General features: G+C 49.8%; 1 protein-coding gene across 3 annotated transcripts; it reads left to right on the top strand.

The window, feature by feature from the left end:
• The first annotated feature begins 6,514 nt into the window (after window positions 1-6,514).
• CALY (calcyon neuron specific vesicular protein) lies at window positions 6,515-49,122 on the top strand. Of its 3 annotated transcripts, XM_084634808.1 has the most exons (6): window positions 6,515-6,744; window positions 16,504-16,574; window positions 25,034-25,186; window positions 36,325-36,444; window positions 41,399-41,512; window positions 47,859-49,122. In XM_084634808.1, the coding sequence occupies exons 3-6, from the start codon at window positions 25,049-25,051 to the stop codon at window positions 48,060-48,062; spliced, it is 576 nt and encodes a 191-aa protein (XP_084490934.1). In that variant the 5' UTR covers window positions 6,515-6,744; window positions 16,504-16,574; window positions 25,034-25,048; the 3' UTR covers window positions 48,063-49,122. The 3 variants fall into 3 exon arrangements, with proteins under 3 accessions (XP_084490934.1, XP_084490932.1, XP_084490933.1); XM_084634806.1 differs by lacking the exon at window positions 16,504-16,574 and having other exon boundaries at window positions 6,519-6,744; XM_084634807.1 differs by lacking the exon at window positions 16,504-16,574 and having other exon boundaries at window positions 6,520-6,744; window positions 25,037-25,186.
• Window positions 49,123-71,063: the final 21,941 nt, after the last annotated feature.

The following is a 71,063-nucleotide window of genomic DNA, read 5'->3' on the forward strand; positions in this document are numbered from 1 at the left end:
CATGCAAGTTATGTGGACCTGCTGATATAAAAATGTCTAACTTCAGTAGATTCTGCTAACATCTTCCATCAATACTACTGTAATGGAAAGAGTGTTATCACCATATGATGAAGCTATATCATGTTTTTTCCCCAAATTCAGAGCAGAAATATTTACTAAACACTTCTGCCTTTTTTGCATTATAATTGATAATTCTATCATTTCCATCTAGTAAAGGACTAATACCATTATCAGGATTCATTTTGTTCCTAATATATTTTTAAAACTCCTTATTGTCCTTAACTTTGCTGGCCATAGATTTCTCCTTGTGTCCCTTTGCTTTCCTTATCAACTTTCAACAGTTCCTAACTTCTGATTTATATTTGTTATTATCAACTTCTCCTTTCCTCCCTTTGTTATATTTTACAGCCACCTTCACTTCCACTCTATCCCAGGTCATTTTTTTTAAAACCAGCATGTCCTTCTTCCTCAGTTGTAAGACTGTGGCTTTTTGAGCATGGGAAGGTGTTCTTAAATGATTCCCAATGATCATTTACATTTTTCTGGTTAAATTCTTCCTCCTAGCTGATTTGGTTCAATTATTTTCAGCTTTGTGAAATTGGCCCCATTAAAGCACCAAGTACATATATTACTGGTCTGGACTTTATTCTGCTTGCACATCATAAAAGTGATCAAGGCATGCTCACTTGTATCTAAGCTCCCTTTAATTTTTGTTCTGTTATCAGTTCCTTTATCTGTTAGGATAAAGTATAAGAAACAATTTCCCTGTGTTGGCTGCAACACTTTTTGAATTAGGAAATTATCCTCTATAACAGAGGTGGGCAAACTACGGCGCGCAGGCCATACCGGCCTGCAGGCCATATCCAGCCCGCGGGACCCTCCTGCCTGGGCCCTGAGTTCCTGGCCTGGGAGGCTCACCCCCAGACCCTCCCCCACTGTCCCTCTTCCCCTGCTGCCTCAGCGCACTGCGCTGCCGGCACAATGCTCCGGGCAGCCAGGCAGCGCAGTTGCAGAGCCGCGGCCTGACCTGGTGCTCTGGGCAGCCCGGCTGTAGCGCCGCCAGCCACCGGTGCTCCAGGCAGCACGGTAAGGGGGCAGGGAGCAGGGGGGTTGGATAGAGGGCAGGGGAATTGGGGGTGGTGGTCAGGGGGTGGGGTATGGATGGGGGGAGGGGCAGTCAGAGGGCGGGGAACAGGGGGGTTGGATGGGGCAGGGGTCCCGGGGGGCAAGTCAGGAATGAGAGGAGGGGTTGGATGGGGTGGCGGGGGGCAGTCAGGGGTGGGGCTTCCTGGGGCGGTCAGGGAGCAGGGTGCGGTGGATGGAGTAGGAGTTCCGGGGGGGGGGGGTGCGTCAGAGGATGGGGGGCGGGGTTGGATGGGGCAGAAGTCCTGGGGGAGCCATCAGAGGGTGAGAAGCGGGGGCAGGGGGTGTCAGATAGGAGGCGGGGTCCGGGCCACAACTGGCTGTTTGGGGAGACACAGCCTCCCCTAACTGGCCCGCCATACAATTTTGGAAACCCGATGTGACCCTCACACCAAAAAGTTTGCCCACCCCTGGTCTATAATGTTTAGAAATTCCAAGGATGTTTTAATACTGGGAGCACAAGACTCCAGCCTACTCCAGCCTACAAATTGAAGCCCCCTGTGATCACCCAGCTTTGTTTCCTACACATTATAAATAGACACACAAGGAGGCGGTCATCCTGTTTCCTAGTGTGATTTGGTGGCCTGTAGCAGATACCAACTAGCACCCCATCTTGAGGTTTACCTGCTAGGACATAAAAGAAAATTATCTTGAATGCATATGGATCAGAGTTATTAGTGACTCAGAAACAGGTAATGCCATTTTTGGCATGGAGTGCCACCCCCCTCACTTTTTGCCCACTAAATAGGTTATAACCATTGATTTTAACGTTCCAATGGTGCAAATTTCTCACCAGCTTTTAATAATAGCAACTAGAGTGAACTGAAGTGCATGAATGAGCAATTCCAGTTCCTCTGATTTGTTCCTCAAGCTCCAAGCCTTGGTGTATAGGCAAGTCAATATTCTGACTCAGTTTGTTCTGACTGTCTTTGTTTATAGTGTGACAGTTCTCGGGGTGCCCAGGACTATGAGTCACTTTGTTACCCCCTTGCCTCTAGCGAGACTTGCTTGTGTTTAACTGGGTGTCAGTTCCCTGACCCCATCAGCATGTGTGCCACCCAAACGCTCTCCTCTGGGCAATGCCAGCCCTTACTATGCTTTGTGGGTTAACGATCGGTGCACCCCTTTAAACATTCTCCAGTAACGTCCAGCCTCTACTCCACTGAATACTCAGAGAAATACCAGGCCAGCTCTTCCCCAGGGACTAGTGTGCACCCCAGCTTGTATGAGTCACTCAGGATCAGCTCCTTGTATAACATCGCAGTGCTGAGCTAGATTTATAGTGAAGACAGCCCTAAGTTTATTATGAAACATTTGAGATTCAAGAGATACTAAGGATAGAGGAAAACCCACATATCCTCTGCAGCGTTTCAACCATGGTTGTGATCCTGTTTTCATGAGTGTAATTGCCCCACCAGATTACTTCTGAGGTGCAGGATGGAGGGCTGATCATTCCCCGCATATCCCCCAATGGTCTTTGTCTGTTCCTGACTCAGGATAATCCCTCCATAGCTTATTCTCCAGAGCGCTGCCTCCCTGGTGATTTCACATCACCGCCGTTGATGCTGTATGTAAAGGGGCCTCCATGGTGCCAACTTACAATGCTTAGTTTACATGGCTGACCGAAAGACAGGTGAATAAACACATTTTGTCTGGCAGAAACCTGTTTGTCAGCTCTGCCTTGATCCAGACTTCAGGAACGTTTGTTCTGTATCTGTAGATAACTCCTTACATAGGATCTGTACATACCTGTCACAACATTAATGGCCAGCATGACCCCAGCTTTCATTTGAGACCTCAGCCACATTCTGTGGTGAACCAGCATGTACAGACAGCGATCAGGACATTCCGGTAACCCCCTTGCCAGCAGGCATTGGGGGGCTTCTCAGGATCACATACAGGGACAGGTCTGAGACAGACACAGCCCCAATGTTGTGTGTGTGAAAGCAGGTGCAGGCATATGTGCCTGTGTATACATGCAGGTATTTGCATATATGTGTGCGCTCGTGAGTGTGTCTGTGTAGGTGTATATCTACTCCACCAGGGCCCTAACAGTGGTGGATGGTTCCACCACTGGGTCAGCAGGGATCTCACCAAACACACCGACTTGTTTTCCGGCAGCACAACCAGACTAAAGCCTGGTTTCCCTGGGCTACTTCCATGCTTCCATGCTTCCATGCTTCCCTGGGAGCAGGACTCCATAGTCCAAGGGTCCGCCATCTCCTTAGGGTACACAGCTGCCGGCAATCCTGGCAACTCCTCTCCGTGGACAGTCTCCTCCAGGGGCAGGGTGTTGCACAGTGCAATTTTGGCTCCAGAGTTCTGCACCAGGCTGGAGACATCTACCTTCTTCCCAGGCTCCAACCCAACTGAGCTACAGGGCCTGTCTTTTATACTTCTTGCCATGCCACTCTGCTTTGGGCATAGGGGGCGGGGCTGGTTTGACTCCCCCCACCAGGGGGAGTGGCATGGTCCCTCCCTGTCAGGCTCAGATGGAGGCTACTCTGCCTCACTACAAGAGGCCTTGGTTTAAAAAGAATAGCATTTATTTTAAAGTTGAAAGTTTATTGATTAAACATAAGAAATTAAAAGAGGTTTTTATACTGAATTAGAATAAAAAATACTTAATAGGTTTTAATGAAATTTGTTTTGCATAATCACTTTGTTTTGTTTTTGGAGGCAAAATATTAAAGGTATTTTATGTTATTAACAGCTTTTTGTGATGAACAGGAAAGAGTTCATTTTCCTGCCAGTCCTGATGGGCAAAGGGTATTTATGTCTCCTGTTTCTAACACCCAGACTGACACAAGGTGGAGGAGATACAGGATAGAGAAGGTGGGGGCAGCAGGGCTTTCGGGGACGCTGTTGGAGTGCTGGGCTGTTACAAATGGACACTCTGGCTGGCAGGTCAACTACGACACCTACTGTTTGGACCCTGGTTCGTGTCCCAACCAGGGACGTTCTTGGGGTGGTTTTCAGGGTTTTTTTAAGACAGGGCAGGACTGGTCCTCTCAGCTGGCTGTGCTGATGCAGTGCAGTTGTTTTCAGGAGATGCTGAAAAGGCAAGAGAGTGAGAGGGAGGCTGGGAGGAAGGAAGGTGGGGGGCAGAATGTAACCCAAGGGAAGGGAGGCAGAACAGGCTCTCTGTCTCTGCCGTGCTGTCACGTAGGTGGGTGAGGTGACAGTGCTTTCACCAGTGGGTGAGGACTGGATGCTATGATCCTATGATGACTTTTACAGCTCATAGGTGAAAAACCAAGTTCCTTGAAGAAGAGCAAGGCCTGTTGGCATTCTTCTCTGGAAGAAAGTCCTCTAGCCTATTGCTCCTTCTGTTTGGAGTCAGGGAAGATGAAGTGGGAGAAGATGAGCTGGGATGCACTGGGAAGATGAGAAAAGATGTACACCAACATTTTTTATTTGCAGATATCACTGCAGTGGCTCATGGGAGTTGTAGTTACCACATTCTCCTCTATGGGCTAGGCTCCCCAGCCGGACTACATCTCCCATATGGCACAGTGATCTCTGCTCATGGTTTGTCACTGGGGTGCATCATGGGAGTGCAGTGGCCATGGTGCATAGTGCCATTTTCTTGTACTTTTCACTGCTCAGGTGTGCACTGTGGCTCACGCTCAGCATTTCTGACCTTGTGCTGTGTGGTATTATGACACACTGGCCATTGTACAGAATCCCAGCACACAAAACAATCTCATAGCATGCTATGCCTGGAGGTGCCTGGCTGTGTCTTGCACCAGCCATCCAGAATGACTCCCTAAGAGAGAGTCATTTTGGGGATCATGATTGAGCTGGTTCCATTCTGTTTCAGAGATGGGCAACACTTGGGTCAGATCAAATCAGACAGAGCTAAGGAATCTGAATTAAAAACGTTTATAACTGGACAATCACAGTGCATGTTTTGGGGGGTGTTAGTGTGTGGGGGTGACAGGTCAGAGGTGGGGAGATGAAGGTGGAGAGAAAGAAAATGGAAAGAAAATGCTCTAGTGCATGATGGGAAAAGGAGAGATTCATAGATGCTAAGGCCAGAAGGATCCATTCTGATCACTCAGGATACATATACACTGCAATTACACACCCGTGGCTGGCCCATGATAGCTGGCTCGGGCTTGCGGGGCTCGGGCTAAGGGGCTGTGTAACTGCGATGCAGATGTTCTGGCTCGGGGTGGAGCCCAGGCTCTAGGACTCTGTGAGGTGGGAAGGTGCCAGAGCTCAGGCTGTAGCCCAAGCCCAAACATCTACACCACAATTAAACAGCCCAAGCCCCGTGAGCCCTGCTCTCTGTCTTGCTTCCAGATCTGCGAACAGTGAGCAGGGTTACTGCTTTGGCTCAAGAGGTAGCAGTGTGTGCTGCGGTGATGAAGAGCTGGGTGCGAACTTCTTGGATGGCATAGGGAGGGGCAGAGAGAGGGGGACGGGGCCATCACACATGATGGAATTTCTTGGCGCTTTCAGTTAGTTTTATTTTACAAAACTAGGAAATTCCCCTACAAAGAGCTATGTTAAAAACATTGTTAAGGTTGCCAAGTCCGGCCCCAACCACTGCTTCCAGGGAGGTCTGGCAGCGCTGCAGCCCCCAGCTCAGCCCCTGATTGAGAGCCCCAGGGGGCTTCATTTGCCCCAATTCTGTCATAGGTTCAATTTTCTTCTAAGCCCCAGGAATAAGGGGGTGATGGGAAGAGACAGCAGTATGCCCTGACCCCAGTCACACAGCAGGGTCAATCGCTCCATCCCAGGACCAGCGAGGCCCGTCTCCATTGGCCCCAGGTGCACAGTCAGCTTGCTGGGGAGCTGCGCTGCAGCAGGACCCCAGTCCAGCAAGGCAGGGGATGGTGCACTCAGCTACCAGCAGCCCGTGAGCGGGGCTGCTCCCGCGCTGAGGGCCTTTGCGAGGTCAGGGGAAGAGATGGGGACCATGAAGCAGCATGATCACAAAGAGCCAGAGGGCACAGTGAAGGCCCCAGGTTGGCAGTGAGGACTCATATTACCACCCTCTGGAGGCATGATGCCACCCAGAGCCTCCCTGGACACAGGCTAAGCGGGCGCATGACACTGCCATTCAGCAGGTGGAGGACAAGCCCTGCCCTGCAGTGCCATGGCCCAGCTCCTGCCCAGCCCTGTCCAGGAGAGGGCAGGCTGCACTCGCTGGTGCCACGGGTGCACAGGGACGAGGAGGGCACTTTGTACCTGCCCCTCCTGCCCGGTCATCACTCAGCTGCCAGAGCCCTGCAGGGAAGGGCAGGAAGGCAGCATTCAGCCCTGGGGACAGCCCCGGGGGTCACTGTGAAGACCAAGCCCCCTGTCCCTGCCCCTGGATGATGCAGGAGACCAGTCACAGCTGGGAGCGACAGCTGTTTGGGGCTCTCAAGGGCCTCATGTTTCAGGTCCTCAACTGGCAGGGAGCCAGCAGAGGCTGTGAGCAGCTCTGCTCTTAAAGCGCCAGGCTGCTCCTTGAAGCTTTCGAATTCTTCCCACAGCCCTGGAATACATCACCTAGGTAACCAGTCTTAACCAGCCAGCCTGCCTTCACCCCAGCAGAGCATTTACAGGCAGAATCCTTGCAGGGAGAACAGCAGCGTTTTCCACCACGTAAGTGATTTCTGAATCCTTCCTAGCAGGCCGGCGGGGGTGGTGGGAATGGTCCCTGTGGAGCCGGGGCGCTGTGTCGGTTGCATGTTAATTGCATAGATGGGGATTGGCAAAGTACCCCAGGTGGCTTTCTCTGTCCTTTGCCTTTGCATCTAGCCGGAGGAGACAGGAGTGGTGTGTGGCTAGGTTTCAGGGCTGGGAGGGAGGCAATGTAGATCCAGGCGGCAGCCCGGACAGCATGGGCTCAGGGCTAGGAAATGATGTTGATACATCCATGGGTTCGGTAGGTGAAGTTTGGAGGAGCTGCGGCACCATTGCCTCACAAGGATTGAAGGGAATTCCCTGTCTCCAACAGAAAGCTGCTTTTGCAACAACACACAGGGACACAAGATGGTTTGGAAATAGCCCACAGCAGAATATTTGCTTTTTCTTTCTATTGTACTGGCTGGTGTTTTCAGAGTGCCACTCCATGGGATTATAAACCTGGCTCTGTCAAACTTCTCTGTGCATGGGTGTCCAGCACACTGTGCTCTCAGCCTCCGCCCTTGCAGAGCTCAGAGACACAAAGAGGTGGGGATGTTGGAAATTGATCAGATGAACCTGGATTTTCCTTCTCAGTGGCAGTCCACACTGAGATGCCAGCTGGCTGGTATTTCTGCTATCCGTGGCAGACTGCATCTCTAAGCAGCAGCCACTTTGCTACAGGCAACGAAAATGGTGCTATTTTCCCCCCTTAGCCAAAGGTTCAACCCCTCCCCCATTTAATGGCTCTGGGATCCGGGACTGCGGCATGGGCTGGTGTGTGTGGCTCACTCAGGCTCTGTACGCCTAGCTGATGAAATGCAGAATGCCGACGGACATCTGCACATGGGCTTTGTGTGTTTGCGCAGGAAAAGGCATTCACTTCACTCGACTTCTACCTCTTCCCCTCTGCAATAAGCAGCGACTGGTGCTCTGTGTCCCCACCAGAATGGCTAAGGCTGGAGAGCATTTTCATCGCTTCATGTCGTTATCGGCAAACCGTGATTCCTATTTTTAGGCACTCTGCTTCCTTGCCCCTCCTTTCGCTAGCGTGCTGAGTCTCAGAAATAACCTGAGCCTCGTTTGCATCATGGGTGTGGGGCTGGACCTTACTCACACAGCTGATGTAGCAGGTTTGGCCGAAGCAGCAGATCTAGCTTGTTTCCACCCAGTCGCTGACAAAGGAGTCAATATGAGAGGTGTCGAGCCCCAGCTGTCAGCCCAAAGCAAGGTTGCCAGGAGCTCTGTCTCTGTTCTGTCTCTTCTCAGCCATTGTGTTAGGTTTGGACAAGTGCTTTGGTAGCATCAAATGGGGAAAAAAACAAGCAAGCATAGTGCAGCCAGCATTACTGCAGGTGCATGGAACTCTAGCATGATAACTGCCGCTCTCGGGGTCCCCCAGCAGCCGTGTTCTGTGCCCATCTTCACTGGCTTAGTATTGGAAGTGGGCCAGTAAATGTTTCCCAAGTGTTGTAGAGAGCATTGCCTGTATGTCTTCCAGAGGACAGATGTCACATACAGGTGGATACGAACCTTTAACGCACTCATGAGATTTTGGAAAATCCTTTGGCCTGGCCAGAGGCTCCATGAGCCAGGGCGTGTCGGATAACGGTGTGTGTCTGCTCATCTCTCAGCGGCCCGTGCTGGCTGGCCAATCAGATACCTGGACACGCCAGGCCCCCTGTCACCGGGGAGCCACCACAGCCAGCATTATTCACAAGCATGTGCTACGCACAGCGATTGATGTCTGTCGTGACACAAAGGCTGCACCTAGGCCAGGTGTTTCCTGCTGGGACAGTGAGGGAGCAGACTTGCCTGATGCCAAAGCAACTGATCACTCTGGGCTCTTTTCCAAGGGAAGTTACTATTGGACTAATTTCATACCAGGTATAACTCCTTTGAAACCCATCTGTGGCTTTCCCCAGGGAGAAGGGTTTGTGGACTAGGCTTTGTGTAGAATAGCCAAGGATATCGGCCAGGGCAGCCTTGAATTGGCTGGAAAACATGACAGTGCCCTAGAGAATGCCAGTTTCCCAGGGCATGCCCTCCTCTGCTCTCCCTTCTGGGGTGGGGGGGCGGGTCCCAGCTCGTTGCAATCAGCTCCCTGCACTGCTGCATTACTAATGTTGCTAGCAAGCCCTAACTGGCAAAAACCAGCAGTGGTGTGGCATTTTATCTGTAACTGTACCCCTGCCTGGCCACTGTCACCTTCGCTCACCACTCGTATCCCCTCGTCTGCACGAGGGCTATGTTGCACCGATCCACGGACTTGGCTGCTGCTGAGCTCTTGCCCCCAGAGAAGCCAGCTGTGCTGGCTGAGTGGCCTGGGCGAGAGCTGTGAAGGGAAGCATGACAGTCTATATGAGACCACACAGCTCACATGCTACAGCCAGGGCTCCCAATCCTGCCTCTGTCGCTCGCTCTGGCTTTGGTCAGATCACTGACCCCCCAGTTCCTCATATATAAACGAATATGCAGGGCCGGATTTCCAATTAGGCACAGTAGGCCCGTGCCTCAGGGCGTTGGCATTCTAGGGGCATCTAAAAGTTAAAAGTGGGTTAAAAGTTAAAAAGCGAATACATACAGCCCCCTTGCAGGCAGGCAGCTCCTGGCCTGGGCCAACTTTCTAATCGCACAAAACCAAATACCCCTGCCCCTTCCCCGAGGCCCTTTCCCTGTCCTGCCTCTTCTCTGAGGCCCTGCTCTCGCTCACTCCATCCCTCCTCCCTCCATCACTCACTCTCCCCAATCCTCACTCACTTGCACCAGGTTGGGGCAGGGGGTTGGGGTGTGGGGGTGGGGTGAGGGCTCCAGCTGGAGGTGTGGGCTCTGGGGTGGGGGGGTTTGGAGTGCAGGAGGGGGCTCAGGACTGCGGCAGAGTGTTGGGGTGTTGGGGAGGGGACTCCGGGAGGGAGTTTGGGTGCAGGAGGGGACTCCGGGCTGGGGCAGGGGATTGGGGTGTGGGACAGGGTGCGGGGTCCCAGCGGCACTTACTGCAGCTCCCAGGAAGTGGCAGCCAGGTCTCTGAAGTCCCAAGGCAGAGGCATGGCCAGATGGTTCTGCATGGTGCATGCTACCCTCGCACCTGGAGTCGTTGTCCCCGCAGCTCCCATTGGTCACGGTTCTTGGCCAATGGGAGCGATGGAGCCAGAACTAGGAGCAGGGGCAGCATGCGCAGCCTCCCTGGCCACCCATGCACCTAGGGGCCACGGGGTTCTGGCAGCCGCTGTTGGGAGCAGCACAGAGCCAGGGCAGGGCTGTGCTGCCGACTGGACTTTTAACGGCCCAGTCAGCTGTGCCAACCAGAGCTGCCAGGATCCCTTTTCGACTCGGCGTTCCGGTTGAAAACCAGACACCTGGAAACCCTAAGGCTGCTAAAGGTGCTGTGAGCCGCGGCCGGGCAGGCCGGCTTCTGAAGGTGCTGGGAGCATTCCAGCACCTTCCCAATCTCAGCCACCCCACTGCCTTCACCTCGTACCGGGGAGGCAGAGGGAGGAGTGTGGCCAGAACGCCATTCACTTGCATGGGCAGAGTTGGAACACGGCTGTGGGAGGGACAGAAGACACCCGGGGACCACTTGCTATGTGGAGAGGTACAGTCCCCGCCTTGCACCTCACCTGGGGCAGGTGGGCCGTGCCCCGACTCGGGCTGGGAGCGCCATCTGTGGCGGAGGGTCTTCTGCCTTCCCGGGGAGGCTGTGTTTACCTTTCTTTTCCTTTCATTTTTTACGGAAGACACAAAAGTCAGCTGTAGGCGGGGGTGGGGGTGCTGAAGATGCTGTGCCTAGGGGTGTGTAAGGTGTAAATCCAGCCCTGCCAATATGGTACATACCTGGCCAATAAGTTGGGCCAGCTGACTCTGGCGAAGGGGCTGTTTAACTGCAGTGTGGATGTTCCAGCTAGGGCTGCAGCCTGAACTCCAGGACCCTCCCACCTGGCAGGGCCCTAGAGCCTGGACTCTAGTCTGAGCCCAAACGTCTACACTGCAATTGAACAGCCCCTTAGCCTGAGTCAGCTGGCACAGGCCAGCCGTGGGTTGTTAATTGCGGTGTAGATGTACCTTGGAGGCCAAATTCCCAAAGTCATTTGGGCACCCGAAGATGCAGACAGACTCCGAAACACCTATAAAAATTGGGCCCTGGGAGCCTGTCCAGTGGTTCTGCCAGAAGTGATGGGAAACCCACCTGGCCCCTCAGACCAACTCAACTCTCTGCAGACACGGGGGCTGATCCTCAGAAGATGGAAATCATCATTGCGCCATTGAAATTAATGGGGCTGTGGACATTTCAGCGTCTGAGGATTTGGCCCATGGTTTATAGCTGATCGCTGGGACTAGCTATAATAATAAATAAGGCAGGTCCCATTTCTGTCCTGACTGATGCTCTGGGGAGCCCCGCTGAAGTCAGAAGTGGGTGGGTGGGATTTTGCTTTCAGTTTCACAGGGGTAAACCCAGAATAGCTCTACTGAGTTCTCTTCCTGAAAGAAATACTCTAGCTCAACCACAAGATATGGGCTGGATGCAGGAATCACTGGGTGAAATTCTCTGGCCTGTGCTATGCAGGAGCCCATATTACATGACCATAAGGCTTGCTGCTGGCCTTAAATCTGTGACTTCAATGGAGTTATTCCGTGGAGTTATTATGTACTAGAGAGCAAAATCTAGTGGGGTGTGTGTGGAGAGAAAGCAGACAGCAGTGTATGTGAGTGGATGCACCCAAACTTGCTCTGAAATGGAAGGGGTGATTTCCCATTGTACATGGCTGCTTCTCTTTGGGGGTACTAACTGGGGGGATGAGCCATGTTCTTTGGAAATGTCAGCCAACATTGTCAGAGCGTGGTTGCTTGGTGGGGTGTCATTGTTAAGTTGCCCTGGGGATCGCACCACCTTGTATGGTTGTTTGTTGTTGACGGATTGGTTAGAGCCGTTTTTCTTTTATGAATACATAATAACAAAATGCTGATTGCTAAGGAAATCGTTCTCTTCTCTCCAGCTGGGGTGGGCCGGCCACACAGGGAAGCATCATTAACAGATTGCCCTGCTCTGCACGAACAGATTAATACAGCGAGATTTAGAGGTGATCGATGGGCGCCTAATGAAATACTTTGAGTATGAGCGTGGGCACCATAGAGTTAGCCCCAGTGAATAGGGAGTTGCTGCTGGAATCCTTGTAATGAGCTGTGATTTCAGCACCGGTGCCCCATGTCTGGAAACCCCAGGGAGGAAACTGCCTGGTTGTTACTTCCGTGGTGGCATTGAACGTTTTCAATCAATAATTGTGATCGTCTTTAAACATAGCTCTCTGGTCTTAGTTACAAATGAATCCTGATTCCCCCCAGGAGCTGGTTGCTTGTAGGGGCAGTGTGCTGGGAGAGAAGCTGAGCCCTGATTAGGGGGCGGCGTTTCTCTGACTAGGGGTCCTATAAAGGTAGCCAACCAGTCAGGCAGCCGCACAGGAGCCAGCAAACAGAGCTGTAAACTGGGGAGTTTGAAAGGGGAGTTTTGGGGGAAGACTAAGAGCCAGGCAAAGGAACAGACAGGCTAGTGAAGTGAGTGTGTGGTGTTCTGGTAGTGTTTTCGTGCTCATTGGGGGTTTGTTTTGCGGTGGGTGGGTGTTTTGGTTTGGTTTGTGTTTCCCAGACTAACAGGACTTAGGTGAGAAGGCTATGACAGACACCGAGGCAGCAGTGGTAGTGATCCAAGTAGTGGAAGACACTATGAAGATGACTGGATGTAGAAGCTGTGGCATGTACATGATCCTGGAGGGGGTACCTGTAAAGAATTTCGTCTGCATGAAGTGCCACCTGATAGAGCTGAAGGAAGAGAAGATCCTAGGATTGGAGATGCAGGTGGAGACTCAGTTTGAGTTTAGAAAGGGGTTCGAGCAGATGATGGAGCAAAGACATGAGGAGGCTGAAGGGAAAAGCTCAGACTTGCAGATGGAAGCAGGACCGAAGAACTCTGAGGGGATACTGCTGGGTGAGGAAAGTGGACAGTGGAAGCATGTGACTAGGAGAACCAGGCAGAGGAAAAGACTGGGCAGTGAAGGAGAAATGGAGCTCAGGAACAGGTTTGCAGAGTTGGAAAATGAAGAAGGGGCACAGCAGGTGGTCACTGAAGGTGAGAGGGCAAGGAAAAAGAGAAGAGCAGATAGTCCTATTGGAAGAGGGCAAGAGTCAGTGGAGATAATAACACCAAATATGAGCCCCAGGAGGATACGAGATGGGTTGCAGAGGATTGCAAGGGACAATAGGAATCGAGAGGCCTTGTGGCCTGATGGGATAGGGGATAGACTGGAGAATCGCACCATTGCCAGGAAAAGGCAGGTCTACGTGTTTGGGACTCATTACTGACAAGAATAGACAGGCCTGTAACAAGAGCTAATCCAGAGAACAGAAGGGTGTGCTGTCTGCCAGGTCCTAAGATACAGGATGTGGACCTGAGGCTGAAGAGGATCCTAATGGGAGCCAGAAAGAATCCACTGATTATCCTTCATGTGGGAACAAATGATATGGCTAGATTCTCGCTGGAACATATCAAGGGAGACTATGCCAGGCTGGGGAAGACGCTAAAGGAAATCGAGGCTCGGGTGATCTTCAATGGGATTCTGCCTGTTCCTAGAGAAGGGCAACAAACATGTGACAAGATTATGATGCTCAACAGATGGCTCAGGCAGTGGTGCTATAAGGAGGGCTTTGGTATGTATGGCCATTAGGAAGCATTCATGGACAGAGGACTGTTCTCTCAGGATGGACTTCACCTGAGTAAGTAGGGAAATAGACTTCTAGGATGGAGGATGGCACAACTGATCAAGAAAGCTTTAAACTAGGAATTCGGGGGAGATGTCCAGGTAATCTCCACGCCAGTTATTCTCTTTGAGAGGGAAGAAAATGAAGTAAGAAAGGATACAGCTGTGGGTAGGAGAATGGACATAAGGTGGAAGGGCAGTGTACATACCAATCTAATAGGTAATATTGGCGGTAGAATGTCTGTGCCCAATTGGGTACAGAATGTGAGCGAAGCCAAACAGCAAAAATTAAGATGTTTGTACACTAATGTGAGAAGCCTAGGTAATAAAATGGAGGAACTAGAGCTACTGGTGCAGGAAGTGAAACTAGATATTATAGGGATAACAGAAACATGGTGGAATGGTAGTCATGACCGGAGTACAGGTATTGAAGGGTATGTGCTGTTTAGGAAAGACAGGAATAAAGGCAAAGGTGGTGGAGTAGCATTGTATATCAATGATGAGGTAGACTGTAAAGAAATAAGAAGTGATGGAAAGGATAAGACAGAGTCTGTCTGGGCAAAAATCACACTGAGGAAGAAAACTATTAGAGTCTCCCCTGGAATAGTGCTTAAGGTGTGTTATAGACCGCCAGGATCCGCGCTTTGCTGAATCAGGGCCCTGGTCCTGCCCAGACACAAGGGCGACTGGTGCCAAGTAAATAAAAACACCAATGAAGGCTATGTGGAGTGACAGTACAGATGGCATCAGGACTTGTCCCTAACAGCAGGAAATTCTTCAGGGAAGGAAAAATCTCCTTCATTCCTTGCTGCCTTCACAGCCACACCCCACTATCAATGCTGCTCACACCTGGCAACACGGTCAGTTCGCTCCCACACTCCAGTCACACCCAACCACACTGTCAGTGCTCTCTGACACTCTATTCATGCCCTGACAACACCCTGACAATGCTGTCAGTCCACTCCAGTCACACCCAACAACACTGTCAGTGATCTCTGACACTCCAGTCACACCCCGACAATGCTGACAGTTCTCTCCCAAACTCCAGTCACACCCAGCAACACAGGCAGGGCATTCTGACAGCCCCGTTGCACCTAGACAACACTGTCCGTGCTCTGTAACACTCCCTTCACACCCAGCCCACACTGTCCGTGCTCTCTGACAGTCCAGTCGCACCCCGACAAGGCTGTCATTGCACTTGGACAGTCCCGTCACACTCTGAGAACACTGGAGTGTCCTCAGACACTCCAACCACATGCAAACCACACTATCAGTGCACTCGGACACTCCAGTCACACCCAGACTGTCAGTGCTCTCTGAAATGAAACTTTGAAACATTTTGTTTCAAAATTATCACACCAAAATGTTTCAACTTTTCCAAAATATATTTTCCTCCTTTGTCATTGGGCCAAAAGTATTCACCAAATTGGACCCAAATTCACAAATAGTTTCATCTGACCAAAAAAAATGCATTTTTCAGGAATACTGTTGACAGAAATAAATAAATATTACCCAGCTCTGGTTGGCTATTAGGCCTAACAGGTGGATAAAATAATGAGATACTAGCCAAGGACCTGGGGTTTAGAACCCAAGACTGTAGAGCCTTGGGTAACTGATGTACCCAAAGTACCACGAAGAGCCTATAAAGAAGTATAGCCAGGGAGCACAGTGGAGAATAGGCACCGCAAGAGGTACCACCCACAAGACCCAGATTGACAGTACCCTGTGCCACACCGATTGGCCAAGTGTCCCTACTTAACCCCTGGGGTCGGCCTAGGAAGTTGTTGGGGGCAATTTCACAGACTTTGCCTTGTCTCTGAATCCAGCCTGACCCCAACTTCTGCCTCCCAATTCTAGCCTGGTATTGCCTCTGGTCTTTGACCCTGGCCTAACTCTGACTCTAACTCTGATTTATGGGACCCAGCTTTGTGATCCCTCCAACTCCTGCACAGTGATGCCTGTCCCTAGTGGGCAGGACCTCAGCCCAGCTGTGACTACTAGGCCAGACTGCCCATGCCCTGGTCCCTTACAGGTAGGCTATTCTGCCTATTGCTCCCTTTTGGGATCCTTAAAAAGAGTCTTTGGAGTGAAGATGGGTGGACTGGAGGAAGCCACTGTTATCATCATGCCACCACCACTGTATCCTGGGATCCACCATGATGCCACGGGCCATTTGTCATCCTTATCCTGAGAGAGGACCCAATCAGATGAGGCCAGAGAGAGGGACCCAGATGACATCTCCACCTCTACTAGCACTGGCTGAATCCTGAACACCACATGGGCTGTGAGACTTGGTCTATTGCTGTCACCCCTCCATGTGTCATGTTTCCTTCCCCACCTGATTTCTTCTTTCCTGTCTTTCTTCCTTTGCTGTTTGTTTAATTGATCGGGCAAAGTGATGCCTAACGCTCAAGTCGATGGCACTTCTGTCTGTCCACACTTCATTGTTTAATGTTGTACCAGTAAATAAGGCTTTTAGTAACATCTTATCCCTTTTTGGGCCAGAGACAGTCCTTCTTCAGAACAACACTCCTCCTGTTCACGTCCCCACACACAAACCTCTCACCTGAGTTTGGTCGCTCATTGAACCTGGGCATGGGGGTTTGAGTGAAAACAGAAGTCAAGCTCTGGCTGATAACACCCCCTACTTGGCATTAGCCAGTTAAAGCTTCATCTATGCGGGGAAACTGGTCAGCATAACTATACTTGTGTCAACAAGCCTAAATCACTGGAGTGTTGATAGTCCTCCACTGCCTTCCCACAATTCCCGGTGTGTGCCCAGGAGGACGGACTAGCTCTCCCATAACTCAATGGGAAAGAATCATAGAGTGGTTCCTCTTACTGCAGCACAGACAACCATGGGATATTCCCCGCAGTATTTTCCACTGCATGCATCCGATGAAGTGAGCTGTAGCTCACAAAAGCTTATGCTCAAATAAATTTGTTAGTCTCTAAGGTTCCACAAGTATTCCTTTTCTTTTTGCGGATACAGACTAACACGGCTGCTACTCTGAAACCTGACACATGGGGGAGTGCATCATCAGTTAGGACCCAGTAAATCAGGTAGGGCTTTGCAAAGTGACTGCTCATACCCTCTAGACTCACCTGGCTGCTGATCACCTGAATTAACTTCACAGTGAAGACATAGGGAGAGAGAAAAGAATCTCCATCTATTAATTTATCCAAGAGAAAGTTCAGAGGTAACTTGATCATGTCTGCAAGTACCTACCCATGGACAGGATTTCTGAGTATAAATGGCTCTTTCCTCTAGCAGACAAAGGCAGAATAAGAGCCAGTGGTTGTCATCCCATTTCCTGATTCCAGCAGCCAGGGCTTTAAGGAACACACCACAAATCATGAAACCTGCGATAAAGTCACCAGAGATGCAATGCGGTAGCAAAGAATGCTGTATACAGCTGTGATTTCCTGGGATATTTAGTAGAAAGGAACGTAAGCCACAAGATTCAGATCCAGATCATTTTCTTAAACTTTTCTATAAAATATCTGCAAAATGCAGCCCAAAGTTTCCTTGTCTCTAGAGAGCTGGCTGTTTTAGGAAAACAAACCAACTAAAGTTGGGCCAAAATTGAGGAAGAAGGTCATACTGGTTTTAAAAAAATGACTTGGTTTAGAGGGGAATTGAAGGCAGCTATATTTAAAAAAAAACTCATAACAAATAGAAGAAAGGAAAAGCTGATAGTAATGAATATAAATCAGAAGTTAGGAATTGTAGAAAAGTGATAAGGGAAGTCAATGGAACCAAGGAGAAATCTATGGCCAGCAGAGTTAAGGACAATAAGGAGATTTTAAAACATATTAGGAACAAAATGAATCCTGACAATGGTATCAATCCATTACTGGATGGATGTAGTACAGTAGAACCTCAGAGTTATGAACACATCAGGAATGGAGGTTGTTTGTAACTTGGAACAAAACATTATGGTTGTTCTTTCAAAAGTTTATAACTGAACACTGACTTAATACAGCTTTGAAACTTTACTATGCGGAAGAAAAATACCGCTTTCCCTTTATTTATTTATTTATTGTAGTTTACATTTAACATAATACTGTACTGTATTTGCTTTTTTTTTTATCTGCTGCCGCCTAATTGTGTACTTCCAGTTCCAAATGAGGTGTGTGATTGGCTGGTCTGTTCGTAACTCTGGTGTTTGTAACTCTGAGGTTCTATTGTAGAATTATCAATAAAAATGCAGAAAAGGCAGAGGTATTCAATAAATATTTGTTTGGTACTTAGAGAAAAACAGATGATATACTTTCATCATATGGTGATAACACTCTTCCCATATCACTAGTATCTCTGGAGCATGTTAAACAGAAACTACCAAAGTTGGACATTTTTAAGTTAGCATATCCACATATCTTGCATCCACGAGTTTTAAAAGAGCTGGCTGAGGAGCACACTGGACCATTAATGTTGAGTTGCAATAAGTCCTGGAGCACGGGGGAAGTTCCAGAAGACTAGAACAAAGCTAATATTGTACCAATTTTTAAAAAGGGTAAATGAGATGAGTTGGGTAATTATTGGCCTGTCAGTCTGACATTGAACCTGGGCAAGGTAGTGGAGCAGCTGATATGGCGCTCAATAAAGAATTAAAGTATAGTAACGTAATTAATGCAAATCATCATGGGTTTATAGAAAATAGATCCTGTCAAACTAATTTAATACCTTTTTTAATAAAATTGAAAGTTTGGTTGATAAAGATAATAATGTTGATGTAACATACTTAGACTTCTCTAAGGCATTTGGCTTGGTACCACACGACATTTTGTTTAAAGATCTAGAACAATGTAAAATTAACATGGGGCACATGAAGTGGATTAAAAACTGGCTAACTGATAGGTCTCAAAATGTAATTGTACAAGGGGAATAATTCTTGAGTGGGTGTGTTTCCATTGATGTCCCACAGTGATGGATTCTTGGTCCTATGCTATTTAACATTTTTATCAATGACCTGGAAGAAAACATAAAATCATCACGATAAGTTTTCAGATGACAAAAAAATTACTGAGGGGGGCTGCGGGTAAGTAATGAAGAGGACAAGTCACTGATGCAGAGTGATCTGCATTGCTTGTAAATTGGGTGCAAGTAAACAATATGCCTTTTAATATGGCTAAGTGTAAATGTTTATATCTAGGAACAAAGAATGTATGCTGTACTTACAGGATGGGGGACTCTATCCTGGGAAGCAGGGACTCTGAAAAAGACTTGCGGGGTCAAGGTGGATAATCAGCTGAACATGAGCTCCCAGTGCAACACTGTAGCCAAAAGCATGAATGTGATCCTGGGATGAATAAACAGGGAATCGAATAGGAGCAGAGACGTTATGTTACCTCTGGATTTGGCACGGAGTGTGACCACTGCTGGAATCCTGTGTCCAGTTCTGGTGCCCATGGTTCAAGTAGCATGCTGATCATTAGAAAGAGTCAGAGAAGAGCCACGAGAATGATTAAAGAATTAAAAAACATCACTTATCATGATAGACTCAAGGATCTCAGTGTATTTAGCTTAATAAAGAAAAGGTTAAGGGATGACTTGATCATAGTCTATAAATACCTACATGGGAAAAAATATTTAATAAAGGGCTTTTCAACCTAACAGAGAAAGGTCTAACACAATGCAATGGCTGCGAGTTGATGATAGACAAATTCAGATTGGGAATAAGGTGTACATTTTAACAGTGAGAGTAATTAACCTTTGGATCAGTTGACGAAGGGTTGTGGTGGATTCACTATCATTGACAATTTTTAAATTGAGATTGGATGTCTTTGTAACAGATCTGGTTTCAGAATTATTTTGGGGCCTGTGTTCTGCAGGAGGTCAGACTAGATGATCACCATAATCCCTTCTGGCCTTGGAATCGATGCGTTCTGAGTGCACTTGGCTCATGGCTCTGAGGAGAGCAGGCCTGGGTATCAGACACTGACCAGATGATTTTTATGTCTGTTGAAGGAATCAGCCCTGTAAATCCCAGTGTCTCATTCACTGGGTGGCGTTCACCATAAAAACATAAGAACGGCCATATTGGGCCAGACCAAAGGTCCATCTAGCCCAGTATCCTGTCTTCCGACAGTGGCCAACGCCAGGTGCTTCAGAGGGAATGAACAGAACTGGTACTCATCAAATGATCCATCCCCTGTTACCCATTCCCAGCTTCTGGCAAAGAGGCAAGAGACACCATCCCTGCCCATCCTGGCTAATAGCCATTGATGGACCTATTCTCCATGAACTTATCTAGTTCTTTCTTGACCCCTGTTATAGTCTTGGCCTTCACAACTTCCTCTGGCAAGGAGTTCCACAAGGAGTGCATTGTATGAAGAAATGCTTCCTTTTGTTTGTTTTAAACTTGCTGCCTATTAATTTCATTTGGTGACCCATAGTTCGTGTGTTATGAAAAGGAGTAAATAACATTTTCTTATTTACTTTCTTCACACCAGTCAATATTTTAGAGACCTCAATCATATCCCCCCTTAGTTGTCTCTTTTCCAAGCTGAACAGTCCCTGTCTTATTAATCTCTCCTCATATGAAAGCCGTTCCATACCCCATATCATTTTGTTGCCTTTTTCTGAACTTTTCCAATTCCAATATATCTTATTTGAGATGGGGCAACCACATCTACACACAGTATTCAAGATGCGGACATACCATGGATTTATTTAGAGGCAATATAATAGGGATATTTTCTGTCTTATTATCTTTCTTAATGATGCCCAACATTCTGTTCACTTTTTTGACTGCCGCTGCACATTGAGTGGATGTTTTCAGAGAACTATCCACACTGACTCCAAGATCTCTTTCTTGAGTGATCACAGCTAATTTAGACCCCATCATTTGGTATGTATATTTGGGATTATGTTTTCTAATGCGCATTACTTTGCATTTATCAACATTGAATTTCATCTGCTATTTTGTTGCCCAGTCACCCAGTTTTGTGCGATCCTTTTGTAGCTCTTCACAGTCTGCCTGGGACTTAACTATCTCGAGTAGTTTTGTAGCATCTGCAAATTTTGCCACCTCACTGTTTACCCCTTTTTCCAGATCATTTATGAATATGTTGAATATGTGACAAAGTTCCTGCTCTACCTTGGTGGGTCTTGCGCTTATTGGCAGATTTGCTCGCCTTGGAGCTTCATGGCAGCCCTCAGCTTGGCCATTTTTCTAAACTCACAGTGCAGGTTGACTCCTCCTGTGTCTGACCAGGAGTTGGGAGGATTTGGGGGGAACCCGGGCCCGTCCTCTACTCCGGGTTCCAGCCCAGGGCCCTGTGGAATGCAGCTGTCTAGAGTGCCTCCGGGAACAGCTGTGTAACAGCTACAACTCCCTGGGCTACTTCCCCATGGCCTCCTCCCAACACCTTCTTTATCCTCACCATAGGACCTTCCTCCTGGTGTCTGATAACACTTGTACACCTCAGTCCTCCAACAGTCCGCATACTCACTCTCAGCTCCTAGTGCCTCTTGCTCCCAGCTCCTCACACGCACACCACAAACTGAAGGGAGCTCCTTTTTAAAACCCAGGTGCCCTGATTAGCCTGCCTTAATTGATTCTAGCAGCTTCTTGATTGGCTGCAGGTGTTCTAATCAGCCTGTCTTAATTATCTGCAGAAGGTTCCTGATTGTTCTGGAACCTTCCCTGTTACCTTACCCAGGGAAAAGGGACCTACTTAGTCTGGGGCTAATATATCTGTCTTCTATACTTACCTGGCAGGGGAGACACCATGATCATGAAGGTGGTTTTCCCAGGATGAGGCTCACTGCGGGTGTGCTGACCCCTGCGATTTCCCCAAATGTGGGAAACTCGACTGCATAATTTGTGGTAGTGGGGGACTGCGTTCACGCTCTCCCCTGGAAAAAAAAATTACTCTCCTACAGCCATCTGACCTGACCCTGTCACAAATAGGATTAGGCCCAGTACAGACCCTGGGGGATGCCACTATTTACCTCTCTGCATTCTGAAAACTGGCCATTTATTGCTATCCTTTGTTTCCTGTCTTTTAACCAGTTACCAATCCAACTACACCGGCCCTCTCTGTGCCATACGTTAGTGCAGAGGTACAGGGCAGAAGGAATCACTCTCTCATCATGCATCAGTCTGTGTAGATGGCGCAGAGGCTGTTTATAATTGTGGAGTACAGGGGAGGACTGAGGTTTATTACAAAGAAGGTCTTGTAAACAGGAAGAGCATGTGGCCCGGGGGGCAGGTTTAATAGCGATGCCTGATGCACTCGGGAAGTGGATATAGCTGGTTAATGAGGGGTCCCTGCTCCTGGCACCCCTGTCTGTGGCTGGGACCCCAGCTGGTACATGCACAGTGCTGGGTCGCAGGGAGCACACATCCAGCACTTTCTGACTCTAGAGAGGTTGTGTGGCTTGTCGGGTCACTGCTGAGCTTCATGGGTCAGAGAAGTTCTGGGTGCTGGATGTGACCCTGGATGCTAAATAGCCTTCCCAGCCATGCCCTTGTCCCATCTTCCTGTCTTGCCGTACACCAGAGCCAGCAGCTGGGATTCGTTATCTAACATCCCATAAGGCCCTATAAGGAATCAGAAGGAAGGAACATAAACAGATGAATGACTTCACCTGGCACAAGCTGCTCTCTTTCTCCTAGAGTGGAATCTGATTCTGGACTGACCCTGTGACACTCCCCCAATGACAAAGGAGAAGGAAATGGACAGAAAGACAGGGAGAGCCGCTGGGACCCTGTGTCAGTAGAATGGGAGGGTTGGGAGGCCTGAGCACTGCTCAGGCAGGAGGAATGTATGGAAATTGCCTGTGAACAAATAACTGACAATAGCAATTATGGCGGGGCTCTGAACTGGGGGCTGTTCTGTGCCCCAGCCGCTCCCCATCCTGATCTCTTAAGCCATTCCCAGGAGAGGGAATGTTCTGTGGGAGTGAGGGCTGAGAGTACATATTAGTGATTTAATGATGAACACTTTCCCAGGGACATTGCAATTATTCCCTAAACAAGAATCAGAAACCCTGGGCATTCAGAGCTAATCTTAAATGGGAAAGAATCCCAGAAGGTCAGGAAATGTGTGGCGAAGGTGTTCAAACAGCTGTAACTGGCCCTCCTTTTTTTTTGTTCTTTTCTTATTTAAGGACTGACCCTATGACTGATGGTTTGTGCTATTGGAGGTGGGAATGGATGGCTTTCGTTTAGGGCTTTAAAAACTCATGGACAATGGCAGGGCACAGCCTGAGGCCAGGTGTAGCCTGAGAACTTTTGCCAGTATAGTAATGATGGTCTAGCTAGTTGGTATAGTTACATGGCAATACCCTCACTCATGTAGACAAGACCTGAGTTTGGAAAAGACATGGGGGTAGAGGTTTGGATAATCAGCTGAGTACGAACACCCAGTCCGATGCTGTGACCAAAAGGGCTAATGCGATCTTTGGATGCATGAACAGGGGAATCTCGAGTAGGTGTAGCAAGGTTATTTTACCTTCATATTTGACACTGGTGCAACCGATGCTGGAACACCGTGTCCAGTTCTGGTTCCCACAATTCAAGAAGGATGTTGAAAAGTAGGAGAGGGTTCAGAGAAGAGCCACGAGAATGATTCAAAGATTAAAAAACCTGACTTATAGTGATGGACTCCAGGAGCTCAATCTATTTAGTTTAACAAAAAGGTTAGGGGTGATTCAATTATAGTCTGTAAGTACCTACATGGGGAACAAATATTAATAATATCTCAATCTAACAGAGAAAGGTATAACATGATCCAATGGCTGGAAGTTGGAGTTAGACAAATTCAGACTGGAAATAAGGCATACATTGTTAACAGTGAGGATAATTAACCATTGGAACAATGTACCAAGAGTCGTGGTGGATTCTCCATCACTAGCAATTTTTAAATCACGATGTTTTTCTAAAGAACTGTTCTAGGAATTATTGTGGGGCAGTTCTCTGACCTGTGTTATGCCGGAGGTCAGACTAGATGGTCACAGTGGTCCCTTCTAGCCTTGGAATCTAGGAATTACTGTTCCATGCCCCAGTCTCTTCGATCCTCATCTCTTTGACATCTGTTGTCACCATGTCTCTGAGGTGTTTGCATCCTAGGGCTGAAAAAGTCAGGTGTTTTGAAAGAGCTCTTTGGGGCTGATCTTGTCTCTTTGAGTTGCTCACATTTCTGAACGACATCACAAAACCATGCTGAAAATAAAGCGGACACTTGCAAAGCAGAATGCTTAAAGTCAGGCTCCGAAGCCCACCCATATCTAGGCACCTGGAGCCAGATTTTCAAAGAGTTCAGCATCTGACAGCTCCTATTTAAAGCACCTCAATGGAGCAGACAGATTTTTGAAAGTGACCAACCCTCAGCAGAGTTTTTGAATAATAACTGGAGAGGTTGAGCAGCCTGCAAGCCTGGCCTCTGTATCTAAGTGCTGAAGAGCTTGTGCTCACTGGACTTTTGCACATCCCATGGATTGATTGCCAATTATCTCAAAATACTTACCATGTATGGGCTGGTTCTGCTCTAGGGGCCTGACGCTGCCCTCAGAGCACCTGCTAAGCTCCTGCCGAAATCCATGGACTTCCCGTCCTGCCAACTTTGGGAATGTTGTCACAACTACTTGCAACAAGTAGTTGGTGCTTTTCGTAAAGCCCCAGCTCTGGAGTCAGAGGAATCCCAGCTTTCACTTTTAAAAAAGTTTTAGCCCTTCTGATTGCCTAGGAAAGCATGACCCAAGTGTGTCCTAGGGGCAACAAAACAAACCCAGCATTGACTATTAAACAAACCTCCTGGTTTTAACCCAGTACCCTGACTTTGGGACCCGACTGATGGGTTTTGAACCCTTGGAGACGCTGGCACATGCATGCATGAGCCCTTGCTCCAGTCAGGTTGGTTCTGAGCTGTAGTTTGTTTCTGGCTAGTTCAGGAGAGCTGCGCTCTGCCTGTGTGGTGTGTGTTTTTATGGCTTTGAGAGAGATTTTGGGAGGCTTGGGCAGCTGACCGGTAGCACATTCATAATGTCATGGCAGGAATCACCGGAGGTGCTGTTACATACAGCCTGCAATTTCCTGTTCTCAGCCTGCCGGCAGTGTTCAGTCTTGGAAGGAATGCAGTGTAGTCATTCCATCAGTGTTACGGTTTCTTTGTAGGGGAGCTGTGCAAGCAGCAAGAGGCAGAGGGATTGCTCTGCCCGAGTCACTCCGACTAGACCCCTTCCATGAGCCACAGTTGCTCCCCAGGCACTGGGCGTCAGTGTTGGGCACTTAGCTAAGGGGCTGGGAAGGGGAGGCTGGCAGTGGGTGGAGTCCTCTTACTGCTGTTCGGATATGCAAACAGCTGGCAACAGGCATGGTACAAAGTCACCGATCCACCCAGCTCCGAACCTGGTGGCACTGGGTCCAGATCTGAACGTGTGGACCCAGCCCCTCTCTGGGAACACAGAGCGATGCTTCAGTGATCACAGCCTGACAAAACGGGTAACCAGCAACTGTCTCTGGAAACTGAGCAACTGTCTGACCTGTTGCCTCTCCCTCCTTCCGTCTCAGCAGCGTTATCTGACCATGGTGAAACTGGGCAGCAATCTCTGCGAGAAGCCGGACAAGGAGCAGGGCGCCGGCAGCAGTGATGACAGCTTTGACAACATCCCTTTGATAACACCACTGGACGTCAATCAGCTACAGCAGCCCTTCCCTGACAAGGTAATACCAGTGGCGCCCCTCGGTGGCCAACACCAAGTGCAAGTCCCCTCTGCCCCTGGTGGCCCCCTCACACTGTCTGATGGGGCAGCAGTGGTGCTTTGCGGCCTCATTTGCCCCTCAGGAGGTATTAACCACTTCCTGATTTTCCCAGGGCCCTGTGCTGTGTGTGAAACCAGCAGCCAAGCCCAGCATGCCCCCTGTGCCCGCAATCCCACTGCTGGGGCTGGGTTTGCTCAAGGAGAATTGGACTGTGCCAGTCAGGATGTGCGCAGCCATGCCCCCACGCGTGCAGGGGAACTCAACGATAGTCAGCGCAGCAGAATCCACCCCGGGCCAATGACAAAGGGGCCATGGTTTCCTTCGTGAGTGAAAATTAACTCATGCAATTTTTTTCCGAAACGGAAAAAAAAATGAAGTGAATAAAATTGAGTTTCTTATGGATTCGGTTATGTGGGGGCGTGATTAGCCAGGGGCGCCTCACCTTTTTCCATAGGAGAGCCAAGCTCTCAGACGGTGTAAATTGGGCTCTTTGTGCCAGCTGGGGACCTGGCCCAGAATTGCTCTCTGGCCATGATGTCTGTGCCTCTTTATTTGCTGGTTCCAGAACATGGACAGATGCTGTGCTTAGCTCGTAGCTAAGCTTTGAGACTAAAGCTAACATTCAGAACTGGCAGCACCCTGATAGCAGCTGCATCTCCCCATCACTGCAGGCCCCTCGCTCTCCCAAGGTAGGTTCCTCCCCCTGGGGCTCACTGAGCAAACATGTCATCTACATGCTGGCTAACCAGTGTGCAAGCCAATGTGTGCAAATAGGTCTCTGGTTCTGTGCAACACTTTTGTTTCCCAGGAGTGAGGGATGAACACTTTTGTAGAAACGAACCAATCCAGGGAAATCCAAACTTCTTTGTGAACAGTTGGCAAACACAACAATGGGCTAGAGCCACCAGACAAGCCATCGGTTGTGGCAGAGGTGAGCAGCCCATCTTTGCCTGGGAAATACGAGGAACAGCAAGTCTTGAAGGCCCTGGGCCTGAGTTTCATTTGCACTAAGGTCGCTATATGTTGCTGTGCCACTGTAAAGGGGCCTTACAGTGTGCATATGTACCCTGCCAGAGCAAATGATGGAAAGGCTCCTTGGTGTGAATGAGATTCAGCCCCTGTGTGTTTGCTGGGGCCTCTGTGGAGGGCTGGAGGACAAGGCTGGAGTGAGGCAGGAAGGCAGGAAGCAGGACTGGGTGGGAAGGCGGGGCTCAACAGTCAGGCAAATAGGCAGGGTCCTATTTCCCATAGTAGCAGCTAGTCAAAATTCTAATACTTGCTCAGAAAAGTTCCTGTATCTCTTTCTGGTTTATATAGAGCTTCCCAGCCAATCGGTGGGCTTGTGAGCTTTGTGAGTCAGGAGCTTTGTGGGCGGGGCCCTTTGTGAGGTAGAGCTTTACTGGCACCCTTCTCCAGTCATTCAGGGGAATGGCTGGGTAGTGGCCATAGTCTGAGGAGTACTGCCCGGGTTCGAGGCCTGCCATCTCACACCTCATTCCTTCTCCTAGAGCACCCTTGGGCGGTCATGGGCCAGGTTTTCCAGGGTGGTTTTTGTGGAAGGCATTGACCAGGTCCAGGAGTATGGACAGTGTCCACCAGTTCCCAGGAGCGCTCTTCAAGACCATAGCCTTTCCAATTCACAAAATAACCGAGTCAACCCCATCTGATTCTGGCCTCAAGGATCTTCTGGACAATATACTGCCCTTCCCACACGTACTGGTGGGAGGGGCAGTTTGGAGTGGTGAGGGAATTGGTCCTGAATGTGGGGTTTTAGGAGTGAAATATGGAAACCTGTTTTATTCAGAGAGAACCGGGAAAGTCGAGTTCAAGTTGACTGCATTGATTTGCTGGTGAACTTGGTAGGGGCCAAGGAACTGGTAGTTCAGCTTATGAGATGGCCTGTCTGCGTGTAGCTTTTTCATTGAGAGCCATACCTTCTGGTCTAGTGGAAGGGCGGGACCCTCCTGTCGTCATCGGTCTGCATGTTGTTTCTAGCTCTTCTAGGTGTCCTCCAGGCAAACTTTTGGGTCACTTTGGGTTTGATATATCTGTTGTATCCAGTCCAGGGCTACTGGGTTGTGGAAAGTTGCAGGTAGCTCTGGGTATAACCAAGGGTGGAACACATAGTTTGAAAAAAAAAAGGGTGGGGGGGCTTTGACCCATAGATACATGTTCTGAGTTATTGTATGCAAACTCTGGATGAGGTAGGAGCAAGGACCAGTCATTCTGGTGGAAGTTTACGTAGCATTAAATCTACAGCTGCAGGATGTGGCTGGTTCTCTCTGCTTGACCGTTTGTCCAAGGGTGGTAGGTGGAGGCAAGGCAGGACCAGATGTCCAAAATCCAGAGAACTTCTTGCCAGAAGCAGGAGATAAATTGCACACCACACTCAGAGATGATGCGCTGTGGGAGACCATGGAAGCAGGCAACTTGGTCCACCCAGAGCCAGGCAGTTTCCTGAGAGGAGAGTAGGCCAGTGCAGGGGATGAAGCATGCCATCTTTGTGAGGTGGTTCACAATTGTCAGGAAGGTCATGAACCCACTAAAATTGGGTAGTTCTACTACAAAATCTAAGGCAGTGACTGTCCAGGGGTCAGGTGGAGTGTGGAGGGGTTGTAGGCATCCAAGGGGATTATTGTGCAGTGTTTTGGAGCAGACATTTACATTGTACAGGCCTACACTGTAACCCACATGTGAGGCCACCAGAAGACTTGAGAGAGAGATGCTGAGTTTTAAAGCAGCCAAAATGTCTGCCAGGAGGGAGTCATGACTCACCTGCAAGACTGTAGTCCTCAGAGGCTGGGGTGAACATATATACACCTTTTTTGTAGGTTATGCAATCTTCTTGGTGGGAAGCTGCACCCAGAAAGGTATGAGGCTTGAGGATGCATGAGGTTTTTGGGTTCAAGTCCTTTAGGTCAGTGTAATATTTGCCCTTCGAGGACAAAGTGTTGGCCTTGCTATTTTTCCTGGATGATAGGAGGTTTTGAAATCAAAGGGCAAAAAAAAAACAAAAAAGGCCCGCTGAAGTTGTCACTTGGTTGAGGGCCTTGGCACTGCACAGATATTCAAGCTTGTATGTTTAGTGTACACCTGGACAGGATACCAGGCCCCTTCTAGATAGTGACGCCACTCTTCAAAGGCAGGCTTAATTGCTAGGAATTTTATCCAAAAGCTCATTATTTTGCTCTGTGAGTAGGAGTTTCCTAGAATAGAAGGCGGGCACGGATGTAGCAGTTATTGAGAACAGCACTTTGGGATAGCGCTGCTCTGATTGTCACATTGGAAGCACCCACTGTGGTGAAGAAGGTGTGTGAGGTGTCGGGGTGGACCAATATCGGAGCAGAGGTAATTGTGAGTTTGAATTGCTTGAAGGCCTGCTGGGCCTTGGGAGACCAAAGGAACCTGGTGTTTTTGTGGAACAGGGCAGTGAGAGAGGTGATTCTCTCTGAGAACTTTGGCATGAACCCCAGGAGACACTGTCGTTCACAAACGCTCTGTGGCACCACCCACTGGAGGACTGCTGTTACCTTGCACACGTCCAGGCCAGTACCAGCAGGGGATAGGATGAACCCCAGGAATTTTATGGGGGCTGAGGAAAGGCCTATTTTTCTAGCTTAGCCCATAGGCCATGCTGGCATAACCTCTTCAGGACAGAATGGACGTGCATTCTATGGTGTTCGTCCTTGTCTGAAAAAATAAGTGTGTCATACAGGTTTGCTACCCTGTATTGGTCCACAATGTCTTGGAGCACACCATTAATACAATGCTGGAACATCACAGGTGTGTTTGTCAAACCAAAGGGCATCAAGAGATATTTAAAGCGACCTTAATGCGTTCAAAAGCTGGTTTTCTATTCGTCCCCAGCTCTAATGCGTACTAGGCTGCATGCCCCCCAGACTCTAGCGTTGTAAATACCCAGGCGATGCTCATGCAGTCTATTAGCTCAGGAATTAGTGGTAACAGGTATCAGTTTCTAATGGTGACCTGATTCAGGGCCTGATAGTCCATACGTAGTCAGAGGCTTCCATCTTTTTTTAAACAGAGGACTAGTGCCCCACCAGTCAACATGGATTTACAAATAAAGCCCTTGGCTGGGTTCTCCTGAAAGTAGGTATGCAGCGTGGCTAGATCGGACTCCAACATGGCGTAGAGGTGCCCGAACAGAATGTTTACTACTGGTTATAGCTTGATCAGGCAAGCTGAGTCCCTGTGTGAGGGCAAGGTGTCTGCGTTCTTTTTTTCAAAGACATCTCTGCAGTCACTGTATTGGGATGACAGTTGAGGACCAGAATCAGTGGGTGGCTCTGCTGGGCCAGCTATCCTGGCATGAAACTGCTTGGAAACTACTGCCCATTTCCTGGGGTCAAGCAGTGCTGGAGACAGTCAGGTGCCAAGCCAAAGATCACAGCTGGAATCGGTGTGGGGGTAGGGCGTAGGAATGGGAACTGGGAACAGACACCGATTTGGGATAAGGAGAACAGGAACCAGGAACAGGTGGGAAGGCAGGGCTCAGGAGAAAGGCAAGTAGGCAAAATGTCCATAGTAGCAGCCAGCCAATGATTCCTCTGCTTGCTCAGACAACTTCCTGTGCCTCTTTTCTGGTTTAAGTAGAGCTCCCCAGCCAATCGGTGGGGCTGAACATCTCCCCCAGTCAGGAGCTTTGTGGGTAGTTGGGGCCTTTTGTGAGCTATAGCTTTGCTGGCCCCTTTCTCCAGCCAGTCAGGTGAGCTGCTGGGGGGTGGCCATGGTCTCAGCACTACCTGAGGACTCGTGGCATGTGTTCGAGGCCTGTGTTCCCTCACAGACCTCTGATCGGACCATCCAGGCGTGTCTGTCAGGAATGCATGTTAAACCATCTTTGACCAGAGTAAACCTGATGGGACTCAGCCTCCCATGTCGGCCTTATCGAAATGCTCATGCAGTTGGCTTTTTCCAACCAAAAACCATTGTTGGAAAAATGGCCGACCAGCTGTTGGCTGAGCGCCCTCTGCCTGATGGCCAGAGTTGGTGCCTTTGGGTTGGGGACTTTGGGCTGTCTCTGGCGTCTCTCCCCTTAAGCCCAATTTCTCAGTTGTGTTTTGGATGGACAGTCTTTGCTCCTCTCTGCTAATCTGGGGTCAGTCACTGTGGGGAGCGAGTGTCTCTGCATTTCAGTCTCCCCTGGCCCTGGCTTCTCCATCACTCCTCCCGGTTTGTGCTTCATGGCCCCCATTCTCTGCTGCAGCAGAGGAGCGCTTGGACAGAGCGGAGAGTGGGAGTGCAGAGAGCAAGCGACAGCTTCAAGCCCCTTGGCTGCCCAGCCCTGGAGAAGGTTAGACCCGAGGGGACTTATTGTAATGTCACCAGAATAAGCCTGGGCCCACAACACCCTGACCGCACCCTCTCCTCCCATTGGTATGGGGAGAGGGTGTGGAAAGTGGCTATGTGATCAGAGAGTCCCCAGCATGGGGAGCTCTGCTGGGAATCTCTAGCTTTTCCATGCCGCATAAGAGGCTGTATCTGACCAGAGAATATGGCCCAGTGTCTCCTGTGTCCCACTTCTCCCTCGGCATGTGGTGAGAGTTTGCCTTGGCTTTGCGCACATCTCTGTTGGGGGCCCGATGCCAGGCTGCCGGTCATGGGCAGGGAGTCATAGTTTGCTGTTGCCTTATCTCTGTTGGTGCCAGTCACTCATCTGTTGGCCTCCAGCGTCACTGGTTCTGGAGATGGAGAGGAGCCAAGTTTTTGGGTGAGGATGTACAGAAATGAATGAGGGCTCGCTCTGGACTGAGTGTGTGACTTTGGGTTGGGGGGTGTTTGCTGCTGCAGCTGGGGTGGTACCAAGGGGCTGGTGTCCTCATGCGGTGTTGATCGAGGGATCACAGCTGTTCTTACCAGGAGTTCAGGGCACAGACTTTGTTGGCACATTTGCTTTTGGGAGTTTTCTCTCAGTCAGGGTGATCGGCTGTTACCATTGGGCCCAGACCTCGCTCTTTATTGGAGAAGGAGTTGGGTGACGTGGCAGAAGGGCATCAGCCAAGGGCTGTATTCATCCAGTGGTTTCTTTATGGCACAGGAGGTCTGTAGGGCTTCTCTAGGGCCATGACAGACAGTCTGCAGCTCCTCCGGCCATCTCCACACTACACAATTATGACGACCTAACTTATGTCACATACAGCCACCGCGGTTATTAAATCGCTTGTGTGTGTGCACACTCGACTTCTTGTGTCAGCGGTGCATGGCCTCACCAGGAGTGCTTGTGTTGATTGCATTGTCAGCACGGGGACGGCTGCAGGAGGCCAGTAACAGTCGACATAAGCAGCACAGTGTCTACACTGACACCTCGTCAACCGAATGACATTGAGCATGACTCCATGCTGCTCAGGGAGGTGGCGTCACTAAATCGGCATCAAGAGGCATTGAAATGGGCGGGAGCCAAACTGAAGTGAAGACACGTCCACAGCTAGGTTGATGCGAGGCAGCGTACGCCGACCTAACCGTGTAACATAGACCAGGCCTCCCTCCGTCTGGTGAAGCGTGCGTGTAGCACACGTTGTGATCAGCTGCTGCTGGGTGCCTGCAGGCAGAGAGGACTTTCGTGGGGACCCTTCAGGGCTTGACTCTGAACTATCCTGGGGTTTGTTATTTTCCAGGTTATCCCTGGTTGGCACATTCTCCTGTGAGCGGTCATGAGAGGACACTAGTGTAACGTGCTGGGGAGTGGGTGTGACAGGTCCCCACTGCACTGATCTGCTGAGGCTATGTGCCTGTTACAGCCCCAGCTACGCAGCCTTTTGCTTTTTGCCCTGGAGGTCCCCACTTCAATCCCCAGGGTGCTGACTGCCACAACAGCAGGACCCCGCCACCAGCATTCTGCACACCCTGTGCCCCAGTTCTCGGCTGCCTGGTGCCCCAAGCGAAGGGAGGGCAGAGTGCTCACCCCCAGTTTGTGCTGGGGTCTGACCACATCAGGTGCAGGGAAGGCTTTTGGGCCAGTTTCTCAGCCCCACTCCATCCCATTTACAATGCTCCTGCAGAGCTTCAGGGATAGAGAACTGCACCGACAGGCCAGCAGGCTAATCCCTTTGTACAGCGACTCCCTGGCAGGTGTGGACCTGCGTGTGCCAGCCGAATCTCATTTCCTCTTGGCCTTCCCAGAAATAAGGTGCACTTTTTTAACAGCGAGGGTAATTAACCATTGAATCAACTGACCAAGTGCCATGGTGGATTCTCCATGGCTGGCAATTTTTAAATCAGGCTTGGATGTTTTCCTACAAGATCTGCTCTAGGGGCAGGGACAGGTCTCTGGCCTGTGCTGCACAGGTGGTCAGACAAGATGATCACAGTGATCCTTTGGCCTTGGGATCTATGACGCTGTGAACATGAATCCCCCGCTGTGATGCAGTGCCCAGGGCGGTCAGCCTCTGCAGGCTCCACTGTGCCTCTGCAAGCTAGCGATGGGCTCGCTCCAGCCGCTGAGCCCTCCAAGCATCCCCTGGAGTGTCCAGCCCCTGGTCCAGTGGACACTCACAGTATTCACAGATACACTGATCCCAAAGGAACAGTGCCCCCAGCCTACCAGTTCCATCTCAGATCACAGTTCCGCCTAACACACAGCACTTAGATCTGACTATCGTGAAAACAAGTACAAGTGTATTGAATAAAGTGTAGAGAGTTGAGTAGCAGCAAGTCAAAGTATTGGAAACAAATGGTTGCACATCAAATCAAAACAAAACACGCCTCTGGAGTTCAGATTGAATTAATAAGATGTTGTCCTGCCTAATTCATTGTACCTCCCATAAAGTCTTTGCAGCATTTGCCAGCCAGGCTGGCTCTGATCCCCACTCCCCTTTCTTAAGACAGAAGATGCTGAGGGTTTGGCTCCTTGGCAAAGGATGCTGGCTGTACCTCAGTATTCCCAGTTACACCCCAAGAATCCATTGTCTTTGCTTGTTAACAGATCGCCCCCTGCTGGTTTTGTATTTTCCTGCAGCATTCCTCTCATAGGTTTTGCACTCTTCTGATTAGCATCAGGCTCGGTAACGCAGAGAGGCCTCCACTGTGATACATGCAATGCATGGGACACACCTGACCAGCCAGAGAGATAAGTGTCTCCAGCCCCTGCCTGAACAGAATCTATCCAAGCCCTGTCACTTCCTGGTGACCTGCTTTTAATATCAAGGCTTTAAGGACATAATTCCCACTCTAAATACATAACTTCTTAACTATTACCCGTACATGCGTTTCACTATGACTAGGAGGACCAGTGGGCTACTGGCGCTCAGAAGAGACCTGACATGCCACCCTTGGTGAATTATTAGGGATGTACGTCAACCAGGGGATCCCTGTAAAGCTCCATGCATCCCCTCTGCCAGCCGGCATCAAGAGGCCCCTGGGTCACTCTTGGTCTAGGGGTCATGTTGAGGGTGGGAGAGGCATGGGGCCTTTGTTTTGGTCATCACCAGCCAGTAGCATGGTCACTAGGAGGCTGTTACCAGAGTGTAAATAGAGCCCTGTGACTGCTCTAATTTATGCTGTGCTCCTGGCTGCCCCTAGGGTAAGGGGGAAGGCTTAAAGCTGCCTTTGCTCCCTCCCCTCCCCTCTGGTTCTAAGCCAAGCACTGCTCAGCCAGACCTGACGTTCTGGCCCTTTAAATTCGAGTTGTTTAGCAGGAGCCCAGGCAGAGGAATCTGTTTCACGAGGTTCGGTCCGGACTCAGTGTACATAGTGGAAAGAGCAGGGCTGAGGTTAGCTCCCTGACTGGTTCACGTGGCTCGTGTTTGCACCATACCATTCTGACTCGGTTCATGGATTTAATCAGCTCGTACGTTTTCCCACAGAGTCAATGTTGTCGTGATTTAAGATTCAGGTTTCAGTGCCGGAATAGACAGAGTCTTTCTGGAGCCTAGAAAGCCAGTGCAGAGCTTTACCTGGTGCATGGGTTTGTAGCGTACGCTGTTGTTAATGAGCACCATGAGGCCCAGCCATGGATGCTAGCTGGTTTCTCTGGCAGGGATCCATCTGCTCAGCTTTCCCACGTTATGTCACTGCTGGTCAGTTACCTGGGATTCTGCAGCAGCCTCTGCAGAAAGTGCTGTTACCACAGCTGTCTCTGTGGGTCATGGGCACTCTCCTGCTCATACGTTGGGTGACGAGCCCTTCTGACCACCTCTCAGGGAAGTTTCCCAACTGGGGGGCTAGTTTAAATGGGTGGGGTTTGCCAAAGTGACTTAAAAGCCATTGAAAGTCAGTGGGAGCAGGGGGCCTTGCCGTCCTGTGCGCCTTTGAACGTCTCCCCGTGGCGCTGGTGTACCTGCGCCATTTCTGCGCTTGTGTGGATACCACCCACGAGCTTCGATGGTGCTTCCTGGAGGCGCCCAGTGCTGTGTAATCGTGTCCGGAGTGACTGGCCCATCGCAGGTGGGTAGATCTCGATGGTATGTTCGGGTGCAGCGAGGGCTCTTTTTAATGAGGCTGTTTGGGTGTCAAACCAAGTGTCTTTGGCTTGGATTCCTTTGTAGAGGCTGTGGACGTGTTCCCTTGAGATCTGGCCATCCCGCGTTGCTGTCTGTTGGGTTTACGTTCTTTCTAGGCCTGCCAGAAGGACCCTCTCCTGCTGGAGCCGGGTGCTGTGTTGTAGGGAGCATATGCAGTGGCTCTCCCTGCTGGAGGCTGGCGGGTTCCAATGCTTTCTTCATCTATGGCAGCATCTAGGCAATCATTTTACCATTCAAAGCATGATCCTTCCTCACTGGCTGGGGATCGCCAGGCTGTTCTGCTGGGGACTCTGTGTCGCTGTAAGATGCCTTGTGCCCTAGTGTGCATTCAGAAAGGTCTTTTGGGTGCCCAGTTTTAGATGTGAATTGCTACCCCTCCACACCACGGGCTGCAGTCATGGCTGTGAGTGACTCTGCCAGCACATCATCGCCTTGGGGAATCCCCACCCCCTGCTCCCCACAGAACTACATACCTTGCACTGGGGGCCTTGCAGAGAACGGGGTAGGGCATTCGGTTGTTTCCTCTAGTGCAGTGATGCATCAACATCAAGAGATTGTACTCATGGCTGGCGGGCCCATTGTGTTCCCACTGGCTAACCATCCGTCTCCACTGATGATTTCTATGTCATTCTCGCTCAGCTGGCAAGTACAGAAAGGATGGCCCACTCTGAGTGCCTCCCTTCTGGGGCCTGGAGATGCCTTGCGGAGACCTGTTTCCGGAGAGCAACTGCTCAGAATTTGCTGAAAACCAGCCCCTCAAGTCAGGCTCCCCAAGTCATCTGTGACAATAATGACCATGGTTTCTGTCTCTTGCTAGCCCCAGCTCAGCCTGGCTCCTGATGGCCACGGTGTGTTTTCTCTGCACCCCATACCATATCTGCAGCCAACCACAGCTCGCACCATGGAATCTGAACTTAGGCCAGCTTTGGCAAATGTAGGGACCAGAAGTTCGGCTCCTAAATCCACACCCAGGCATGTGAGTCAGAGATTGTAAGCGACACTGAATAACTGGCTCCTTCTGGCTTCATTTGGTAGGAGCAGGGGGTACGCAGCACCTCTGACAACCAGGTCACATATGGAGTTACTTGCCTATCTTTAGGCATCCACGATAGCAAATGGTGATCTGCCCTGCATTGAATCTGGCTGGAGGTCAGCTTGCTTTTTGGCTATTGGCCTCACTACCAAATGAGCAAGACTCTTGGGCGGCCACTTATTGCAGTGTCACTGGGAGCAGAACTCCCTCCTGAAATATGCTGAGCCCTCCTGGAATTGCCAGCAGCTCTGGGTTGGGGGGATTAGGGCAGGAGGAGGCTACAGGTTGCTCTCTCTTGGTCTGAGCTTTGCTGCCTTACTACTTTTTCTGCCCTCGGCCCCCAAGCAGCCATGACGATCCATTAGGGAAGCCCCAAACATGGTGAGATCCCACAGCAAACTCAGGGCAGCATTGGTGAATCACTACTTGCAAGTGGCCCAGGCCCGTTGCCCCAGGCCTTGTGAGCTCAAATACCAGGCATCTTCCAGCAAAAAGTCTGCTCTGCTTTTTGCCTCTCTGAGCAGTTGTTCCATGCAGCCTTGTCCGGCTGTATACAGCTCGCCGCTCACTGATTCCTCTCCTCACAGGTGATTGTCAAGACCAGAACGGAGTACCAGCTCCAGCAGAAGAAGAAGAGAAAGTTGCATGTCCCCGGAATTAAAAAACTGAACATAAACCTGTACGATGAAGTATCAGAAAAGGTCAAGGTAAAGCATTCTCCTGTCTCCCCTCCCACCCCACCTCAGCAGGGATTGTGATTTGAGGGATTGTCTCTCACATTGACACTGAAATGGGGAAATTGAATAATCCAGATTAACTCAGACCAGCCCTGTTTTAGCCAGGAGAGGGGCCAATGTGTCACCTCCCACTCTTTGTCCTTAGGGGAGAAGCCAGCAGCCTGAAACCAGAGCAAGCCGATTTACATTCCTTACAGAACAGTGCATGGGCCACTCTGTGCTCTCCACAGGCAGGAGGCTGGTGGAGATCCTGCCTCTCTCATGGGTGGTGTGAGGGCAAAAGTGCAGAAGAGGAAGAGGGACAAGGGAGGGCCTGTCGCTGTAGAACGGTCTGTTCCTGGGGCTGCTTCCTCTGCTGGAGAGCAGAATGGGTTAACAACAGTCCTACAGACAAGCCAGGAGGAGGTGGCTAGCATGGGATTCCCTAGGGATGGCCAGGAGGCCCTGCTGCTGACCAGCCCCCCAGGAGGTCACTGCAGTGAGTGTGGCAGGAAGGGGCCCTAGTCCAACAGCACAGATGGGGTGCGGGGCTGCTCCCAGGAACAGGATCTGGTTTTCTTCAGGAGATGCCACCCCCCAGCATCCCACAGAGGCTCAAGTGGCAATGGAGGAGGGAGAGGGAAATGGGGCTTGCTGGGAAAGGGCTTGTTCAGGGGACAGCAGAGGAGTGGGGCTGTGGGTGAGGGGCAGACTCAGACAAGCTGGGTTTGAATTTTCAGTGCTCTGCCAAACCAAGTGCCAGAGCTGCAGCATTTGCCCATCTCTTGAGCCCCTCCACCTTGGGGTCCCTGGGCCTGGGGCAGTGCCATAAGCCTGGACACCACAGATCCCTGTAGTTCATTCACCTCAGGCTTAGAGGAGAGGCAGGATGGAGCCTGGGGACGAGGGGTTTGTAACCATTTCAGCACAAGGGTGTGGCTAGCTGGTCACTGCTGCTGTTCCCGCCCCCCAGGCTCACACACCCCCTGGCTCTGACATGCACTTGGCAGGGGCGTCTGCAGGGAACACCAGGTGGAATGGGCAGTGACAGCAGAATCCCTTCCACACGGCTGATGTGGACTGGCATAATACACTCCATATGAGCCGGTTTCACTGCTACTGGGTTAACCAGCTGTCCGGTGACTTCTGCCTCCAGACATGCAGACTGTTTGGGGGGGCCCAAGTCCAAAGGTTCTGCAGTCTCCCAATTTCCCTGGCGTGCTTTGTCTCTGGTCCCTTGAGAAGCCACACTGGTTGTTTCTTGTCCCTCTGATTTTTCCAGGATCATTGTCCTTAGCTGCACGTTATTTAGGGCCCGTTTTAGGACTCAACTGTCTTACCTCTCACTCCTGAATTTCGATCCTTCTCCCCATTGCATGTAGAGGTCTCTGGGGGCCATATTCTGCCCTCCCTATTCACACTGAGTAGCCCCTGGCTCAGGGGGAATCTGACCGTAGCTTTCTTCATTCCCCCACATGTGCTTTGTGGACACTTGAAACCCCTGAGCTGTGTCAGACTGTATAAGTGCAATAACGTTCCCAGTAAGGTACAAGAGACACACACCCTCAGGCAGGGCATTAACCAGACAAGATGGGTCAGGAAGACACCCCCACTCTCCCCCCGGACAGCTTATTCCAGACATGCCCATTATGCTTTCTTGCCCCGCCCTCTGCAGCCTCTGGTCCTGACTATTGTTGGGTACCAGACCCTGGGCTGTTGGTCCGGTGTGCTGAGGCCATAGCCACATCCACACCTGTACAAACACAGCCTGGTTTTCAGTCCAGTCTCAACCTGACCACCTCTTTGACAGCCATGGGTTAGTTCCTGCGGTGACATGTGCCCAGGGTTGGTTAAAGCTGTTAGGTGCATCTAGCTGTGTCTTTGCATCCACAAACCGAGAGCCCGGTCTGAAAACCAGGCTCATGATGCATTTCCTTTGCCCCCTCCCCCTACTCAGATTCCACCTCATATCTTCTGAGGGGAAAAAGAAAAAAAAGAAAAGAAAAAGAGAACGAGCTAATGTGTCTCTGAAGATCAGCTTCATCTTATCTGGGAGTAAACCCGCTAATGTGCATAAATGTAGGGTGATTGCACGGCATCTCTGCACAGCCGAGTTAAGGTTGTTTGGATGCTTTTCCATATCCTATTACTATGGTAGGATTTCTGTTAAGTTAAACTTTCCCTCTGAATTTCCTGGATTCATAACACTTATTTGGGGGATAATTGCACCATCCCTATAATGTTTTTACCTTAATTACTGACGTACTCTTAGCCTTAACTCCATCTTGGGGTATCTTTTGGTTTGCAAAAAATCACAACAATTAGATACAACAGCCTCAATAACTGTGTTAAATTATAACCTAATTTCTTCAAATGGAGTCTATGCACTTGATTTCAGTGAGTTTTAACTACATGGGAAGCCTGAAGAGGCTGGGCTGTTCTAATAAGGCCATTTGGGACAAGAACATGTCGGATGCAGCATGTTTCATTTCCTAAAGGACTCGTTTGTAGTTTAATTTTAACTTCTACACTAATGTATGGGTACATTTGTAAATTCCCAGGCAATCCATTCGATACTCAAAGGCTGCGCGCTGAGGATATGGTGTGCTCTTCCAAAGAGGATGTGTCCCTTGTATGAGTGCAAAACTCAGCTCGGTCTTAACTCTGGTGTCCTCACCAGCATCTTCCTGGTGTACTGGTGTATTCTGTTCATTGGCCTGGTCCCAGAGGCCCATTTCTCCCCCAGGTTCCCGTGGGATATGGAAATTCCCTCTGGCATTATAAAAACCAGGACCGTGACCTAGTCACATTCAAGTCATGTACCTGAATGCAGCATGCTCTGGTAGTGGGGAATTCCTGCTTCACGTCTAAGCATCAAGGTGAAATAAATGGCCATGGGATCCACGTAGCACTCACCTAGCATTACCTAGGAATCACAGTGAAGGGAGTGGGCGGGCTGGCCACTCTTTGGAGAAACAGAAGGGGCTGTGTTAGAATCCACTGGGTCTGCCAGAGCAGCTGGGTCTGTTGGGGAGTGGAGGAAGCCCAAGTCGTCTTCAGAAGCTGTGTGACCCTCACAAAGTTTCCACTGGCTCTGAGTTCCACCTGTGAGTTCCTCATAAGTCTGGGAGCTGCAGCACATCCCCGCACGGAGCAGGGTTGCGGGGAGGTCGGTCCCAGAGCTGGGTGAAAATTTCCAGTAATTATTTTACTGAAAAAAGGCAGATTTAGATCAACCAAAACATTCTGTGAATTTGTGTTGAATTCGCTTAATTGTTTTGATAAATAAAAATCCCTCCAAATAAAATGTTTCCTTTTGAGACGACGTCTCATTTTGAAATGGATTTCAATTTTATTTTGGAAAAAAAAATGACTGAAAAAGGTTAAAGCTCTAAAAATGAAACTAAATGTTTAGTTGGACTCAAAACCATTTTTGGGGAACATTTTGGTTAGGGCAGCGAACTGGAAAATCAGGTGTTTGCAGAGCTCTGACCGTGCCCTCATCTACAGTATACAACCCCTGTGGGATCAGGGAGTTTGCACCGGTGCGGGTGATGGAGAGGCCAGAGGCTGAGCCACAGAGGCTGGCTCTGCACAAGTGGCACAATCTGGAATGGGCAGAGATGACGCAAGAGATCCCTGTCTTCACTGTCTGACTCACACCTGGGCCCTGGTGCTTTAATGCAGCTGTAAATAGCAGCTCTCACACTATGAGTCACAGCCAAAAATAGAACTTCAGAACCAACAAGCCAGCCCCCACAGGAAGCTTTCTGTTGGAGGAAGCAGTGAAAGTTCTTTGCAGCCACTGCTGCAAATAACATCAGACCTTGCACCGCCCAGAGCCAGCCAGGCAAGGTCTGGAAGTGAAAATGAGCCTTCTCTTGCTGACTTTCTCTCTTCATATCCACGCAGACTGGGTGCCTGGTCTTAGCCGGTGTGCCTGAGGCAGGTGCTGTGACACTGCCCGTGCTCTGCAGCACCAGCAGCAGCGGGCATTTCCATCCCATGCTGTGGAAGGAGAAGCGGCTTTCTTGAGCGATTTATAAATGATGTCACACACGTTCTGTCAGGGCCAGTTCCTGGGGGCCGTTTCTCCCCCAGCAGGGTATGAGTAACTTGCCAGTGACGTCACTCTATCTACTTATCTTGGGTCGACATGTATTCCCCACCCCGCAGCTGCAATGGCCATTTGCTTCCCTCTGGAATCCATAGAGACCAGAAGGGACAGTTCTAACCATCCAGTCTATCCTCCTGCCCACCACAGGCTAGTGAGCCCCCCTCCCGCCAGTGACTCCTGCAGGCAGCCCAGAACATGCAGTGGAGTTAGAGCAAATCCCTTTGAAAGAGACATTCTTTCCAGACTCCAAGTGATGGAGAACCCTCCATGTCTCTAGGTGAGCTGTTCCAGGGACTAACTAACCTCCATTTAAAATGTGCTCCTTATTTCAAGTTTGCCTGGCTTTAGCTTCCATCCACTGGATCTTGTTCTCCCTTTTCTGCAAGATTAAACAGCCCTCTATTATTAGAAATTTCTGCCCCAAGGAGATACTTGTAGACCATGATCAAGTCACCTCTTAACCTTCTCCTAGATAAATGAAACAGACTGAGTTTCTTTAGTCTGTCACCGCAAGGCAGGTTTCCAGACCTGAATCATTTTTGTCGCTCTCTTCCAAACCCTTTCCAGTTGGTCCAATTGATCAGAAGTCCAGACACCAGACCTGGACGTGGTATCCAGTGATGGTCCCACCAGTGTCATATACAGAGGTAACACCTCCCCTCTTGCTATAAGGTCTGTGTGGATACCTGGCCTGGCTATGATGGTGGTCTCATCAAGGCAGGGTACCCTCTCTCATTGTCTGTCAGTGCCTTCAGGTTTGGGGATTTTTGCCAAAAATTTTCATCTGGGTTCATGCCAGTTGTTCTGTTTTGTTCCCTTTCCTTCCAGCTGACAGGGTTGATTCTCATCACGGTGGCCTTTCTGGCCTGCCTGCTCATGCTGGTCATGTACAAGGCGCTATGGTATGACCAGCTAAGCTGCCCAGAGGGCTTTGTGTTTAAGGTAAGATGACCCCTGTCTCCCTCCGGCCTGTTTCAGTTATCGCCTTACTGATGGTGGTGCTGGGCAAGGAAGAATGCTGCTATCTCCTCAGTGTCAAATGTTTGCATTATGCTGAGCCCAGGCTCGTGTATGGGCCCCGATCTTGCCTGGTACTGAGGGCCCTCCGCTAACCATGCTCTCGGCTTTGCAGGATGAGCTCCCTTTGGGACTGTTGGGAGAAGGCCAATTGCCAAACCCCGACACTGGCCTGTCTCTCCCAGTAAGTGTCTTGTAAGCAATGTTCACATGGAGGTGGAGTTGAGCGTGGGTGAGCGGTGTAACCAGCTGGTCACAGCTGCTGGCTGTGTTCTTCCTTGGGACACCCCACATCCGCAGGCATCCTCCAGAGGGACCCCGGCAAGCATCTGACCTGCAGAGCAAAATGCCTGTTCCTCTTGACTGGGGCGAAGTGTCCCATGAGCAATCTGAAGGAGAGATCTGCTGATACAATTTGCCCAGTGGTACAAGCATATGGATTGGTGTAGCGATTTGCCTACCTTCTTCTGCTACTGCGATGCCCAGAACTGAACTTGGTGCTCTTGTGTTGTACCTGTCTATCCCCAGGGAATCTGAATCAGCTCCCTCTTCTGACTTGATGCCCTTTTGTATGCAGCCCAAAACGTAGGGGCTGTTTTACTGCTTTGTGTGGCAGCTCGCTGGGGCTGTGCTTTCCAGCACACTTCTAGCTCTCCCCCCAGGGCTTTTTTCCAAGCTCACGAAAGCTTATGCTCAAATAAATTGGTTAGTCTCTAAGGTGCCACAAGTACTCCTTTTCTTTTTACTGAGTACTTGTGTATCACGCCCTCTCCCAACCACTGGTTAGCTTGCATTTGCCCAGGATCAGTCCAGTGTGTTATTTCTCCCCCTTGGCAGCACTCTGGCTTTGTGAGCCATTTGCACACCATTGCTGTACACACCCAGACTGGCCTCCAGCTGGTGCCCCTGCTGGGCGATTTCAGAGCGCAGTGCAGAGGTGCAGGATGCCACTAAGACTGGCCCTTTCCCAGTGGAAACATGTTTACTGCTTTGGGAAAAGAAACCCTGTGTCTGTGCCACAAGCAGCAGAAGCCAAATGGGTGGTTTCATGGGGCGGAATATCCCCCCATCTTCAGGCCGGCAGGCTGTGACTGCTGGGCAGCTGAGGTACAAAGGGCGGGGGGGGGGGCTCCAGGGTGTGGTGTTGGAGCAGAACTCTCCTTGTGCTTCCTCCCGGTGAGCCTTGACTCCTGTAATTGGCCTGTGGGGGGGAAGGGGGGAGGGCAGAATATCAGAGGGATGCAGCCTGCCATGTCGGGCTGGGGGCGGGTGGGGGGCGGTAAGGAGAGACCATGCCGAGGGCCCAATTCAGTGCAGGGCTTTTTGCCAGTGGAAGCTGGTGCTGACCCAGTGGGAGGAGCCCACCTGGAGGAAAGTTCACAAGGAGGGGACAGCAGTGGCACAAGGTGCTAACAACTCCTGTCCTGCCAGGGGCCCATGGCCACCCTCAGTGCTGCTGTCTGGGGAGGGGCATGGCCAAGGCAGCTGGGGTAGGGCTGGTCAGAAATCTTTTTTGATGGAAAATTGGGGTTTTGAGGGAATGAAATATTTCATGGGAAGTGCCTGGTTTCCAAGGAAAGGTCCAGAAACGGGCAGCCTGAAAACCAAAATATTTCCATTGTGAGGTGCTGCCAAGGTGCCTTGTGGGCATTGTAGTTCGGGTGCCTCTAGCTTCCCATTCTCCTCTCTGGTCAGGCCACATTTCCCTAAGTGAGGGGTGTGAAGGTCGAGTGCTGACGTGCTGTGTGGGTGGGGCGGCACATGCTCACGCCGTGAAGAGAGCACTGTGAAGCTGGGATGAACTGTGGGGTGTCACCCAGATACCCAGGCTTCCCTCCTCTCTCGCTGATCACACACTGTAACCCACCAGCCAGTGCATTCGCTTCGTGTCCCCCTCCATGCCCAGTCCACACAGGTTATGAGTCTGTGACAATCCGAGCCTGCGGAGTCTGGCTTCTCAGCCCAGGCTACAAAGATTCATGTTTAGGGGCTGTGCAGTAGGCAGCCTGGCAGGTGTAATGCAGGGCAACCTGCTGCTGCAGCCTCCCCTGGCGGTACCTAATTCTGGAAAGTCCAGGAGAGGCAGGGAGTGTTTCGGGGAGTGATTAATGGCACAGAGGGTGCCACAGCAGATGACACTAAGCTGCGGGGAGAGGTAGATACACTGGAGGGTAGGGATAGGGTCCAGAGTGACCTAGACAAATTGGAGGACTGGGCCAAAAGAAATCTGATGAGGTTCAACAAGGACAAGTGCAGAGTCCTGCACTTAGAATGGAAGAATCCCATGCACCGCTACAGGCTGGGGACCGACTAGCTAAGAAGCAGTTCTGCAGAAAAGGACCTGGGGATTACAGCAGTGTGCCCTTGTTACCAAGAAGGCCAATGGCATATTGGGCTGTATTAGTAGGAGCATTGCCAGCAGATAGAGGGAAGTGATTATTCCCCTCTATTCGACACTGGTGAGTCCACACCCGGAGTACTGCGTCCAGTTTTGGTCCCCCCACTACAGAAGGGATGTGGACAAATTGGAGAGAGTCCAGTGGAGGGCAATGAAAATTATTAGGAAGCTGGGGCACATGATTTATGAGGAGAGGCTGAGGAAACTGGGGTTATTTAGTCTGCAAAAGAGAAGAGTGAGGGGGGGATTTGATAGTAGCCTTCAATTACCTGAAGAGGGGTCCCAAAGAGGATGGAGCTCGGCTGTTCTCAGTGGTGGCAGAGGACAGAACAAGAAGCAAGGATCTCAAGTTGCAGTGGGGGAGGTCTAGGTTGGATATTAGAAGGGTGGTGAAGCACTGGAATGGGTTACCTAGGGAGGTGGTGGAATCTCCATCCTTAGAGGTTTTTAATGCCCGGCTTGACAAAGCCCTGGCTGGGATGATTTAGTTGGGGATTGGTCCTGCTTTGAGCAGGGGGTTGGACTAGATGACCTCCTGAGGTCTCTTCCAACCCTGATATTCTATGATCCCTCCAGCTGACCGCTAAACAGGGAGAACTGCTCTTTCAGTAACTTTCCAATGGGATACAATGTTAACAGACACAGAACTGAATGAGGCATGTCATTCAGCTACTCACACCCTTCTGAAGGGTCGACCTAGAAGCAGTCCCAGCACCATAGCTTCTCCCTCTGATTCTCAGGCAGGGGCAGCTCCCCTTCTCCTCAATTCTGGGAACAGCTCAGCTACTCCAAAGCTGGATGAAAAAAGTGTGAAATTAGCAAACAAAAACTACATTCAGTGGCAGTTAATGTTGCATTAAGACTTGTCACTAACCCAAACCCTTTAAATGTGACCTCATATCTATTATATGACCAAATCAGCCCATCTGACTGTCACACATTCCATGCATTTGGGAACATATTCTGTCTTAACACAGCTGAGATCACTGGTAAGGTTTTGTGTTAGATGCAAATTTGATGCCGTTGGGGCCTGTGCAAGTATTGGCTGAAGATGGAAGTGAGCTCTGTGGAGCATTGGAGGTGGCAAGGAATGCAGGAATCTTCCCACTTAACTGCTTATTTCCAAGCTTTTAAGTTTTTGGACAGATGGGATATGTCCTGCATCAGCCTGAACTGTCACTAAACATAGATTTTGTTTGTTGTTAACATGTATGATAAGTTACACACATCGATGCACAGACAGACAGACACACACAAGTTAAAAGAAAATTAAGGTTGCAAAGCCAAGCACTCAAAAGTTAGGAAATGCCAGAATGAAGACTGCCTGTACAACCTTAACTCTGCCCCCTTGTGCATATGCATTCTGATACAGTTTGTAATGATGTGATCACAGACTATTTTTTCCACAGGAGGCAGTGGGGAGATGTGAGGGGATGGAGCATGCTCAGTGGGGGCAGAACCTTTGGAGATTTGCCTGCTAACATCTATGAAGTTTCTATGGAGCATGTGTGAAATGCGATTTTTTGAAGGTTTATAACTTGGCCAAATTTAAAAAAGAATTTGCTAACCTGGGCAAAGCAGTTCTCTGAAACAGCTGAACTGTTTTGACTGAAATTTCCCTCCCAAAATCAGCCTGAGGCAAACAGCTGGCAGGGGAAATGTCAGGCCTGCTTGGCCAGCGTGTTGAAAAGAGTGGGAGCTGTTGGTTTGTTGTGATGCTTCCCCAGCAACAGGCTCAGGGAGCAGTGGCAGGGGCAGGCTGTGTTGGGCGCTCCATCAGCACAGCACAGACTGGCCTGTTGGGAGGCAAGTCAGCCAGGTGAGGGGTGGACAAGGGCAGGCCCCAGCTCAACATCTAGCCCCCTGGAGAGTCCCAAGGGTCAGAACTATGAGGGGGCATCTAACCCAGCTCATTGGGACCAGTCTCAGATTCCTCCTGTATAGTGTGCCATGCAAGACCCATAGAGCTCGGGGTGATACAGGGGGTCCTGGCCCCAAAAACTGCCCTGGCCTCAGTGGGGCCAGGATTTCAGCCCCGGGGTCTTTTGGGGGACTTGTCTGTCCCCAGCAGCGTTTGTGTGGAGATCCCTGCCTAACTCCAGCAAGTCCTATGGGACACCATGGGCTGCCCAGTTCTGCTCAGCCAGTCTGTGGAGACTGCAAGGTGCCCAGCAGTGGCCCCCTTCCCCCACCCTCCTCCACTTGGCCAACATGGACAGCATAGACCATCTTCTCATGGGTCCCTGAGCACAGGGTGTCCATCTTTTCTGAGGGCTTCAGAAAAGGGGTAAAAGCAGGGAAGATGCACTGAGCTGGGATCCAGGAGTGCATGAGTTCAAACCTCACCAATTCCACTCACTGCTATTGATATCTGTGTGCATGTCACAGCCCTGATTATTGGCCAGTGCTGGGTGCCTCGGCTGCAGTGAACAATCACATGCCCATTACAAACAAAGGAACTGAGAGCTTGCTGGAGAGGCTCCCCCGCCATGTGACAGCACTGCTGGGGCAGAGATGAGGCAGAAGGTCCCCCCGTCCTTCCTTCCCCCTTTAGCCCCCCTACCCTTCTCCATCTACCTCCCAGACCATGTTGCCTCCCACGCTGACACCGTTGAAGCTAATAGTCTAGGTTTACCCCACTCAGGCAGGCAGGATTTGGCCCATCTAGCACATTAAGGACATCTGAGGCCTCTCCCCACTAGGATAAAAGGCAAGTTTTAAAGACACGCTCCCTAGCAGGCTTGAACTAATATGTTCTCAAACTATAGGGCAGCCAGGGCAAGTTGCAGTTAACACGTGTTAGCTGGTCAAGGTGAACCCTAGCGGGGAGCCACCAGCAAACATGGGTTAAAATGCAATCTGCCCTGCCTGCACGAGAGTTTTAAACCAGGTTACTTCAAAAGGGCTGGCTGCCGTGTTTAAACATACGCTTGCTGTCCTGGCATGGAAAGGCCCTATCTGATGTAGGACAGCAGCCGGGATCCTGCTACTAAATCACTTAGAGGCTTTTGAAATTCCCCACTGTGCTCCTTCCCTGGGCGGGCCCAGCCTTTCTCTTGTCCTAACTCCTGCGTGTGCTTCCTGTGGGGAGAGCGGCTCGATGAGATTGGGGACCCCTCAGAAGCTGGAACCAGCTCTGCATAAGATGTTTGCCGTTAAATCCCAAACTCAGGGGAAATCACCTGGCTTCAGGAATTTGGGATTGTCAAAAATTCTCAGTTGAAATGATTTTTGACAGAAAATGGGGGTTTGGGCTTTTCAAGAAAAGTGCCTGTTTTCTGTGGAAAAACCAGATACTCCCAAAATGAATATTTCAGCATGGGGATCCTGATGCAGGGCCTCAAGAGAGTTGTAGTTAAGATGCCTCAGGTCCCAACTACTTCATATCTTCTATGGGCCAGGCTCCCTGACCAGATAATATCTCCCATAATGCAACACAGCCACGAACTCCCATGATGCGGCTGCCTCCCAGCACCAAGAGGGGGATCATGGGGGACGTAGGCAGGCAAGGGAACCCAGCATATATAGGGGAATGGTCACCGCGGCAGAATTCAGAGCCCACCCACCCTGTTTCCCAGCTCGGACAATTGGACAGGGAGCAGAATTCTGCTTCCTGGTGCAAACCAGAGGAACCCGTGTTGTCAGTGGAGTTATGCCAGTGTAAAGAGATGCCGCCCCAGGGAGTGGATCAGCAGGCACTGCAGTGGGTTGAGCTATCTGCATCCTTTCTCTTGCCACATGGAAGAGCATGACCCAGCACAGTTATTGGTTACAAGGGAGCTTGGGGCCCAGCCAGTGTCACTGCTCCCTCTGCTCTCTAACCAAAGCCTGCAGGTCTCATTTGCTCATGGCATTTTCTGCTCTTTTCCCCAGCACAAGCACTGTACTCCCGCCGCACTGGAGATGTACTATTCGGAGCAGGAAGTGGGACCCCAAGGAAGTCTCTACACGGCCATTAACCACTTAAATCAAGGCAAGAAAACCATCCCTGAACTGCCATCCCCTTGGTTACCGGTCATTAATGCCTTGAAGGAAGGTGAGAAAGGCAAAGAGGATCCGGCTGGCATTCAGCAGTAAGGGACAGGAGCCAGACACACCTGGACTGTGGTTCCGGGAGTGCGTGTATTAACTTCAAGGAGAGTATTAACCCATTCAAAGCTAGTTTTGTGTCCCAAATCAACCAACAAAAAGACAATGCTGAAAGGGCGCCTAGGGCAGGAACAAAATTGTTTTCTTTCTGGCACAGAGAAGAGATTTTGCTCCATTCTGAGAGATGCCCCTCCCCCAATCTCTTGAGCATAAAAACGTTGTCTGAACGGTTATTCTTTGCTTTTCTTTATTTCTGTGTATTTATAACGGGGGCTGCAGGGGGAATCTGTCGGCGCGGTGCCCGAGTAGCCATTAGAACGCCATGCCATGCCAAGTCTGAGATGCGTTTTTCTGCACCTCCATGGATAATTTGAGATGGACTGAAGTAATACTCTTCTTCGTGCTATATAGGGGTTAGCTTTTGTCTGCACACATTGCATTAGCCCCAGAAGGACCTTTCGGTCCCTGTCCAGTCGTGTTTCGTTAATGGTTTTTTGACACGGTGGTTGCTGAGTGCCCATGACCACCTTCATGGCAGGAGGGAAGAAAATAGGCTATGGGCACACCACAAAAACAGCAACCTTTTAGAGCAGCTAAGTGCTTCAGCGTTGCTATCCAGTGCTGTATGGAGGCAAATGTTAACACGCATTGCACTTTAATTTGAGTTAAGCTTTTAAATGTCATTTATGCTTCGCTAGTCTTGGTTGCAATTTGATTGCTAATTACCAGGCTAAATCTGACACCATTTAATTACATTGCTGCTGGCTAGGGTACCTTTTTTGTTTGGTCATTAACACATCTTCAAGGCTGTAGGATCTGGTTGGTGTGAAATCATTGTACCACTCTCGTTTGCACCGTGTGTTTGTCTGTGTGTGTGTATACTGATTTTAGGCCCTCGCGTTGTGGAACATCATTGGCGATTTTACACCACTTTGTACATTTTTATAGAGATTGTGATTTGTCACCTTGCAACAAAGCATTTCCAAGTGCCAAAATGAATGTGGTGATCAGCAGCTTTTCTGTAAGTAAAAATAAATGTTCATCTTCACCGTGGCTTATTCATTCTTCTCCCGGTTGTAATTGGTTTGGGGGCGGGGGTGTTTGAGTCTTTCTTTGCAAGAACTCAGCAATGCTGACAGCTGTGCCAAGTCCAGCCACCTAACACGGAAGTGTAAACAGTGATAATCAAATTCACTGTCGCTGCAGCATGGTCCTGTGTCAGGAGCCCAATGCAGTCATTGCTCTGGCATGGGGAAAAGTGCCATGGAATTTAATAGCTTCAGAGCTAGATTTTAAGGCCAGATGGGACCATTCTGATCACTCAGTCTGACTTCCTGTATAGCACAGGCCAGAGAGCCTCACCCAGTGACTCTTGCACCAGCCCAGAACTCCTGGTTGAACTAGGGCATGTCTGATTTTAAGGAATGCCCCACACAATTGTCCTCCCTGTTGAAACATCTGTGCTGTTAAATATTTCATTTGCACGCCCCCAGGTTCTTGGTTTTGGGTTCAATGCAAATCTGAAAAGGGCCAGTTTTGCTCGTTTGGAGTCTGAACCCAGACTCTGTCCAGACTGAGCCTCAAAATCAGAGCCCAAACCCTGGGCTTGCCCTAATCTATATTCAAACACTTCCTTACTCCCTTTCTGCTGTAGGAGTTGCTTGTACAACAGAGTGGTTGGGAGAATGCCCAAGGAGAATCAGCCTCCTCAGCCTTTCCCCAGTAGCAACAGGCTCTTAGCACCTCTGGGGCTGCCAGGTGCCACAGAGAAGGTTTACAATGCTGCAGGGTTGTCAAGATTTTTCAGTGCGTGCCGCCGGGTGGGCTGTCTCTCTCTCTAACCTCTGGCTTCGTTCGTTATTATCCACTTTTGGAACTAGAACAAAAGTCATCCATGACCGTGACACACTCCTGGCTCTGATGCTGCACAGCACTGAACAAAGGAGCCCAGTGTGGTCACTCTGTTTCACAGAGAGGGGGTGTGGAGAGGTAGAACTCGAACCCATGTCTCCTGCCTTAGCCACAGGCCCACATGCTGCCTGTGTTCTTTAGCTGTTCCCTGGAGTGATGGAGAACCCCTAGCTCCATGGTGCTGACCCACGTAACAGCTAATGCAATAATATGAGACCTTTCCAATCATCAGTGTGCCCTCTAGGGCCCAGTACAGTGCGGCAGGGAAAGAACAAACACTCCCTCAGCCAGCCGCTAAAGTCACTTCCTGCACCTTTGGAGTTTGTCGGTGGGTTCTCCATCTGGTTTTCATCCTTTGCCAAAGATGACAGACCAATCCAATTGCACTCCCTCCCTGTGCGCAGACAGAAAGGCTTTGAGCTGTACTTGGCAGGGAGACTTTCCGAGTCTTGGTAAAAGAGCCCAGCTTCTTGAGTCCGCTTTTGACTTTGCATGTTTTCATTGGTCCCTCCATATGGTGACCCAGAAGGGAGTCTCTCATCATCTTCCCCTGGGCTTGCAGCCAGGAAGAGCCCACTCTGGGTCTATCATTCACCTGTGGGGGAGACACCCCGCTCTCTGCAGTGATGGGTGGAGATCAAGATTCCCTGTGAGACCCTCTGGTCTGTCAGCTGTCTTGGATGTCCCTCCCCAATAGGGTTAGGTATCATTCACGTTTACATGGAAAACTCTTCTCCCAGCATCTGCTGAACTCCTTGTCCCCAAAGCAGAGTTCAGCGTGCTTGTGCCAAGTGCTGGCCGAGCTGGTACAGTCATGCAGCAGTTGGGAGCAGGGAGGTTTCAGGCAGGTGGGAGATATGCACAGCTTGCAGAAGTCTCCACTTCTTGCTCTCTGAAGAGCACCATGCAGGTGCCCCGAGAAGGGCTGTGGCTAGAACACGGCTCCCCTTTGGAGTTCCAGGCATAATCCACACAGATCTGTGCTCTGTCCTCTTGGCTGCCTGGTGAATGAGGAATAGAGAGCTTTGGCAAGAAGTTTTTTGCACTGGATACAGGTGGCCTTGTTGAACCTCAGGACTGGTGGAGAACCAAGAAGTGACATATGCTGGTAGCTGCGTTTTGTCCTGTATGCAGAGATTATAGCTACAATTCCCAGCAATCTCCCCTTCTTTTTCTCTTCTGCAGAAGTTCCATGGACTTGCACAAATTTCAGGCCTTCTTAAATAAATAGTTCACAGTGGAGCAAGGTAAATAGCAGGGTCCCCCAAGGATCTGCACTAGGACCAGGGCTGTTCATCTGGAAAAAGGGGTAAACAGCAATGTGGCAAAGTTTGTAGATGTCCAAAGCAGACTGTGAAGAGTTACAAGGGAGGGGTCTCACAAAACTGGGTGACTAGACAAAGTGGCAGATTAAATTTAATGATGATAAATGCACATTGGAAAACATAATCCCAATTAGAAAGATAAGGTGGGTGAGATAATATATTTTACTAGACCAACTTCTGTTGGTAAGGGAGACAAACTGTCGAGCCACATGGAGCTCTTCTTCAGGTCTGCTTTCCTATTAGGCAAAATGGTTAAGGATGCAACCCCATGCCCTGGGTGTCCCTAAACCTCTGACAGCAAGAAGCTGAGAGTGGATGACAGAGGACAGATCACTCGATAAATTGTACTGTTCTGTTCACTCCCTCTGAAGCTGCTGACACCAGCCACTATCAGAAGACAGGATACTGGGCTAGATGGACCATTGGTCTGACCCAGTCTGGCCGTTCTTATTTCTTTCTATGTACAGTTATATTTACATGTAAATAGACAGGAAATGGAGATAGGTACCTGATACTCCATGTAATGACATGAGTGCAGTAAGAAAGCAATTTGAAGTACTCTGCTCAGAAATATACACTAACAGAATACAATTATAGATGTGAGTACATGGCCCAGTCAGGAATTAGACAGGAACAAAGGTTTACTTTCAACTGCAGTACAATTTCCAAGGGGACCTTGTAACACTTAAACATCAGGCCTTCTTCCAGGAGTTGTTTCTCTAGCTGTGCCCAGGGCCATGTCAGTACAAAGGAAATGGAAGTATCTGCCTGGGAATTCCATGTCAGTCTAGGAGAGTGTGGTGGGAGGGTGTGACAGGTTTCGGTCGGTCCTCCGAGCCCTAAGGGCGATGGAGAGCTATGGTCTCACTGGCAGGCCTCAGCCACACCTTCCGGGCGTTGGGGAATTAGCGGGGAAGGTGTGCCGGCCGGAGTCAGTAGCGCACCCCTCAGGCCGGGGAGCGCCGGCACGAGTCAGTAGCATGCCCCTCAGGCTGGGGAGCGCCGGGGTAGGGGAACGCAGGCCCACCCAACTCCACTGCGTTCCAGCCCAGGGCCCTGACAGTGGCGGGAGGCGAAAGTCCCGCCGCTGGGTCAGCGGGGCCGTCCGTGCCCGCTGACCAAACGCACGAAGTAGATCCAATCCCTGATAGCTGAAGAGCCATGCACTGCAGCTTAGCTCTCCAGCATGCAGTTCCTACACTTCCTTCTTTCTCCAGAAAACAGGGGCGTTAACATGGAACACTATTCACTTCTTGAGTGTGGGACTCCTCCCTCTCTGAGCATCGCCCTTTTATACACAGGCTCTGTCCTACCCAACCCACAGAATGTCATAAGAATGGGGATCACATACTAAAGCCCTCCAGCTGCATACGCATGTAGTCCGTGCCTCCATGAGCTGTCCCTAGGATTGCCAGGCATCCGGTTTTTGAGCAGAACACCCAGTCGAAAAGGGACCCTGGCAGCTCTGGTCAGCACTGCCGACCGGGCCATTAAAAGTCTGGTCGGTGGTGCTGCAGGGCTAAGACAGGCTAGCCCCTACCTGTCTTGGCACCACGCTGATCCCCAGAAGCAGCCAGCAGGTCCAGCTCCTGGGCAGGGCAGCCAGGGTGCTCCACGCGCTGCCCCTGCCCCCAACACTGTCTCTGCACTCCCGTTGGCCGGGAACTGTGGCCATTGGGAGCTGGTGGGGGCGGTGCCTGCAGGCGAGAGCAGTGCATGGAGCATCCTGGCTCCCCTGCCTAGGAGCTGGACCTGCTGGCTGCTTCCGAGGCCCAGCGTGGTGCCAGGACAGGCAGGGACCCTGCCTCAGCCCTGCTGTGCCGCTGACTGGGAGCCAGCCCAGGTAAGCTCACACCCCATCCCCAACCCCCTGCCCCAGCCTTGAGACCCCTCCAAACCCAGAGACCCCTCCTACACTCCAAACCTCTCCAAACCAGCCAGAGCTCTCACCCCCCTGCACCCTAACCACCTGCCCCTGCCCAAGCCCAGTGAGGGTGGGGGAGAGCGAGCCACCGAGGGAGGGGGAATGTAGTGAGTGGGAGGCGAGGCCTCGGGGGGCATGGCAGGGGGTTGGGGCATGGATGGTGCTAGGGTGTTCGGTTTTGTGTGATTAGAAATTTGCCAGCCCTAGCTGTCCCACTAAGCCAATGAGATGAGTAAGAACTGCCTGGCAGAGTAAGGGGTGCAGGGTCAGGCACAAATTGATCTGAAAAGTTCACTGGGGAAAATCAGTTAAGGTGTAGGCTGCATAGCAGAATAAACAGACCCTTCAAGTGCCGTGGAGAATTCACTTCTCCATGTGCATCGCACCGCCATGCTGGGCTGAGTTAGAAGGGACATGCTCAGGGCTCTGCTCAGCATGGTGTGTAGATATCCCAGGAAGTGGAGATCAATGCTGCGGAGAAGGCAGGCTGTTAGATCTACAATGCAAGCCAAGGCACAGCATAGGGAAAATCAATTTGAAATGGTGAGTTTGCAATACAAGCAAACATTGGCTGCTCTTTGAACTACTGCTGAAGGAGGCCACAAGAGAAAGTTCTGACTTCAGCATATCTGGCTTAGCTACACCAGCCCACCTTTACTGGTTGATCCTCGAAGCTCCTATGACTGAGAAGTGAACAAGCAAGTGCACAGGTCAGCTGTTTAAATATTTAATTTAACACAGTCCAAACATCAGGAAGCCTCTGGCCATGTCACATGAGACCCTCGTTGTTCCTATAATCATCAGATGGAAAACCAACCACACCTTCACATCTTCTGTTGTCTGAGATTTCTGAGGCCTGGTCTACACTACAAAGTATTTTCACCATAGCTACCTTGGTCAGGGGTGTGAAAAAATCACATGCCCCTAGCCATCATATCTATGCCATCACCCTCCCCGCCCCAGCCCCGTAGCAGGGTGCTGGTGCAAAAGCACCTAATTAGCCCCTGCCCAGTCAGCTCCAATCAGGGGAAATAGATTGGGGCTGATGGAAAAGGCCTGATGCTGGCCTGAGGATTGGCAACACCTGCTGGCCTCACAAGCCAATGGCTATAAGGGGGCAGCCAGGGAGGGAACTGGAGGCCTCCCAGCTGAAGGCTGATGCTGTCTGTAAATGAGACTGAATAATCCTGTAAAGCTTGTATATCGATAGACACTGGTGGTGGGATAACCTTAAGTAAATAAAGACAAAGGTGTTGCACAACCCTGAAGCCTCTCTAAGCCTCATTGGGGCAGCAAGCGGGCCCCAGGAAGAGGGGTGGGTTGTGGACCCTATTACACATGGGGGCTTGTCCAGGATCCTTTGCTGGTGACCCGGAGATGGAGGGCACTCTGCAGTGGCTCACAGAGCAACATAGGGAGATGCAGAAGACACTGCAGGCCTTTCAGCAGTCCTACCAGCTGGAGAGGGCAAGCTTTACTGGCTTGGCAGGCCGAGCAACAACAGACTTTGCAGGACTCAAGGAACAGGCAACGGTGCAGCAGCAGCTCCTGCAGAAACTGCTGAGTCCTGTGAGGGGAGTCCTGGGCCTTAGCCTCTGTAAGGTGGCCCCGGCAGATGACCCTGACTCCTTTTTGGGCACCTTTGTGCGGGTGGCCCTGGGTGCAGGATGGGACAGGACAAGCTGGGCTCTGCGGCTAGTCCCATATCTTGCTGAGGAGGCGCAGGTGGCGTATATGGCCCTGACGGATGCCCAGGCTAGAGACTATGATACAGTGAAGGCAGCCATCTTGAACTGCCTGGGGCTTTCATCAGAGAAATACCGGCAAAAGTTTCGGGCAGCCCCAGGCCTTCGCCCAGAGATTGACGGACTGGGTGACGTGGTGGTTGAGGCCCGATGCCCAAACAGTGGGGCAGATTACGGATCAGGTGATACTCAAACAGTTTGTACAGTGCCTCCCAGATAGAATGCTGGTCTAGCTGTGGTAACTTTAGCCTGCCCCCACAGAAGCCACCGTGGAAAGGACAGAGGAATATGCAGAGGCAGACTTCCCCTCGAGGGAGCATCGGACCCTGTGAGATACAGAGGGAGGCAAGAAACCCCGTGAGCACCCCTCTGGGAAGCCGGTAGACAAGCGACGGGAGGAGCACAAGGGAACCCCTAGACGCCCGGGACAACTTGTATGCTGGTGCTGTGGACAGCCAGGGCATAAGAGCCTTGAATGCCTGGTGATGGACTGTGGGGACGCTGAATTTTGTGGTTGGACCAAGGTTGTGGGGGGGAAGAAGAGGCGTGGGATAGCCTCAGAGGGGTCTAGTGGATACGGCCTCAACCCGCTCCCTCATACAGCAGCACTTGGTAAAGCCGCATTGGCTTATCCCTGGGGAAAGGATGCTGGTGGAATGCATCCATGGGGATGGGAAGTATAGTCCTGTGGCCCAGGTACCCCTGGAGGTGCAGGGAAGGTTTGCCTGGAAGCCGGTGGGGGTAATAGAGGGGTTGCCCTACCCCGTGGTCCTGGGGTTGGACTGGAACCCTTCCGCAAAAGGGAAAGAGGGCAAGGGGGGAAGACCAATGGAGAAAGCGAGAGAGAGGACCCTGGAGGGAGGGGGCAAGGCCCCTAGGGGGTGGACCCTGAGAAAGGGGAGTCCCCACAATCTCAAGGGGAGAAAGATACAAACCCTAGACAACACAGCCAGGATAGGGACCCTACAGGAAGGGCCAATGAAGGAACAAATGTCCCAGGACGGGACCACCCAGGGGAGGGAATCCCTGTGATAGAGACAGAGAAGCTAAAGAAAGGTCAGAGGATAGAAACCCACAAGGGGGAGGCCTAAACTCCAAGAGGGAGAGGGCCCGAACCGGGGATTGGGTAGGCTCAGGGCAGTTGGCTCTGATCTCTTTCCTTCCCTGGTGGGGGAGATGGAACATCTGGGGCGACCCGCCCAAGGTTGCGACTGGTGTGATGACTTCTGGGAGGAGGTGGACTTGTGGCATAGCCCATCCCCTTTTGTGGGTGGGGCATGCCAAAACCCCACAGGGTTGAGCTCAGGGACCACCCAGTTGGGCAGGGAGGCCACTCCCAGAGTGGAACCCCAGGCTGAGAAAAGCAGGGCCGAGGAAGGTCAGCCCTGGCATTGGCTTAAAGGGGGAAGTATGTAGCAGGGTGCTGTTGCAAAAGCACCTAATTAGCCCCCTGCGCAGTCAGCTCCAATCAGGGGAAACCAATTGGGGGCTGATGAAAAGGCCTGATGCTGGTCTGAGGATTGGCAACACCTGCTGGCCTGACAAGCCAAGGCTATAAAGGCTGGGAGGGAGCTGTAAAGCTTGTAAATAGATGGATACTGGTGATGGATAACTGTAAGGAAGTAAAGACATGGGTGTTGCACAACCCTGAAGCCTCTCTGAGCAGCAAGTGGGCCCCCGGAGGAGGGGCAGGTCATGGACCCTGTTACACCCCCATATAGACACAGCTGTGCCACCAGAAGAGGACTTCTGTCAGCATAGCTAATGTCATAAGAATGGTGGTGTTATGCTGGGCAAAAAATGCCTTCTGTTGGCATAAGCTGACCCTACGCTAGAGGGCTCTGCCAGAACAGCTTAGTACAGATAGTATAGATGATAGCTGTACTGGCAAAGAATTTGTTGTAGATGAGGCCTGAGACTCTAGCTGCATCAGATCTTGAAACACATTCGTAGAGCTGCCTGGAAAGCAGGAATTCTTCCCATGGGGATTTTTGAATCCCCTTTCAAGATTTTCTGATTGTGAGTTTCCAAGTCTTACACCGGAGGATTTGATAAAATAAGAAAGAGGAATCAAACCTACATTTTCATACTGCTTTGCAATCTTAACCAGTTGGAAATCACCACACTTTCTCACACTCCGGAGTTTTCCTGCTGGAATTCCAATTTTCCCACAGGAAACTGTTTTTGATGAAACCATATTTTCCATCAGAAACATTTTCTGCACAGAAAATTCTGACCAGTACTCCAAATTAGGGATAGGGAGTGGATGACTAAAGAGCCCAAGTGAGCTAATGCTAATGGAATCAGACTAAATGCTTGAAGGGTATGTGTATACAGCAAAAAAAAAACCCATTGCTGACCCAGTACAGTGAACTCAGTCCTGCTGCAGAAGCCCCATGAGTGTGTTTCATTTCTGTGTAGACTTCTGGGCTCGGGTTGGAGCCCGAGCTCTGGGAACCGCCCACCCCTGCAGGGTCCTAGAGCCCTGTCTCCAGCCCGATCCTGGAAGTCCATACAAACAGCCCTTCAGCCCGAGTCAGCTGCCACGGACCTGGGTTTTTCTTTGCTGTGTAGACCTACCATCAAGATTTAAAGGGCCTGGGGATTTAAGGTTCCACCTCTTCTGGCTGAGGCCACGCCCCCTGCTCAGGACTCCAGTGTACCGGTAAGTCCTCTAACTTACTTTCACCTCTGCCTAAGGGTAGGCATTAATAGAAACTGGGCACCTAAATTCCATAGGTGTCTTTGGAAATCCCACCCAAGATGTCTAGCTAGCTGGTATAAAGAAGCAATTAGTTGTTCGAAGCCTCACTTTGAATATTTGCACCTGCCTTCAAATGACTGTGCCTGCAAAAATTGCAGCCAGTAGGAACTGAGAGAGTGCAGCTGCAGGAGCAATCTTAGAGGATGTCTTTGGAAATGGCTCTCTCTAGGGCTTTTTGCACTACTTTGATTCTAGGACACTTTGCTACAGTGAAAGAACAGACCATCCAAGAACTAAGTAAGATCAATAAATATGAACCAGGACAATATGGAAGCAAATGCCGGTGAAAACTCAGGGCCTGGTAGGGTGTGACTAGACTGCTTGGTAAGTCTGATGCATCTGTGTGCTGGGAATTAGCTCGACCTTCAGACTCATTCATGACTCAGGGGTCTGCTTGTCCTTCTTGACATCCCCCTGACAGCAGTGGAAGCTCATGCTGAAGGGAGAGGAGCAAATGTGTGATGTCTGCTACCTTCTCCCATGGCTGTTTAAAGAACCTAAGGAAAGAACTCGGATCAATACATATGGAAATGTAAATCCTATGTATGTACACAAAAACTATGTTAATAGAACATTATTAAGTTGCAAAGTCAAGCAGTGAAAAGTTAGGAAATGCCAGGATTAAGGTTGCTTGTGCAGCCTTCATTCTTGCCCCCTATGATGGAGTGGGCTAGGCCCTGAGGCCCCCTGCTGAAGGTCTCATGTCACTGCCACACCCTATCCCAGAAAAGGGCTGTGGAGAGAGTCCTCCAAGCTGCCTAGAGTGCTGATGTGGGACGCAGCCAATCAGAGCAGCTGCAAGGAGCAGCCAATCCGGGCCCAGCAGGCCCATATAAAAGGAGCTGCACTGCAGCACTCAGTTTCTTACTAGAGCTGGAGGAGAGTGGATGGTGTGCCTGGCTGGCTGAGGGAGCTACAGGACACTAGAGAGACTAGTGCTGGCAGAGGCTGGCGGGGAACTTGAAGGTGCACTGGTCTTGCTGCTGGGACTCAATCAGGACAAGGCCCTAAGGTAAGGGTGAAGAATGTGCTGGGGCCATGGGGAAGTGGCCCAGGGAATTATAACAGTGATGCTGTTTATTTAAAGGGACATGGTGGGTGGCTGCTATCTATAGGGTCCCTCGGCTGGGACCCAGAGAAGAGGGCAGGCCTAGGTCCTCCCCACTGGCAACTGGGAAAGTGGCCTGGAATTTGAGGCACCCCAGAAGGGGAATTGAACTCCTTTTAGTGGTCCAGCTGAAGAGCTGAGGCCAAAAAGGCCCAAACAGGTGAAGAGTCTCCTGGGATGGAGCCCTACACCAGGGCTGGGACTGCTTGCAGAGCAGGGACAATTTGAGAGATCCCAGGAAAGGGCTGAGATACAGTTTGACCAGGATACTACAATGGGTCCTGCGGGACTGATTGAGGAGTGAGCCCAGAGATAGGGCTGAAGATCGAGGGACCTTATAGAGTGTGCTGAAATAGGCCCCCTGTTGGACGTATATCTTGGAAGGGGTTTGATTTTTATCTCACATTCAGACTGTGTTACTGTGGCCTGAGGGCTGAGTCATCAAAGACCCACCACAAACTGAGAGAGTGCAGGCTTGTGAGAGGTGAGTACACCCCATTACATCACCTATGTGTGTATTATGATAGGTTTCAGAGTAGCAGCCGTGTTAGTCTGTATCCGCAAAAATGAAGTGATGAAGTGAGATGAAGTCAGATGAAGTGAGCTGTAGCTCACGAAAGCTTATGCTCAAATAAATTAGTTAGTCTCTAAGGTGCCACAAGTCCTCCTTTTCTTTTTGTATTATGATAGTCACTCTTCTTGTCCTATAATTGCATAGGTGTTAATGGGCCTCTCTACCTTGAATGGTCCCCTACAATGTGTGTTAACTGTTTAGCATAAATAGTTTGTTCCACTTTGTATTCCTGGGGGAATTCTGCTCACAATATTTGAAATTCTGCAAATTTTATTTGTCAAAATAATACTCTATAATCCCACGTGTTTCAATTATTTTGGTAATTTATTTCAAAATATCTGACTGCAAGTATGTCTGTGGCAATAGAGACACACACACAAATTCCCCACAGGAGTGGAGAGTTAAAGAAACCCCTATGACAACGCAGTTCCTGTTTCTCAGCCCTCCCCCAAGCCCAGCAAGAAGTCCAGACACCTGCCCCCCTCCCTCCCAGAACCCATCCATGGAGGGGCCCCCAGCCAATACACCCACACTCCCTCCTGCCCCAGGGATCCAGATGAAGAAACAGCCTGATGTTCCGTCCCAAGCTTGCATGGAGCTTCCTGTGTGCCACCCTCTCCTTCCTTCAGGAAATGCTGGGAACTGCAGCTGCCAGGAACTCTCTAGCTCCCTCCCCTTCTCCCTGGCAGTGTCTTCTATATGCGAGCTGGGCTCTGCTGGGTCCAGTGGCCCCTAGTGGTGGCCAGTAACACTGTAGCCCATTTCTGTGGGGAAAGGAAATTCTGCGTGCACATTAATTCTGTAAAATTCTGTGTTGCGCAGTGGTGCAGAATTCCCCCAGGAGTAACCTGGCATTTTGCAGTGCAGCTAGGAGTTCCTTTCCCAGACCTGAAGACGAGCTATGTTGTTCAAAAGCGTGTCTCTCTCTCTGTCCAACAGAAGTTGGTCGAATAAAAGAGATTGCCTCACCCCCCCTTGTCTCTTTCATACCTTGGGACTAACACGGCTACAACTACACTGCATACAATAATCATATACTGTTTTTTCCACAGGACCCCGCCTCCTTCAGTGCACAGGATGGGTGGTGCGCACTTACTGAGCACCTGTTCAACATTTTGTTTTGTTCTTGTTCTGTGTATGGTTCTTGGCCATATTTACTGCTCACTATTCAAACCCTGCTCTGAAGACAGACGTATTAATTTCTTCATGAGAGAGTCCACTTAGTGGGAAGACATTTTACATTAGAAATTGATTGTCTGCCCATTTTGGGCCTCTATCATTGACCTGCTGAGCATGAGGCTGCCGTGGTGGATTATTCAGTTATAAAATATGTATAAATATGCTGATCCAAAAGGTCAACCCAATGAGACCTGATTATAGGATACTACACGGTGCTCAAGCACTAGGTTAACTCAGCTACCCAATGAAAGGGCAGACCTAGGGCTGCCTCGCAAGCTAGTCTTCCAGAGCAGACTCTACTGTACAACTAGGTTGGACTCTGAGGAATAATTCAGCAAAACCTCTAAACAAGGAAAAATGCTTCCAGCTTTTTCAAAGGTTCAGTGTTTTTCTTGGTTCGTTTCCTGGCACAAGCTGTTAGCGTTTTCATAATCCCCAGGAGCTATCTTCTTGCAGGCCAGATAGTGCACAGAGGCCTGTTCGTTATGAAAGATGATGATTGTATTAAATGTTTTAGCACCCTTACAATTTACAGAGCTGCACTGTTACATATATGGATTTCAGAACTCAAAAGATCAGTCATTTACTTCATCTTCTGGCTCTCCCGAGGAGATCCACGCCTTGCTGGCAGCCTCTCTGTTCTGTACAAATGCTACCTTTAGGTTTCCTAAGTATAATGCCTCATTTTAAGGTGCAAGGTTTTGAATGCTGAGCTTTATAAATCTGTCTCACAGCATGGACCTCTGCAGCGCAGAGAGCTACAGTTCTCATCTGTTCCAAATGGCAGAATATTTGTCCTTGGATTGCTGTTGCTGTTACTTGGTTTGCTGCTCATTGAAAAAGACTAGAACAACCTTTACCCAGCCAGTATTTATGGAGCATGTTACAAGCCAAGGATTTCAGACAAATGACGCCCAGAAAATTCAGGGCCAGGTGCTGGAGGAGAAGAAATGGGTGGCTGTCAGGAAGCCAGTCACTGGCGAGCTCTGCCTTGTCTTGGCCCCACATGTAGGTGGAAGCAGCCTGACCTTCACTTGTTAACCCCCTTGAAATTGAACGTATCCAGAATAAGATGCAAACAGGAATAGCTGGCCTAAGAGGTTCATGGGGCTGATCCCCTTCCCCCACCTCCCTTCAACATCCCAGCTCTTTAGTGGGCTGATCTACTACAGGATTCAATACTGCCCCAGGGCAGGAGTGGGAGCGCTCAGACTTCAGCAGGCAGCAGAGAGAGGAGAGGCAGGGCAGTGAATGCCACTATAAGGGCTGATTCAGAGCATGGGGTGGTCTGTTCCCATAAGCCTTCCCAGCTGCCTCTGCTCGTGCTTCAGATCCAGCACCTAGGTATGGAGTGGCTCTGCAAGAAGGAGGTGTGTATGCACAGTGTGGGGGGTCCTGGGCAGCTGGTTGGATTAGGGAGCAGAGCTGGGCCTACCCACAGCTCCACCAGTGCTTTTGGGCCCAACTATTGCTGGAGGCAAAAAGTGGCTCCCCTAGACCCTCAGGATGACATGCTCTAGCCTGTATGCAAGGGCCATCGACTGGAGTCACAACCCAGGATTGACCATTCCAGGGCGGGGTCAGATCCCACGTGGAACACAGCTGGCAGTAAGAACCAGTCAGAGTTGATCAATCCCACCATGGCGGTGGTTCCCCTGAGTCGTCATCGTGGCCCTATCTTGGGGCCAATGACTCTCACCAGCTGCTTCAAGGATAACACCGTCCAGCCCAGACCGAGCCTACTCCTTGGCTTAAAATCAATGCTCATGCAGAGACCTAAGGTGGAGACTCAGGGGCTGCCTGCAGGCTCCCCAGTAGAGGGGGCCTGTTCTGGAGGGGGGTCCAGTGTGCCATAACTGCAGAGGGAGGTTCAAAAAGGGCTGGTCATTAGGACACCAGCTCCCATGGAAATCAAATGCTGGCTTGTCATAGATCCTTCCCCCGACAGGAGCTTGGAATGGAGGAGTGAGCACTAGAACTAGAGATTTGCAGAAATCAGGGCAGATGCGCAGACAACTTGTGAACAGAAAATTGGCTTGAATTTGTAACCAATATTGGGTCTGACTCATCTCTATATTACTCACTAAATTTCAGTGCAGTTGCATAGGTATAAAACTGAAGTAACACACAGTGGTGAATCACAATGAATAATTTAGCCCCCCTAAGATATTCTCATCGTCTATTGCCCCCACACACACTATCAGCAGAATTTCTATGGCATAATAACTGGTGCTTTAAATATCTTAATATAGCCTTAAAATTACTAAAAAGTTGAAAAACTAGACTAACCCCACAGTTTGGATTCATTCATGTAACTTTGGTATTGTGACTGCATTTACTTACTTTGTTTGAGTCAAACATGTTAGTGTAAGTGTCTTAACCAGTCAATAGCTGAGGGAAGGGTATTGTGCAAATCCATGAAGGAATCTTGCCAATCTTGAAGGCTGCAAATAATATGGCCTATATCTTCTAACCGCACAGCAACCATATCTTGGCACCTTATCTGAGAAGGGGCAATGTTGGACAGGACCAGCAGCCAGGCCAGGTTCATCAGTCTCATGGTAATCAAAATGGCTAAGGCACAAAATGAGTTACGTCTAACGAGGGACACAAAAGGCAATAAGATATTCTTTAAATACATTTGAAGCAAGAGAAAGATGAAGAAACATGTAGGCCCTCTACTTATCAGGAAAGGCAAGATAATAATGGATGACATAAAGAAGGCTCAGGTGTTTAATGCCTATTTTGCTTCAATCTTCATTTAAAAATTGTGACCAGATACTCAACACAATTAATATTAACAACAAGGTGGAAGGAATGCAAGCCAAAACAGGGAAAGAACAGGTTAAAGAACTTTTAGGTAAGTTAGATGTATTCACATCAGCGAGCCTGAGGACATTCATCCTCAGGTACTTAAAGAAGTAGCTGATGCAATCTCAGAACCACTAGCAATTATCATTGAGAACTCAAGGAAGATAAGAGAGGGCCCAGAGGTCTGGAGAAGGGCAAACATAGTACTTACCTTTAAAAGGGGGAACAAAGAGGACCCAGTGAATTATAGGCCAGTCACCCTAACTTTGATATCTGGAAAGTTACTGGAACAAATTATTAAACAATTAGCTTGCAAGCACCTAGATGATGATAAAGTGTTACATAATAGCCAATATTGATTTGTCAAGAACCAATCATGTCCAACCAACCTATTTGCCTTCTTTGTCAGGTTTACTGGCCTAGTGGATAGGTGAGAAGCAGTAGATGTGATCTGTCTGATTTTTAGTAAGGCATTTGACCATAGTCCCACATGATATTCTCATAAGCAAAGTAAGGAACTGTGATCTAATTACTATAAGATGAGTGCAACACAGAGGTCAATTAGTGATTCATTACTCTGTCAGCAACTCTTGTCAGGCTTGTCACGCTATCTACACTTAACGTGCTGTTGTCATGATATATACGAAAAGGTGGCCTATATTATATAACTGGAAAACTAATAACTTGCTGATCATTAATATTCTTGTGTGGGATGTGTACAAAGTTATGGATATGTGCTAGAATTATGTTCTTAAAATGTGTTTGGCAAGTAATGCATCATCCAATGTGCCTGTGACCATGTGGACTAGGCCCAGAGGCCTCCAGCAGGAGGCCTCTGGGTCCTGCCACACCTGTTCCATGAAAAGAGTAGTAGAAGAGTCCTCCAAGCTGCATAGAGAGGCTGCATGGGAAGCGGCCAATCAGAGGCTGCAGGGAGCAGCCAATCTGGGCCCAGGAGGGCTATATAAAAGGAGCTGCTGAGCCAGAGTCAGGTAGTTGCTTGGAGCCTGAGTAGTGTAAAAAAAAAAAAAAAAGCCACTGGGGAAGTGGCCTACAATTGGCCAGTGATAAATCCCCAAAGGTGATCTGAACTGTTAAGAGGCCCAGGTGGAGAGCTGGGGCCAGAATAGGCCAGAGTGGGTGAAAAGTCTCCTGGGAGCATGGCCCCCTACTAAGCCAGCAGTGCTTAAAGATTTTGTTGAACTAAGACCTCAGAAGGGGTCTGTTTGAGTTGTGTTCCATACAGACTGTGTGAGACTCAGCTGGAAGGCTGAGACATGAGAAACTGCCAGAAGGGGTCACCACAGACTGAAAGAAGTGCAGACACACACTTTGCAAGAACATTGGGGTACTTGCAAGAGGTGGGAGCCACCTCATTACAATGCCCCTGGATAAGAGAATGTGTATTTGCTTGTCTGACCAGCCTGGTCATTAGGCAGAGACCATGAAGGTGGCATTTACATAAAAGGTAAACAAAGCCATCAAGCTAATCGGGGAGGAGGTAATCACTCAGCTGTTACTAGCAGGGGAGGAACTGGTATAAAGTCTTCACCAGACCACATGGCAGCTCTTCCTAGCAGGAGAAAAGGAACTTTATTTGAGGATACATTTCAAAGGTTTACTGGTCTATAAAGCCAGGGGGTCTGAACCCCAGAGAATAAGCAATTGAATCAACTGATTATATATAATAAACTGTAGTAAAGTGTCTCAAGTAACATCTTTTTCTGAAAGCTGGTGACACACTGGTGATTAATATCTGTGAAATATCAATTTTAATACTATAGGAGGAATTATTGATGCTCATTGATACTATGCTTTGAAATCTGTGACCAAATATAGGTTTCTCCCGGATAGGAGTGGAAGGTAGCATGGTGGAATCAAAGAAGTGGAAACCTTATTTACATATGAATAAGCAGGAGGATAGGAAGCCCGCAGGAAGGGAAGAACACATGAGGTCCTCACACCTCTTGTTATAGGGTCAATGAAATCTGAGAGAGATAAGGGGAAACAGTCATTCTGGCATCTTTCCTCTAGGAAGACCAGAGAAACCAGCACCTTGTACTTCTGTGGATGGTCCTGTGTGTGAGAGTCAGCCATGGCTGGAAAGAAACAAGTTGGTAAGGAATCTATCTTGAACCAGACTGTAGCCTGAGTTAAGTCTTAACCATTAGGAAGCATATTTTCACTTTTTTATTTGCTTGTAACCACTTTTTCTTTATCCCTTGTACTTAAATACACTTAAAACCTCTCGCTTTTGTTAGTGAACGTGTTTTACTTTTAATCTAAGTAAAACACGTTCACGTTCACTGCTGTTTGACTTGAAGTGATTGTTAACTCCAGTTAAAGGAATAAGCTGAGCTTCAGTGTCTTTAAACCTTATTACTTCTCTGAGTGCTCCAAAAGGAGGCTGGGCACAGCAGAAAATATGGTTTTGATGAAATTCAGGACTGGGGATATGTTGGGGTTACCCACAAGCAACGTTCCCTCTAATTTTTGACAGGCTGTGTGCGCAAAAAATTTCTTCTGTGCAAATCTTTGTGCTTCTGTGCAAATCTTTGTGCATGCGGTGTTTCCCGTGTGTGTGGGGCTTAGGATCTGTGTGGGCGCGCGCATGCGCACAGTTTAGAGGGACCAGTGCCCACAAGTAGAAACCCAGGTTGGCAGAGAGTAGGGTGGGGCTGTTGTGTTGTAGGCAGGCTGTTGAGGTCGGAGCGCTGAACTAGGGCGTTTGTGTCAGGGCCAGTGAGAAAAATTACAGATGGGGTTTCTGTTCCCAACTATTGACAGTTGTGTGTCTCAGAGAAAGATCCTCTAACCCCTCTCTCCAAGAGACGTACCCTTGTCTCCAAAACCAGAGAGGTGGCAGAGCGCATGCTGGTTTATGCCTATGCTACACATTTTCTGGCGAGCCTTGAACTCTCCAATTCCATGACGAATGTTCTTTTGACACTTAATGGCTTTTATATCTTTGGTCTAGCAATTTTTCAGATGCTCAGCCCAATCGGCCAGGTCCTGCTTCCACGTGCTGCCTCACTTTCCCCCTCTCTGAAGTGGGGATAATCCTAACTGACAGTTAGACAGTGTTTGATCCTCAGGTGTTGCTTCCCAAATCCCTGCCCTCCTTTCCCAACACCAGCCTCTCCCCCATTTCCCCAAACTTCCATGTCTATGTTGGTGTCTGTCTCATTCCCCCCAACTCCAAGTTCTCATACACAGTCGCCTTCCAGCAAGCTGAAGCTGCCCCTGGCTCTGGAGCTGGAATCGCATGTCCTGAGAGCTTCCCTTGCCTGGTGTATTCACCATGGGCATGAGAAAGGACAACACCCATATGCAGGTAGAACATCATCCTCCACCTCTGTCCCAGCAGCAGGATGGCCTCTGCTCCCTGCTCCCTCGGACAGCAGGAACTACTGAGAGGTGGGGTTGGCAGAGCGTGAGAACAGCCCATGAGGTTAAGAAATGGAGTGGGGGAGAGCCTCTTCCCTCCATGGGACATTACGTTGTCCCTCCGTGGGCAGTCCTTTCTTTCTGCAGGCTGTGCTTTTGTTCCTGGATTCTTCTGGCCCAGAAGCCCAGCTCCCATTCCCAGCAGCTTGGCTGTTCCATGCCCTGCTGTGCACCAGACCCTCTGCAGAGAGCTGCTTTGGGCACGGACTGCAGAGCCAGCTGTCATCCTGGTAGGTGTAGCTCCAGGTTCCATAACCCTGACCCATAGTCTCCTTCTGCTGGCAGGCTCTGAGCAAGACCTGCCCAGAGAACATGGATGATGAGCTGTAGATCCTGCTAACAGAAGCCCCCAGCACAGACAAACTCCAACACATCTTGGAGGTGAGCAGAATGGGGAGGGGCAGCAGAGGTTTTACCTTAGCCCTGGGGACTCCTAGAAAGAAGAGACTGGAAAATCCATGTATCCTTCCAAGTATGTATTTGTGATATAAACTCACTGGGTGACTGTGGGGTTAACTCACTTCCCCCTTATGGCATAAGTCTTCTCCACTATCAAATCTACCTTGGGTACAAAGGGCATAAGCCCTGACAATCACCTTCACCTGTGGCTGTCAGTCCGGTTGGTTTAGGCTCCAGGACCAATCTGCCCCATCACCTAAACTGCCCTGTCTTTCCCTCCTAGGGCCTTGTCCTAAGTGCTCAGCCTGGCCCCTTCCTGGATCGTCCCTGACCTTTAAAGGATTCTCCAAGCCCCTCCCATGCCTGCTCCTCTTGGCGTCTCTCTACTGGCTGAGCACAGGCTGCCCTTATATCTCTCAGCAGGCCTGGGTCCTAGGCGCATGCTGCTTCTTGTCACATGACCCCCACACGTATTCTCTTCAGCCTAGGGAGCTGCATAACCTGGTCTAGGTGCAGTTGAGCTCCAACCCCTTTCCTGGCCATCTCACCCTGGGACAGGTTGAAACTGGAGACCTGTGGGCTAACAGTAACTGTTTGCTCTCGAAGGTGCTGAACACACAATGGAAGAGGAAATCCTTTGGCCTGGATTTAAATTATTCCAACTGAAAGTGAATGAGAGAAAATAGGTCCAGAATTATCTTCCTAGCAGCAGAAAATTTATAGGTTGACAGATGTTAAGGTCAGAAAGGACCATTATGTGCATCTAATCACCCTTCCTGTATAACTCAGGCCCTAGAATGTCACCAAGGGGTTCCTTCAGACAACCATAACATGTGACTGAGCCAGAACATGTCTTTTGGAACAACATCCGCAGGCATTAGAGCCAGTTGGCGAACAAACTCTTTCTTCTGCAGTGACGTGACGTTAAGGGACATGGAGGCAAAGACATGGAGGCTGTGACTAAAGTTAGAGCAGCGAGGCAAGAAAAACTAGGGCTAGGTACCAAGACTGGCTATCAGAAGACCTGCCGTTTTCTATTCCTGGCTTTGGGACCATGAGCGAGTCTCTTCACAGCTGGGTGCCTCGGATTCCCCAACTGTCAAATAGAGCGAATCCAGGTTTTCTTCTCCCCCCGCCCCTATTTTACAGGGTGGGGAACTGAGACACAGTTGGGACCTGTCTACACTACAGGTCTGTAGTGCATTTCTAAGCTGCTGACCCCCACATTGTTGTCCATAGGCTCTGAACAAACAGCTCCTAAATGTGTGTTTGTTCTGTGTTTATCTCCTATGTACTAGCAGCGCTAGACAGCCTTTTCTCACTGTGCAGTTGGGAGCAGGTCCTGCATACTAAGGGTCTGAAGAAGCTCTCAAGGACAAAATTATTTTAAAAAATTAATCAGTGAATTGGGAGAAAACATACAATCACTGCTCATAAGATTGGTGGGCGACAAAATACTGGCAGAGTGGTAATTACTGATGAGGAGAGGGCAGTGATGCAGAGCAATCTGGCTCATTCAAAGAAAACAAGTTTGACCAGAGCCAAATGCAAGGTCCTATACCTAGCAACAAGGCCTGCTGGCCACACCTACGGAATGGGGAAGTGTATCCAGGAAAGCAGTAACACTGAAAAGGATTTAGGGGCCATAGTGGAGAAGCCACTCAACATAAACTCCTAGTGTGATGCTGTGGTGAACAGAGCTAGAGCCATCATTAGACATAGGAGCAGAGCTGTGAGTAGGATAGGGAGCTGACACAGCATCAGTGAGGCTGATACTGGAATACTGCATCCAGTTTTGGTGTCTTCATTTGAAAAAGATGTTGAGAAATTGGAGCTGGGGCAGCAAAGAGCCACCAAATGTTCTGAGGGCTGGAGAAAAATGCCTTCTAGGGAGCGATTTGAAAGAGCTCAACCTGTTTAGCTGATCAAAAGCAGATTGAAAGGTGACCTCGTTGAAGTGCCTTAATGGAGAGAAACTATTGGGTATTAAAGGACTCTTTAATCTAGCAGAGAAAGGCACAACAAGACCCAATGGCTGGAAGGTGAAAAGAGACAGATTCATATCACAAATAAGGCACAAATATTCAACAGCGAGGATGATTCACCACAGGAACAAGCTACCAAGGGAAGTGGTGGATTCTCCATCTCTTGATATCATTTAATGAAGACTAGATGCCTTTCTGGAATGTGTTTGCCCCAACAGTAGCTATTGTGGTATACAGGAGGCTTGTGATATGCAGGGGGTCAGATTAGATGCTCTAATGGTCTCTTCTGGCCATAAAGTGTACTAATTTCTGAAAAACTGAGTGTAGCATTGGGAGCAGCCTCTGATGTTTTACTGTCTAGCCAGCTTGCTTCCTAGAATGAACACTCATTGAGTGGGGTGATCCAGAGGGAGTAGCTCAAACCTCCAAAGTGTCTAGCCAGCGGCAGGACATTAGCATTGCAGGGGAGGGGTGGGTGTGGCAGTAACATCACAAAGCCTTTTGCAGGACCTCAGCCTATTGGTCAAAGGTGGTGGGGAGCTGGTGACCTCACAGAGAGATAGTGACCTCAGCCGGCAGGACAGGGGCGTGGGGCCAGGGAAACCTCAGAGACCCCTGTGGCTTTTGCTTCAGCAAGTCTCCTTCTCAAGGTCTGTCTTTGAGGACTGAGAGAGTATTTGTGTTCACATATGTGAGCACGAGGAGGAACCTCTTTCGAGTTTTCTCCTTTCCTTTGACTGATTTTACTAGAAAACAGACGTCCCTGTTTAGAAGGTAAGAGCCTCCGAGAGGTTTGGAACCTGTTCAGTCTGATCCATCTGGTGCCAGCTGAATGCTAGGCATGGAAAACATTAGCTTAAGGTGGCAGAATTTTATTCGCCACCTCGGATTTTGTCCCTTAGAATCACTGGGGACATTAGGGTTTGTCCTTTGTGTTTTACCTTTTCCTCCATCCTTCCCTCCTTTCTCTTCATCTCTTATTACTTTTGTCCTTTCCCCTGTTCCCCTCCCACCACCAGGAGGTGGGGGTGTGTGTGTGTCGCGGGGAGGGGGTAGGGGCTCTGCAGCTCCCATTGTGGAAGGTCCACCCAAAAATGTGGGGATGATATAGTGTTCAGACAGTGATCCCCACTGGCGACCTGGGCCATCCTTTGGGCTCTCTGGTTAGAACCCTCAGCCTCTCACCCCGCAGTCTCTACTCTGATTGGCTGAGCAGGGGGTTATTTACCAGGAGGAGACTCAGGTCCTTGTTGTTCTCTTTTAAGACCAAGTAAATAAGTCATAACCAGTCATATATTTGATGAATTTTGTTGCTTCTCTGCATTAATTGTCTCTGAGCAGTTCATGATTCTCTCTAACATTCCAGTTCTCCTAAAATACTAGCTGAATAATTGCTATGAACTGCTGTTGGTCTGGAGCTCATTTGAGAGCACTTTATTCAGGTCATTCAATGTATGAAATTCAAGATGCGACGGTTAGTTTGAAAGTCGGGGCTCTGGGGTCCTATTCCCAACTCTGCCACTGACTGGCTGTGTGACTTAAGACAAGTCAATTCTCCTTTCTCAGCCTTAGCTTCTCCCTCTTTCAAGTAGGGATTGCAATCCACTCCTACCTATCTCACAGTGGGTGGAGGATGGGGATCCATTGAAGAGAGTCACTAGGAGCTGTGCATAATATGAGGTGTCCTATCACGTTTACTCAGATCAGACTATGACATAATAGAAGAGCTGAAATATTCTATTTTATTATTTTGAAATTAAGAGCAGCAACTACTTAGCTCAGGCTGAAGCAACTTATCTAGTTTTTGAGATCTAAGT

This window comes from Lepidochelys olivacea (assembly GCF_965140295.1).
Source record: "Lepidochelys olivacea isolate rLepOli2 genome assembly, chromosome: 7".
Taxonomy (NCBI): domain Eukaryota; kingdom Metazoa; phylum Chordata; order Testudines; family Cheloniidae; genus Lepidochelys; species Lepidochelys olivacea.

Coding starts and splice junctions, on each gene's coding strand:
- CALY (XM_084634808.1), top strand. CDS start 25,049: ATGGTGAAACTGGGCAGCAATCTCTGCGAGAAGCCGGACAAGGAGCAG. Junction 36,445..41,398: donor AAGTATCAGAAAAGGTCAAG/GTAAAGCATTCT, acceptor CTTTCCTTCCAG/CTGACAGGGTTGATTCTCAT. Junction 41,513..47,858: donor CAGAGGGCTTTGTGTTTAAG/GTAAGATGACCC, acceptor TCTTTTCCCCAG/CACAAGCACTGTACTCCCGC.